Source organism: Cervus canadensis, chromosome 31 (genome assembly GCF_019320065.1).
Source record: "Cervus canadensis isolate Bull #8, Minnesota chromosome 31, ASM1932006v1, whole genome shotgun sequence".
In the NCBI taxonomy this organism is placed as follows: domain Eukaryota; kingdom Metazoa; phylum Chordata; class Mammalia; order Artiodactyla; family Cervidae; genus Cervus; species Cervus canadensis.
In genome coordinates, this window is record NC_057416.1 from 22913576 (window position 1) to 22985664 (window position 72089).

At 42.6% G+C, this 72089-nt stretch overlaps 1 protein-coding gene across 1 annotated transcript; it reads right to left on the reverse strand.

Moving 5' to 3' along the window:
• Positions 1 to 963: 963 nt before the first annotated feature.
• Positions 964 to 41319, reverse strand: LOC122432413 (low-density lipoprotein receptor-related protein 2-like). Its single transcript, XM_043454322.1, has 33 exons — positions 40884 to 41319; positions 38133 to 38246; positions 36472 to 36591; positions 35628 to 35867; positions 34681 to 34794; positions 32956 to 33075; positions 31344 to 31469; positions 30323 to 30526; positions 29438 to 29606; positions 28957 to 29125; positions 27909 to 28134; positions 26956 to 27081; positions 25342 to 25566; positions 22899 to 23210; positions 22016 to 22228; positions 20394 to 20588; positions 19166 to 19381; positions 17858 to 18093; positions 16004 to 16133; positions 15620 to 15804; positions 14646 to 14832; positions 13857 to 14075; positions 13279 to 13462; positions 12078 to 12279; positions 11825 to 11989; positions 11447 to 11647; positions 10037 to 10586; positions 9511 to 9636; positions 8316 to 8426; positions 6089 to 6325; positions 3547 to 4015; positions 1536 to 1644; positions 964 to 1096 (listed from the first exon to the last, which is right to left on the reverse strand). Exons 1-33 carry the CDS (start codon positions 41317 to 41319, stop codon positions 1067 to 1069), a joined length of 6666 nt encoding a protein of 2221 aa, XP_043310257.1. The 3' UTR covers positions 964 to 1066.
• Between the last annotated feature and the right edge of the window lie 30770 nt (positions 41320 to 72089).

Genomic DNA, 72089 nt, shown 5'->3' on the forward strand with positions numbered 1-72089 from the left:
GTCTGGGGTACTTTTCTGCTGGGAGTTGCTTTTAGGCTAGTAATCTGTGGGTTTTATTTATTGTTTCCCTCCCAGTCAGGTTGCCCTCAGAGATTCAAACACTTCCCCCAGGCCCGCCAGTGCAAGGGTTTCCTGGTGTCTGGAAACGTCCTCTAAAGACTCCCTTCCCGGGACGGATCTCTGTCCTTAGCTCTTTTGTCTCACTTTTTATCTTTTATATTTTGTCCTACCTCCTTTTGAAGACAATGGGCTGCTTTTCCAGGCGCCTGATGACCTTAGCTAGCGATCAGAAGTTGTTTTGTGAAGTTTGCTCTGCCCTCAGTTATTCTTTTGATGAATTTGTAGGAGAGAAAGTGGTCTCCCCGTCCTACTCCTCCGCCATCTTGGCTCCTCCCTCTCTACATGCAAACAATCTAAATGTCCTTAAACATGTGAATGAATAAAGAAGATGTGGTACATACAAACAATGGAATGTTACTTAGCCATAAGAAATAAATGAAATAATGCCATATTTTCAGCAACATGGATGGACCTAGAGATTATCATACTAAGTGAAGTCAGAAGGAGACAGACAAATGCCATATGATATCACTTACATGGGGAAACTAAAATATGACACAAATGAACTTATCTACAAAACATACAGACGCACAGACATAGAGAACAAACTTGTAGTTGCCGAGGTGGGGGTGGGTGGGTAGGGAGAGGGGTGGATTGGGAGTTTGGGGTTGGGAGATGCAAACTATTATATAGAGAATGGACAGACAAGGCCCTACTGTATAGCACAGGGAACTCAATATAATGACAAAATATAAAGACAAAAAAAAGACAAAATATAATGGTAAAGAATATGAAAAAGAATATATAAAAGTATAACTTAAACGCTTTGCTTCATAGGCAAAAATTAACACAACACTGTAAATCAACTACAATAAAATAAAAAATAAAAAGCAGTTATTTTAATAGGAAGTTATCATTTACCACAAATTGTTACAGAAGTTAAAACAGTACACAGTGAAATATATAAACAGTTTTTATTGAGATGTTTCAGCTTCCTTATGTCAAGTTAGTCAGTTTGTAAAGACGTTAACAATTCCTGTAGGAAAAGAGACTTGAAATTAGAGAATATGCGTTACATTAAAACAAAGCAAAAACACAGAGATGGTTGAGCTACACAGAAGTGAGCAGAGATTGCAGGATTGGGGGGCGGGGGACATAAATTTTAGGGGTAATGTTAACTAACCCTAATTACACCTCATTTCACCCCAAGTAGTATTGAGCCCCTTTTGGAAGTCTACCAAAAACTGAATTTCTTGATTACATGTATGTTTCAGTTTGGTGTGAACAACTTGAGACTAAACAGAATCAGCAATCAAAAAAGTTACTGAGCATTCATTTGGTCTACATAATAACATCATTTTCCAATAACAAAAAGCTCTTTAAGTTAACTTTCACTCTGCCAGGAGTTTTTGGTAAGGGCATTCTGTGACTGGATCTCACCACCTGTTTTCCTCAAAGACACTTCCCAGACATACCTGTTCATCATAAGCTTCATTGACAAAAGTCTCACTATTCATTAGATTCTCCTCTTCTTGGTCATTTTCTTTATGGCAGGTCAAATTTCTTGATGATGCTGTACTGTTTCTAGAAATCAGAAAAAGTCAAAAGAGTTATTCCTTAAGGTAGAAGCTGGGAATGGGGCATGGTTCGAAGACGTTAACTTGTCCCCTATGAAAAGTTATTGTTATGGGAACGAGGTTGTGTTTTTATTGTCTCTATAACAAAGAACTGACCTAGAATGGCCAACACTTGAGTCAGTTATGATTTGTTACTAGGCAATCACTGAACTTCCAAAATGTATCTTCTCAGTTGAGAGAAAACTAGGAAATTAGTGAGAATTGGAAAACAGGTAAGTAGCAACTGGACATAGATGAGTTAAAAAAGCAGGTTAATGTAGAAGATAGACCCGATTGACAGGCAAAAGCACAAAGGAAGCACCTCAGTTCATCTTAACATTAACCAGTGTTACTTTAGGCAAAGATATACCATTTCTCCTGGCCTTTTATCCAGTCTGTAAAGTGAAGGCTGTCCAGAGGAGATGTTACTTTAAAGGGTTTTAGTTATTTCCATAATGTTTCTTGATATGTATTCTGTACTGTTGCAGGTACTGTGTGTTAGTCACTCAGTAAAGTCTGACTCTGTGCAACTACATGGACTGTAGCCCATCAGGCTCCTCTTCTGTCCGTGGGATTCCCAGGCAAGATTACTAGAATGGGTTGCCATTCCCTTCTCCAGGGGATCTTCCCGACCCAGAATTGAACCTGGGTTGCCTGAATTGCTGGCTGATTCTTTACCATCTGAGCCACCAGGGAAGCCCCAGTGTTTCTTGATATATAGGCTGCTTAATATCCCTTCCCAATATGTTTCATCAGTTCCCTTCAGTTACTATATCTTCCTAAAGCTTATTTTGTCATCATTCTTAATCATTTGGGTCATTCTTTTTTGTTTCTTTTGTCTCTTTAATCCAGTGACTCTTGCTCTTAGATAAAACTTTATGCTTTTGCCTTAAATCTCTCTTATGAGCTTATCACACTTCTTGTCATGGGCTATGTTTTGTCCCCCGAAAATTCATATATTGACATCTAACCCCTAGTACCTCCAAATGTGACCATTTTAGGAATAGGGTCCTCAAAGTGGTAATTTATGTTAAAAGGAGGTCATTAGGGTGGGGTCCTAATCCAACAGGACTAGTGTCCTTATAAGAAGAGGAGATTAGGGCATCAACATGTACAGAGGGAAGACTACATGAAGACACAGGAGAAGTCTGTATCTACAATCCAAGGAGAAAAGCAACCCTCTGCCTCAGAAGAAGCCAACCATACTGACACATTGATTTCAGACCTCCAGCTCCAGGACTGTGAGAAAATAAATTTCTGTTGTCTAAGACACCCACTAGGGGGTGTTTGTTATAGCAGCACTAGCAAACTAATACACCCAAGAAATTTTCCCTCCAAACAGTCATTGGCACTGACTCTGCCTCACTGGGGGCTTCCCAGGTGGCGCTAGTGGTAAAGAACTTGCTTGCCAATGCAGGAGATACAGGTTTGATCCCTGGGTAAGGAAGATCCCTTGGAGAAGGAAATGGCAACCCACTCCAGTATTCTTGTCTGGGAAATCCTATGGACAGAGGAGACTGGTGGGCTACAGTCCATGGGGTCACAAAGGGTCAGACACAACTTAACGATTGAGCATGCATGCACACACACTTCCTCATTAGAGAGGACTCTCCTCACTTTATCCCTGAGACTATGCCCCTGACTGCCCCTTACATTACAGTTTGCTACAGGTCTCACACAAAGATGGTCCCAATTATGATTTTTCTAGGTCATCTAACAGATAAGGCTGCTTCATTGCACAAATCTTTTCTCAGAGAACAAATTTCTACAGTGGATTCATACCTCTGATCTCATTAATCTTGTTTTAGTTTTATTTAACAAGCTGCCTTTAGAATAAAATTCTCCCACGAGGACAAAAGTGGCTGCTCACCGCTTTAACTTGTGTTCTCTTCTGAAATATACAAATGCTCCCAGAATGACCAGAACAACCAGTAGGGCTATGGTTAGGCTGAGGGCGATGTGGCCAGGGGCAGGTCCCTGGGCTGCTTCTTCACAGAAGTCTCCGCCGTAGCCCATCAGACAGTTGCATTTTCTCAGCTCTCCTTGCATCGTACAGATTCCCCTCCCATTGCAGAAATCGCTGCTACAGAGCAGAAGTTTTTCCCTGTGTGAATCCTTGGGCTGACCTCCTTCCTTGGTTTCTGGAGCCTTGCTCTCTAGAGCAGGAATCGGAGGGGTTAGCATCTTTCTGACAGGGTAATTCATTCCTTCTGGACCTGGAGATCTAGTCTTGGTGGACCTGGCACCCTGGAGCGGTTGGACAGCTTTTGGTGTTGGTCTCTTTCCAGACTCTGACGTCTTAGGTGTTGGTGTTGAATGGGTTGTATCTGGAGAAGTACCTGCAAAAACAGTAGGTGTGAGTACGAGTGTATATGCAGGTTTGTTATTGCCAATTAGTAACTATTTCAGAAGAACAAGAATTCCAGTGAACTTAACTGGATAAGTTTGAATTTTTGAAATCACAATCACTACCATTACTTTGGGCTTCCCTGGTGGCTCAGATGATAAAAAATCCACCTGCAATGCAGGAGACTTGGGTTCGATCTCTGGGTTGGGACGATCCCCTGGAGGAGGGCATGACAATCCACTTCAGTATTCTTACCTGGAGAATCCCCATGGACAGAGGGGCCTAAGAGGCTACAGTCCACGGGGTCGCAAAGAGTTGGACATGACTAAGCGACTAAGTACAGCACAGCACCATACTTTTGACAAAACAAAAAACTATCAAAAGCTGATTTAAAAAATACATATCTAAAGGCACTTAAAATATTTGGTTTCAGGACCGGTGTAGTCTATCATACCAATCCATTTTCAAATGATGGTATGCAGAATTTTAGCCAAGGTAGATGCCACCAGTTTCAAAAGTGTTCTCTCTATAAGGATGAGTGTAGTAGATCAAAATAGTATATATCTAGACTATAAGGATTAAGTTTATCTGTAAATATTTCACATTTTTTTGAGTCCAAGTAAACTGTAGGTTTAGCAAGATGTACAAGTTGCAAATATTGAACCAAATTTGGTGGCAGTGTGGGAGGGACACTCATAAAGCAGGGAGCAGACAACAGGGTTCTATCCAAAGAGCAATCCAAGAGCTAAGTTTATGTTTAAGGCATTTCACCATGTTCTCTGTCATTGTTGACACACGTGTTACTCCTCAAATGGAAGACCAAAGTACCAGGAGTGAAAAGAGAAGAATTAGCAATAAAAATGCGTCTTGCTTCTGTCCTAAGCTGGCCTCACAGGAGCATTTCCAATCCTGGGCATTTGGGGTCCTTGATAGCAGGTTACATCCAAGGGAATTCAGCTTAATTTTATATACCCAGTACCATTTCCCTCAAAAAAGTTTTATATGTAGTCAGGGTGAAATCATCAAGAAGCAAAGTCAGCTCTTGGGCCCAGCACATCAGGAATGGGAGGGCAAAAGAAGGTTAGGTTAGATTTTAAACCAGAAACCTAACCTAACCTCAAGGTGGTAAAGGTGATAAATTTCTCACTCATTTACCCCCATCCTTGAGTCATTGCCAACACAGGACTAGCAACAAAAGCACCCTTAATTGCTGAAAAATAGAATCAACGATGGGAATCAAAATCCCTTATCTTTCCCATTTAAGATGAAGTGTTTAGAGGTAATAAACAGTCTTCCAGCCAGTCAGGTTTTATAGAAATAAGAATTTACATTGAGAAGTCAGTGAGAACTCTTCACTGTAAGGCTTCTTTTCTTTTTCTCTTCCTTTGCTGGTTATGACTAAGCCCACTGTCTCTTTGATTCTACCGTGAAGGGGACTTAGATACCAATGGAGCTATAGCTGATGATTCTAGCAGAATTAGGTATTATGATTACTCATCTGTCTGGCCATGAAAACACCTTCCCATGAAGGCATGATTTGGAACAATATTTCTATAACAACCTCCTACAGCTAGCATTTAAGAATTAACTTGACAGTGTTATAATAATGTGACAGCTTTCTATATGTCCTCTTTAATTCCTTAATAACTCTGAGCTAGAATATGCTCTTTCCACATTCAAAAGGGGGAACCAGGAGAAGTCAACTAGTTTGCCAACCTCTTACTTTCCAGGTGATGCTATTGTGATCAGTTTCCATGGGCTGAATCGGATCTGGGTTGGATGAGTGCTCTTTCAGGCAACATACACTGTCGAGCCCCATGGAGTGAACTATCATATGGCCTACTCTAAAATCGAATCGAGGGGACATTAGCTTTTTACAAAGAGTCCCCATAATCTATATACAATTGCCCATAGTTAGTTTCATATTGTTCAGTTTAAGGAGTACACAGTGAGAAGGAAGTAACAGTTTAAAGGATAAAATCTTGAGGAACACTGTGGAATTAAATATTATTAAAGGTAAATCACCAAGGTGACCAATGGTGGGTCTTGGGTAGGAGTTACTCACAGTCCATTTCATCAGATCCATCCAGACAGTCAGCATGACCATCACAAACCTGTGTGGCGGAAATGCATTTCTGACCATCCTTACAGGACTGTGATGGTGCAGAGCATTGGACAGCTTCAAGGCACTTCTTTATGTCATCCAAGTAGTACCCACTGGGACATTTACAAGTCTGTCCTTCTGGCTTTGGTAAACAGATATGGCTACATCCTCCGTTGTCTTTTGAGCAATGGTTACTACCTGTGGATCCCCACCCCCCAAAAAATATTGATTTAGACTATTTCAGAAGGCTCTTCTGTAAACTTTTTGCAAATAGACTATCAGGTAGAGGACCCATTTTTTTTCCCCCAGAGTAGATGGCTTTTCAGTTTAATTCCTTTTAGACAACTGAGAACCAAGTGATTGGTGATTCTTCTTCATGGATAAGGATGGCTTTAGAATATCAGGAGTTCACATCTGTAACTGTAATTAAGCTAAACATGAGTTTATATTGATGTCTCCAACTCTAATCTATTACTATATGTATCATTCTAGCTTCCTTTGCTTGCTTATCTGTAAATTCTCAATAGTGAGAAAACTGTCTCCTATCACCTGCTATCTATTTACTTCATTGCTCAATTCCAGTAAACATATATAGTGGTATCAGAATTGTTAGTCTGTACCCCAGTGGGAAACAAATTTATCAATGAGAGTACAGGGCTTATGTACAGTTTGTTTTGCTTCAGTGTTAGAGACTCCACTCATTTCCAGAGTTACTTTGCTTAGCACCTTTTCTATCTTTTCAGTAACGTCATTTCATACATTTGTAGAACAATTAGATTGTTTTGTCACAGTTTGTGTTCCATCCTAGAATCCCCTGACCTTCTAAATGATTTCTTAAAATTTGCATGTCTTAAGGTTTACTCTTTGTGCTGTGAAGTTCCATGGGTTTTGACAAATGCATAATTTAATGTATCCACAATTACATAATCATACAGAATGCAAGCCTTAAAAATATCCTCTGTGCTTCACCTATTCAACTTCCCTTTTCCCCCCTCCTTCCTGGAAAACACTGATCTTTTTTTACAGGGTCTATAATTACACTATTCCAGAATGTCACATAAGTATATAGCCTTTTCAGACTGGCTTCTTTCACTTTGTATTATGCACTTAAATTTAATCCATGTTTCCTGGTTTGAGAGCTTGTTTCTTTTTTGTGGCTGGCTAATATTCCATTTGTACCACAGCTTGTCTGTCCATTCATACCACAGCTTGTTTATCCATTCACTTATTTAGGAACATCCTGATTGTCTTCAGTTTTTTGTGATTGTGAATAAATTTGCAATAAACATACACATGCATAAAACAAAACAAGCCAATAGTTCATATAAAGGGGCAGTTTAAGAAAAATTGAGGTAAACTTGGCTCATCGAAGATCTCCTATAAGTTCTCCTTTCCCTTCACATCATGTAGCCAAGATCTTAACCAGAAGGGCCTTAGAAATAAAGCTCTCTTTAGATGAGAGCTCAAAGGCTGTGGTCTCTCTCATCCCTCTAAGAGTCACAGATACAGAGAACAGATTGGTGGGCGCAAGAGGTGGGGGTTGGACGGTGGGGAACAAGAGTCTGATTAAGTCAGCCACGTATATCTTCCCATAGTTCTCCAAGGCTTCTATCTCAAGCTTTGACTTCTGGTGAGGCTTTATCTCTTGGCATATTCCAGGAATTCTGGAATAGATTATGGATATAATGAAGATAAAGTGTACTTCAGAAATGACAGGGACCCTCAATTAGGCATTTGTGTCTATAAGAAAGATAGAGAAACACATGCAAGCACCCTCAAGTTGATATTTGAAAGATAAGTTAACATCAAAAGTAGATGTAAGTGACAATGAGTAGAATGAAGACCAGTTTCACTCTAGAACTGAAAGGGGATTTTGGTTATATCGCAGCTGTAATTCAGTCTTCAATAAGAGAACTTAAAATAGGACCCAAGTATACCAAACCCAAGCCCAATATCCTTACCACCATGTGTCTCCTAGCTACGCAACAGGACTAGCTATTAACAGAAGCAGACCATACATAACTGCATGAAGGTAACAGAGTTATATAGATCTACAGGAATGTGTCAGAGAAATATTTTAATGGGAAACACAGAGATATTCCAAGGAGATACTATAGGATGGAACAACTCCTTCACAAGGAAATTCAGTAGACTTCAGTGTTGTTATAATCACTGCAAGGTTGCTTACCCTGTTGGCTAAGTTTACTATAAACTTTTAAATCCACAATCTTCTGGTCTACTTGGAACCACCGGTTTTCTGAAAGTTCTGCTTTGCTGTACCAAACTTTACTGATCTGGGCTAAAACAAAAGGCAGTGGACAATCATTAACAAAAGTGAAATTTATCTTACAATTTCCTGGGCAAAGAACACTGCTCAGTATGAAAACTGTCACTCATCTGCAAAAACTCCAGTTTAATAACAAGAGTTTTACAGAAGAGACATGCATTTTTCTAAACCTAGTTCCTGGGAAGAAACTTAAAGATCAGTAAAAGCAGTTTTATGCTTTTGCTGAAAATAAAGTCCAGTGAACTTATGTCCAGCATGTTCATATACATCTGCATACACAGTGAGAAAAGTAGGATATGATACATGAAAATTCGGCTCAAGCAATTGATGGGTAATGATTTTAGGCATTCTTCCAGAACAGCATTTCTAAAAATGGCTTATTTGTAACAAGAGTCACCAGGGGATCTTAAATGGCAAAGGTCTCACCACATACCTAACAGTTTAGCATCTTTGCGGTAGGATCTGATAAGTTATTTTTGCAGTTCTCATGAGGCCAGCCCAACTGGTCAAGGGACCAGCACTGGGAAATACAAAAAGACAGATTTACTTTAAACAGCCTTTTCCAGTTTTACCAGACCTAGACTCTAGTCAGAAATAACATACTAGAAAGAGTACTGTGGTTTAGACAATCTCTTTGAATACTAGAAATATCCAGCAAGTATAGAATGCTCTAGAAGTCACCTAATACTTTCATGTGTACTCAGTCGATCGGGATAGGTACACTTCCCTCATGTTACAGGTAAGGTATTATAGCTACTAACTGACAAAGCCACCTGGTCCCAATTCCTGGCCCAGTTCTCTCTGTGCCATACCCTGGTGTCCTCCAAAGCCAAAAGCCTCCTACAAAAGCCAGAAATTTCAGGCAGAATGAGATAAAGCACATTCACATGTAAAGAAAAACCAAATAAGTAAAAGCTCCCCCAAATCACACAGTCACTGTTGACATTTATACATGTTAAATTAGGGAAACTGCTTAGCTATTCCTCCGCAAGAAACACATTGCCAAAGATCAGTACTAAGCAGTAGCACATTCACTTTAGATATCCAGGCATAAATTCAGCTCACAAAGACAATCGGATGTAGAATTAAGACCTACCATCATCGACGGTGGTCCAGAACATCATGCCTTGGCCATATGTAAACAGGTTAAGGCCCTGAATTCCTCTGCGGTCTACTCTGTATCTAGAGCCGTCTTGTTGAATACTTTCTATGAGTCCTCTCCCTAGAAGGAGAGGTTCAGTTAATTTCTGTTTGGAGCCCAAACAGCTGTACTCCATCCTGGGGCTCTTTATGTCCTGTCCTGCCTCCCCTCCAGAAGGATACATGCATTTCCTGAAAACTAGTTCTTATTCATTCTAAGAGTACTACACAAAGATTTGCTCATGCATATTTGTTAGGTTCTTGATTTCGCCCCTTCACCAAGAGGCAACTGCATGACTCTCTGGGCTAATATATGCTGCCCAGGATGGGGACTGATTGTATTTGTTTAGAAAGTGGTGCAGAAAATGTAAACTCAGACCTAAAAGCCATTTGAAGTTACAGCTGAAGACCAGAAACCATCACTATTTCTCTGGCCAAGGTCCCTCACCCTCACACTTAGGGTGGAGAAGATAACTGCTCACCAGGATCGGCCCAGTACAGACGAGTCCCTGCATCTGAAAAGCTCAGGCCCACAGGGACCTGGGGTTTCCGCCAGAGCACCTTCCTCCTGCTGCCGTCCATGGAGGCGCATTCGATGCTGGAGCCATGCCTACCATCATCCTGGGGACCCAGGTCCACAAAACACATGACTGCAGTCGGCGGGTGGAGCACGACAGAGGTCGGGCGGTGGAGACTTCCGCTGAGCAAGACGGTGGAGTACTGGCCTCGGGGGGAGGCTATGTTGATGTGAGCATTCTCACTGCCAATCCAGTATACGTTTCCACTCAACCAGTCCACAGCAAGGTCAGTCACCGTGCCCGCCACGGATATGATTTTCCTCCAAGAGAGCTTTCCAGAGTCTTTGAGCCTCAGTAGCCAGATATCACCCGTATTCCACTCTGTCAGGTAGAGCACCTTCTCCTGGACGACGTAGTCCATTGATGCAAGCTGGTTGACATTGGTAAAGGGAAGAATCCTATGTCCTGGTAAAGTTGCTTGTCCTCGTGAAGCATCTAGATTTTTCAGATAGATCTGTGGGGAAAAGTTAATGGAATGACACCAGTTGAGACTTGTCAAATTCTTCATCTTGAATTTGAATTCATGTTCAGATACATACATTCAGATTTTCACACAGTCTATTGCCTAAAAGCAAATTGCATTTCTCTCCCTTCCTGGAGTTTCAGGCCCTTAAAATTCCTTGAATTCATATGCTTGAAATATTTACTCCTCTGTGAAAGGCCTCCCCCCTTAACTTTTTAAATTTATTTTTACTGAGATAAAACTGACATACAATACTCCGTAAGTTTAAGTTGTACAATGTGTGAATTTGATACACTTATATATATGAAAGGCCCTCCTCTTTAAATGAGACTTCAGTCTGAATATCTTACTGAAACTGAAGTTGGTCTTCCAACCCCAAAATTTGCTTTGTCATTTTAAAATGCCAAAGTCATCAAGTCCTCTGGATATGAGAAGTTAGGGGTGACTTGCTTGTTAGTACCTTTTCTCCTCCTATGATTTAAGAAAAGTGTCCTCACAAAATGTACTTACCTCTCAGGCTAGAACCCAGACAAGTTGCTTGTATTTGGAATCACTCTCCATCATCAGCTAGGTGCCTGGACAATTTGACTGAGTTAAACACTATGTCAGATCCCTAGCCTCACTATGTTCTGAGGTGCTAAGTGTTTCTTAAGGAATCTGAGTATGAGTGGTCTTCATTTCATAGCTACTTTTTTTTTTTTTTTTGGTCATCATAGCTCCCAATACATAGTGAATATTCAAATTTAAATTGTATTTGAAGAATATTCCAAAGGGAAGAAATTCAAGGAATTCAAATTACCCAAAGTCTGAAATAGACTGTGGCCCAAGCATGTGACAGAATAGCATAATACCTGCATGATAACTGTGGGCAACCCAAGGAACAGAAACGCAGATTCCTTGAGGGGAACACAGTTGACACCATCTTCTGCAAGCAGGAGTCCAGCTGGACAGCGACAGCTTCCCTTAGATTGTGGGCTCAGAAGGCACAAGTGAGAACATCCAGTATCCAGACAAGGATTTGAAGACCTGGGCTGTAGCACTTCATGCATTACCTGGAAGAAAACACCTAGATGTCACTACATGTTGTTGCATCCTTAAAAACAGCAAGTAACTCAACCCTGCCTTTCAATCACTATAGATGGAAGTCCCTGCAGTTTGTCCTTGGGCAGCTCATACACATAGCCTTCCCAGGGAGGATCAGAGGATATTCTGAAGCATCGACTATAGACCTTTAGTCCGTAAGGCTGTTCCAAACGCTTGATGAGGACAGCCCGGTTCTTGCCAGTCATCTTTTTCATGCGTTGTACTGTTCTCGTCTTCATTTCAGACCAGAAGACTTCATCCTCGAACACAGCCACTGAGAAGGGGCTCTTGATTTGTGTTAGCTGCAACATCTAAAATGGTGATGGTGAGGTTCCTGGGATGAGTTTTACACAAGGCACACGACATTTCACACAAGCCTATTACCAAAAGAACACTTACGCTAATACCAGTACCATCTAGGTTGGCAGAGCCAATGCAGTGAAATTTGTCATCAGACCAGAATATCTTCCAACTCAATTGGTCGAGAACTATGCTAGTTGGCCAGCCAAGACCTTGACTGAGGAGTAGTTTTCTGCTGCTCCCATCCATTCCAGCTTGTTCTATTTGAGGCTGTCCTCCAATTTCAGACCAGTACATTAGCCTATGTGGATAAAAGTCAGCTTTAAGATAAAGAATTAGCTCGCAGAAAATAACACCAGTTCATTCCTCAAAACTCTGATTTACAGCCCAATTATTTCTTTCCTTCAAACTTGGTCTATGCCTTAAACATAATTTGTGAAGTAGTAAAAGAAGGTTTTCTTTGAAATTTTATGGTGATTGTTCATTATTTAGGGATATAATATCTATTATGACCACTGTATAAGAAGTCTAAAAAATACATTAGACCCTAGCCTGGAAAACATCCAGGGAAACTGCCAGTCTTTTCTGGGCTAGAAAGTCCACTACTTCCATGGGCAATGGGTGCTTCAGATCACATTCTTGGTCATAACCCATTAGATCCGTTGGAAAACTCCTGCCAGTCTCCTGAGGACCATGTTACCAGATTCCTGGTTGGAGGTATTGAAAAGATGAGAAAAAAAGAGGGAAGGTATCTGACCTAGGTCACCTCTGGATCCTGAGTTTTGCTCTATCTTATTCTTACATTTGATACACACATGGCCATCCCAATTAGGGCTTTGCCTGGACAAGTAGGAAATGCTGCCTCTAAGCTCCTGGCCCTTTGCAGAGAGAAAGGGCTCTGGACAGAAGAGCTCAACCCCCACACCCAACTCCTCTGCCCCCATCACTACCCCCAAATCATATTACTATAAATTAAACACCAGTTCTAGTTCCATTCTCCCCCTCCTGCCATTTTAAAGCCATACAAATTCTCGACTCAGAGGTACCTCTGTTTTAGCCAAAGAAAGTATAGGTGGGCTACCATGTGAGCAAGCCTACATCTCACTTTTCTAAAATAAAGGTCTTTTTGCAGGAGCTTTCACAACTACTATGTGTATGGTTGACTCACATCATAAGATCCAAAGTCAAGTCAAATAAGATTTCTATTCACTCATTCTGTGTTGAGGGAACACAACCAAAGGAGAACTAAAGAGGAACAGACCTGACAGACTTGACCAGGCATTGTGACACCCGGACTCACCCATTTAGGGGATCTAAAGCCAAAGACCGTGGTTGGTTCAAATCATTGTCCAGGACAACCGTGTACTCAGATTTTCCTTTCCAAATTGCCGTCAACTGAATTGCCAAAATCTGACCAGCTGTCCCATCTGTCCAATAGAGATTCCTCCCGATCCAGTCAACTGCTATGCAGTCTGCCTTTATCCCTGAGGAGAGGAAACTATTCATCATGTGTACTTAAATTACAGCTTTTCAGAACGTTGAAGTTCACAGGCCTCAGACTTGCATGCCACGTTAGTTCATTTTCCAACTGATATATGCATCTCTATCAGAGCAGTCTTTTAAATGCTCCAAAATACTATTTGCAGAACAAGATGACCATTATGAGTAATGGTCACTGGCTGATAGTTTGACTGACTCTGTATCAACAGAGATGGCAACTTCTCATTTCTAGCTAACTATTGATGATAGCAAGACTTGACCACTTGTAGTTAAGGAGATATAAACCAATGTTTAGAAAGTTCATGGCCACTCATCCTATCTTTCATGCTATGTGTAATTAGTAAGGGCAAGATGAGAGCCTCTTATAAGGGGACAAACCTTTCACCATAGTCCCTTTCTTCTTCATGTCCATGCTTATCCACTGAATACTTTGGGCCCCGAGATCAGTCCAGAAGACTTTCTGATCCACTAAGTCATAGTCAATAGAGAAAATAATCAGGTTCTTGTCTGTAGTTGCCAGAATATCTTCTTTCAAGCTCCGCATCCCATAGAGGAGTAGCTTAAACTGGATTGCCACAAGCAGGACTGGTTCAGTACCTGTCAAAAAAGAACTGCTTTCAACATGGTCTTAAGGAGTTTGAATGGTGAGCCCAACACTGGCTAAGGAATCAGAGGACAAAGTAGTTTTTGCTTTCTCATTGACAGGGCTGTGGTACCAGCTCACTGGCATCTAAGTAGTTCTTCCCTTGATGTAATGGTTAAGCTAAAACATGGTTTGAAGACACTTAGAATAAAGGCATAATTAGCCTAAATTGAAAACCACATTTATAAGTAAATATTTGGTGTTAGGTGGACAGGAAAGAAGGGCTTGTCTGGTCTTTAGATATTTATTCGAACTTCAGGTAAGGCTGACCCATGGTTACAGAGGTTTAATTTATGGGTTTGTTATAATAATGCCTTATTTGTAGATACTTTCAGACTCAAATTCAAGGTATAAAATACAAAGTATAAACAGGAGGCTTTGGAACTGTGCTTGTCTTGTTCTGAAGACAAATAAAGCAGGCAGGAACACTTAAGGCCTGAGAAAGAGATTTGCATTGATATTCCTGGATGTCCTAGGACCTCAAGCTCTCAACCTACAGTTGAGATATTCCCAGCTCCACTTACCTGTTGCTTTACAGGTATGGCCATCAGGCTCCAGTGAGTAGCCAGGATGACAGGTGCAGGTGTAGGAGCCTTTCGTGTTGACACAGGTCTGACTGCAAGGGTGACCACCCAGCCTCCGGCATTCATCCACATCCTCGCAGATCTGGCCACTGCTTTTCAGCTCAAAGCCTCGCTCACAAGCACATACCTGACAGAGGTTGGAAAACATGAAGACTTTCTAAAGGCAAGGTACACAGTTGATAAAAAAGACCTCAGCCTTGATATAAAAAGCACATGGCAATATGCTCCATGTCAGCAACTCAAACTGCTTTGAACCAACTTCATTCTGAATGCAGTCACTCTCTCCATCTCCTGCCGCTCACCCCACACCCTTGCCACCCCCAGGGGTCCTAGGTTAACAAAGGTGTCCAGTTCAGCCCAGGCCACCTAGGACCCCATCAGAATCTGTAAGTGAAGAGACCCCTAGACTTCACTGAACTGGCTGTCTGCCAACAGGACCAGACATCAGCATGGTTTTCTTCCCCTTGCCTGTCAGAATCAAGTTCACCATGTTCAGCCAACCAATAATGCCAGACCAGAACACGGACAGTTCTTGACTGAAGGGCAAGTCATATTCTAAATACTCACACAGAAAGGACTTCCTCACAGGCAGGTACTTCGTTTCCTGAGCTGCGGCATGGCGGGGAGTTACCTGACTCTTGGGACAAATCCCCCCAAACCTACTGCCTCACCGTGAATGTCGCAGTAGGGGACTTTCTGGAGCTGGGGGGGCAGGGTTCCAGAAGACGGGAGAGGGGAAAGGGACTAGACAGGACTCAGCAGAAAGCCTCCAGCACGGGGACGTGGGAGGAGGGCTCCGGGCAGCTCCCCCGTGGACGACCCGGCGTGGGGAGCAGACAGCCCGGCTGAGGGTGACCGCCTCGCCCCACACCGCGTCTCCCAGCAGCCGGAGCAGAGAAGCAGAAAGCACTCACAGGTCCGTGTGGGGACGGGTAGCAGGCGTGGAAACACTGTCCCTGGAGGCAGGCGGACGACGAGCACTGCCCGCCCTCGTCGGCGCCATCGGCACAGTCTGGCTTCCCGTCACACACCAGGCTGAGGTCCAGGCAGGCGGAGGGCTGACACTGGAACTCGGAGCTCCCACACTTCTCCGGGGGGCCTGGAGAACGACCTTCTGCCTTTAGAGTCAAACCCTCCGCCGCACACCCCTCCCACAGCAAGGCTCTCTCGCCTACAATCCAGACACCTCCATCCCGGCAGAGGGATGGATTTCGGGCCCCGTAGCATTTGCCCAGTGAGCTGGGTTCCCCCGCAGCCGCGCCCCTCCGAGGCCGGCGGCCCCCGCGCCCTGCGCTTACATCCCGTCTCGTCGCTGCCGTCCCCACAGTCACGCTGCCCATCACAGCGCCAGGGCTCGGGCACGCACTGCTCCCCGCTGGCACACGGCCACTGCCTGGAGCCACAGCGCAGCTCCTTGGGGTCACAGTCCTGAGGAGACAGTGAGCGACTCCGTCAACAACACCCAGGTTCAGGGCCCAGGAAGGGGCGTGGGTTATGAGAGAACCCTCAAGTCCCCTCTGCAGTGAGGCCAGAGATGTGGGTGATAAGCAACGCCTTCCTCAGCTGGAGTTTAGCCGAGGAATTGTGGGTGATACCAACGTGGATGGGAAAGTGGGAAGGAGATGCCTTACTCTGTAAACTGACCAGCCAGGAAGTCTTAATTCATTTAACCTACCGCTTGTTTAAAAACAACTAGATACAATATGATGATCGTGTACCTAGTTTGTTTCACTTTTTCTATTTCATATTCAATGGCCCCATTTCATTTAGTTTATGTTTTTCAATTTCTCTTTTCTCTTTTTTTTTAAACATTCTTTCTCAAGACTTTATCAAGCATAGTAGAAAACCTTTTGTATACATATATATATATAGTATGTATAAAAGTGAAAGTGCTAGTTGCTCAGTCTGGTTGTGTCTGACTCTTTGTGACCCCATGGACTGTAGCCCGCCAGGCTCCTCTGTCCATGGAATTTTCCAGGCAAGAATACTGGAGTGGGTTGCCATTTCCTTCTCCAGGGGATCTTCCTGACCCAGGGATCGAATTTGAGTCTTCTGCATTGCAGGCAGATTCTTTACTGTCTGAGCCATTTTATATATATATATAAATATATTTTAGAAAATATATATTTTATATATATATATTTTAGAAAACTTATGAATTTTTGCCTAACTAAAAAATTCATGACATTTTGATTCCACTTGTTTGACTTAATATGAATAGAATGCTGTATTTCTAATGGAAAAAACAGATATGCAACAAGCAACAAAGATTAACTATATAGCACAGGGAACTGTAGTCAATATCTTATAATAACCTATAATGGAAAATAATCTCAAAAATAATATATGGGTATATGTATAACTGAATCACCTTGCTTTGCATCTGAAACACTGTAAGTCAACCATACTTCAATAAAATATATATATTAAGAAAAAACTATATAAAAAAATAACCCATGACTGATTCACATTGATATATGGCAGAAACCAATACAACACTGTAAAGCAATCATCCTCCAATTAAAAATAAAAAAATTTTTGAAAAGCATAAGCAAAAGAATCTGCTCTAGAAACTCTTCTTTGAATTCCCACCATTTCTAACACACACTCCAGCATTTGTACCTATTCTGACTGGGATTCTCAGAACTGGTGCAGGGAGAAGGATATTTCAGATCTGTGCCCCTATGATACAGCAGCACCTTGAGATACAGTTTCAGCCCAGCAGACACTACCCATTCTATTGATGAGAAAACAGAACATCACAGCAGAGCTGCTTTCTTAAGGTCAAATGTGAGCAATAGGTTCAAAATTGGGCTGCATCTCGCACAATGCAGAAGCAACGGTGTATGTCATGGGAACTGGTTAGGCAGAGCTTCAAAGCATCTCTCTAAACAAGACAGTCAAACTATGACCATCAAGACCTAACATTTGCAAAGCTCCTCCAATAAAGATCTTACAAGTTTGACTTTCAACCAGAGGATCTTAACACTTTGGAGACTTTGATGCAGTTACAAGTGGCTTTCTGGGCAAAGATTGTGGGAGACCTCTGTTCGTACATTTTCCGAAGTTTTCTAGTGAGGAAGTACATGTTACTGTTGTGATTAGAAGTCTACTGTGTTTTTTTTTTTTTTTTGAACGGAAGTGTGGGCTACCTTCTCGTCAGTTCCATCTTTGCAGTCTAAGTCATGGTCACATATCCACTCTGCCAACACACACTCCCCGCTCCTCGGGCACTTCACCTCCCCTGATGGGCATGGCAGGGGCCAGGCAGGACAGCCCTCTTCATCCGAGTGGTCCAGGCAATCCCGGTTCCCATCGCAACGCAGGGAAGAAGATACACATTGGCCATTCTCACATTTAAATTCAGATGGGCTGCATTTTTCGTGAACTGAAAAACAAAGCTTTAGGTAACAACTCAGCCAGATGGAGAAGAAGCAATCTGATGGCAAATAAAATGGTTTGAAGACTCCCAGTCTTCTCCTGTCACCTTAGGAATTAAGCCCCAGCTTAATTAGGGCAGGAAGGTGGGTTAGGGCAGGAAGGTGGTTCATACAGACTGTTAGGGCAGAAAAGGTCTATCAGCTAGCCCAGAAAATCCTCCTTTCCTGGAGGACGAGAGCTGGGGGACAGGGACGGGAAGACACGTAGGAGGATGCTCGGACAGGCAGGGGAGCGAGATTCCTGCCTGGGACCCTAATGTGAGTTGCCTGCAACACACCTTTCCAACCGGGGCTGAAAAGGCACCATTTTGACCTTAAGTTTCCATTCTCAGACTAAAAGAAGTATCCTTTTGGTAATCCTTTTTGTTGTCCGCCAAGTCGTGTCTGATTCTTTGTGACCCCCATGGATTGTAATCCACCAGGTTCCTCTGTCCATGGAATTTTCCAGGCAAGAATACTAGAGTGGGTTGCCATTTCCTCCTCTCAGGGATCCCCCCAACCCAAGGATCAAACCTGCATCTCCTGCATTGGCAGGCTGATTCTTTACCACTAAGCCATCAGGGATGTCTTGCAGTCATTTAGGACCATGTTTTTCATGTTTTTTTTTTTAACTTTCTAGTGATTTTTCTATTTAAAATGACTCCAAATGTAGTGCTGAAGTGCTGTTTGGTGCTCCTAAGGGTAAGGAGTCTACAGTGTATCTTATGGGAAAATATACATGCATTCAATAAGCTCTGTTCAGCATGAGTTTCGGTACTGCCAGGTATTACTGAGTCAACAATACATGTTAAGTCATCTTTAAACAGAAACACATATTTTAAAAAGGTTCTATATTGATCAGTTGACAAAAATCTGACCAGAGACTCTAAGAAACCTCACCCTGTATATTTTCCAGGAGCAGTGATCCAATATCCTCTAATTCAGTGTTCATGGCAGCTTTATAGAATGTAACTCCCACAAATAAGGAGAACTGACTACAATGTAGTTGGAAAAACTCCAAATAACTTCCATGGAACTTACTACATCCTTGTTCGTCTTTTCCATCAGAACAGTCGGGGTGGCCATCACACAGCCAGCTCTTGGGGATACAGCGGGTCTTGTTGTCACAGCGCAGAGAGCAGTCTTCAACGGGCTTCCAGCAGCCCAGCTCATCGGAGCCGTCCAAGCACTGCTGGGCTCCGTCACAGTGATATTTCTCCTCGATGCACTTGTTTCCATCCATACACTGGAAGACCCCTTCCATGGAACAAGTCAAAAGCAAGGCCCATATATGTTCATCAAACTGAAGTTTTATTACTGGATTAAACTCACCCTCATTCTGGAGTTCGAGGGGTAGTTAGACTGATCTTATTTGAGTTGTGTGTGCATGCTAAGTTGCTTCAGTCATATCTGCCTCTTTGTGACCCTATGGACTGCAGCCCGCCTGTCTTCTCAATCCATGAGATTCTCCAGGCAAGAATACTGGAGTGAGTTGCCATACACTCCTCCAAGGGATCTTCTCAACCCAGGGATTGATTGAACCCACGTCTCTTATGTCTCCTGCATTGGCAGGGGGATTCTTTACTACTAGTGCCACCTAGAAAGCCCGTTGAGTTCTAGATATACATATTTTTAAATTTTTTATTTATTTGACTGTGCCGGGTTTTAGTTGTAGCACATTGGATCTTTAATCTTTGTTGAGGCAAGAGGAATCTTTAACTGCATCATGCTAATTCTCAGTTGTGGCATGTGGGATCTAGTTCCCTGACCAGAGATTGAACCCGAATCTTCCGCATTGGAAGGTGGAGGCTTAACCACTGGACCACCAGAGAAGTCCCCTGACTTCTATATCTTAACTGATCCATAAGTGAGCTTTAATAAAGTGCTAGGGTTAATTAAGCTGAACTAGGTCCTTGAAATACTAAGGCTTCATATTGGTTTGGTTACTTTAACAACTTGTTAAAATATGACCAAGTCAGTTATAAGTGGTCCATTTAGGTCACTCTGTGCCAATATAAAGGCAGCTATTGGAGTACTTAGGCAAATTTGAGGAAGCAAGGAAACATAGTCAAATTATACCTGGTAAAACACTGGGACTTAAATGTGATAAAATGAGCAATCAGACAGTCTGTGTCTGACAGGCTATGTAATCTATGAAAATTTATAGGGAAAGCAAGTGTGATTATAATGAACACTCCGGCAATTCATCGCATGCACCCGAGGCAGAATTAGCACACCTGGGACAAGAGACCAGGAGGTGGTGACACACCTGGTCTGTTGCAGAAGCGGGAGCAGTTCTCTTCATCCGAGCCGTCCCCGCAGTCCTGCTTGCCATCACAGAGGTACCCCCGGGAGATGCACTCCAGCCCATCCCGACAGGGCACAGAGGATCGGGTGCAGAGGACAGGGGCTGGCGGGGGTGGGGGAGGAGGGCTGGGGGCTGCCTCTCCTTTGACCTCAGGATCTAGAATCACCAATGTGTCAGCAGGTCAGTCCATCAGGTGTCAGCAGTGGAGACAGGCTTCTACCACCCGGCTCCCCAAAAACCCGCGTCATGGCCAGGTAGCTATGTCTGTCTACCTTGTAGAAAGAAAGAGTAAAGACCCTGGATCTTTAGACCATGTATGTGGTGTGTTGGCCCATTATCTCATGGTTTTGAGTTGGGGGAAATTGTTTTTTCCTTTCAGGCCTATAAATTTAATTTTTTCCACTACCTGATGCTATATTCTAGGCATGCAGAATAAAGTAAGTTTCTGAAGAAGGGACTTCAGTTTCACAGTGAGATGTCTGAGTTAGGCACTTCCAGAAGTTACCAGTTAGTATTCTTCAGCACCTGTCACAGAAACCTAACGGGTATGCTAGAAGAATAATCAAAACTGGATTTTTTTTTTAACCAAGAGTTAACCTCCTGTTAGCATATTTTACCACCTAGGAAACATATGCCTACATCTAATACTTCTTAACCTTGAAAAATCAAGTCAAACCAGTGAATCAGAAAACAATAGTTAAGACTGCAGGGGGAGATGAAAGACCTCTAGGGGTCAGGTACATGGGAGAAGGAACATGTCTGGGCATCTCTGTTTCTACTCTTCCTTGGAGTTTTCAGCTGCTTCCGCCAAGGAAGCTCCCTAAATCCTGTGATAAGACTTTTTCTTCTGCCTCAAGATCTGAAATCAGATTTTTTGGCAAGGTTTATATGAAAATAGTTAAACCAGCTTTAAGCAGATTAATCTGAATGATCAAGGCACAGCTTTAACAGAAGAGCTGCTTCCCCTGGTAACCAGGACCCAGAGCAGCTTCACAGAAGATCCCCTGCAAGATGTCACTGCTATGAGAAAGGGGATTCCTCGGTTTAATTAAAAAAAAAAAAAAGCCAGCTTGGGAAGCCAGCTTGGGAAACTGGTTTGCATGCATCGGTGCTCTGTTGTGTCCCATTCTTTGTGACCCCATGGACTGTAGCCCACCACGCTCCACTGTTCGTGGAATTTTCCAGGCCACAATACAAGAATGGATTGTCATTTCTTTCTCCAAGGGATCCTCCCGACTCAGGAATTAAACTTGGGTCTCACAAATTGGTAGGCAGATTCTTTATTGCTGTGCCCCCTGGGAAGCCCGGGAAACCTGTTTAGAGCAAGTTAAATAGATCTCTTTACTGCCAAACTAAGAGCTTCAACATGCTAACGTGAAAGATGATTCCCAAAAGGGGCTAGGGTGTGCACCCTCCTTGGGGTATTACTCGGGAACTGGTGTTGTTTAGCAACTTTGAGAAATGTGTTAGATTCTTACTTAACAAGCTTCAGTACAAGGACAAGTTCGGCAGAAGGCGTGCTGAACACTGAGGAGAGCAGGGTAACATGGATCTCTAAGAAAACCCCCCAGGGGAAGACTTGCCTGGAACCTCCAGGTTCTCGGCCAAGATGATCATCTTCTGGATGTAGGCCTCTTTTGACACTGGGAAAGGCTCTGGCTTCCTCCTGTTCCACAGCACGAGAGCGGTTCTGTTCAGAGTCAGCAGGTAGGGCTCATGGGCCGCAATCATGCCATCACTCCAAGTCTCATTCAAAGTGTAGGTTCTATTTTTTAGGAGACTCAGACTTTGCAACCCTAAGAAAGAGTCAAGTCTTTATAAGCTGATACAGAACAAGTAACCTGTGACAGCAAGGAGGCAAGGGCACCATTGGATTGAAAGTTTCAATGACCTCGCACTGAAAATATGCACAGATTTGTCTATGAAGTTTTGTAAGTTTTAGTTCTATAGTTAAAGATAATCCAAAGAAGTGTTTAAAGCTCCAGAAAAGTGAGGGGTACTGCATGGAAACATCAGATGTGACTTGACCACCAGTCCTACAACCCCAGTCATTAGCACAGTGCCATCAGGTCATCCTTGAGACTTCTGGGTGAGGAGATTATCATATTCAGCTACAAAGGTGTAATATGTACCTGCTGTCAAGTTATAACCAAAGTATCTGTATTTTGTTTATAATGGAAGTTTCATTCCATTACTTCTACTTACAGAAGTAGAAACAAATAGCTTTTTGCAATGTTAAAAATTAAGTACACTATTTCTGAAGTTTTCTATCTCTTCAATCATAAATTTAGACTCATAGATGAGAATAGTTTGAGATCAGTGACTTGTGCCCAAGCTTTAACTATGAAAATCAGAGTTTGACGCTATATCTAATTAGTTCTAAAAATGGTGTTATTACTACTAAAAAGAAGACTCTCATTCAGCCCCTCAAGCCTCTTCCAACCTCACTGGTTATGCAGCACTTACCTAACCCTTTGGTGGTCCAGAGGATGCTGGAAGAGCCGAGATCTAAGGTCACGTGGGTGTCTGCCGTCCAAGTGCCTCTCCAGACTGTCTGTATGCTTTTGCCCTCAAGGGTCATACTTTGCAAGGGTTCCCCACTCTCCACCCAGTAGAGCAGCCTCCTCGGCCAGTCGAGAAGGAGATGCAGTATAACGCTGCCCGTTTTGTACAGGGTATGGGTGTCTGGGCCAGCAAGTCTCGTCCTCTGAATAGCACTCCTGTCACAGGGCAGCCAGTACAAGTTCCCAGTTGGAATGTCCACATTTGCTGAGCAGACTGTAAGGAGGACAAGTCGCTCCCATTAGGAAGGACATTCAAATGTGTTCTCATTCTGTCTTAAACTCTGGGCCAGGGATGAAGTCAGACAGCTGCAGGATGCAAAGATCATGCCCTAGAAACCTACACACCTTGTTTGCATGAGGGTCCCATCATGCCTACTCTGGTTTCTTGTCTGTCAGTATGAGCTCCCCTGATCCTTGACAACCTCTAGGCAAGGTAGACACTTACTGCATTTTATAAGTTGGATAGCTAGGTGGAAGACTGGCAACTTCCTAAGAACACACTGGCCCCATGGGGTAGTGTTTCTCTGGACCTCACTGGGCTCTGCCCTCTGCAGAAAATACATGCTTTCCTCTGGAGTCAGATGTAACCACAAAAATCCCACATGCGAGCATCACAGAATGCCCTCAGAGTGACTCTACACCAGTTCTTAAAAACGTGCACTCTTTCCTAAAGTGGAATTTTGAAGCCCTCCCATTTTTGATTCAGAACTTAATTTGTTTTTTCTAGCCTCAAGTTTCAGTCTGAAGACAAGATTAACACACCCAAGAGAAAACAACACAGATGTCAGTACAGTTCAGTTCAATTCAGTCGCTCAGGCATGTCCGGCTGTTTGCGACCCCATGGCCTCTAGCACGCCAGGCACCCCTGTCCATCGCCAACTCCCAGAGTTTACTCAAACTCATGTCCGTTGAGTTGGAATCCATGTTCCTGAGATACTCTTCAGATCAGTGGCTGATGTCTTGATCCTTATAGAACTGGAATTGCTTCAGGCAATGTTTCTTTCCTTTGTTTAGGACACCCAGTTTATGTTACAGAATTGCTTGGTGTGGGGGGGGACACATACTGGTGTCACAGGCACTGAGGTGTAGTAAAGGGCTTCCCAGGTGGCACAGTGGTAAAGAATCCACCTGCCGATGAGGAGACACAAGAGACGTGTACACGCTGATATAAAAATAAGGTGAAAGCTGCAGACCCAAGAGTTGTAAGGAGGCCCTGAGATCCTGCAAACTGGCCTTGGGAGCAGAAGTCAAGCTGATTACTACCCAGAAAAGGCCTGCCTGGCTTTGTCAAGCTTTCCAGTTAACTGTGTAGGAAAAACATCTGTGTGTCTCCTTTGTGTATTTATGTGCTCAGCCACTCAGTCATGTCTGACTCTTTGTGACCCCACAGCCTGTGGCCTGCCAGGCTCCTCTGTCCATGGGATTTCCAAGGCAAGAATACGGGAGTGGGTTGCCATCTGGGGGGTCTTCCCAGGAGATCTTTACAACCCAGGGATGGCACTCATGTCTCTTGTGCCTCCTGCATTGGCAGGTGCATTCTTTAACACTGTGCCACCTTTACTATACCTCAATACTTGTAATACCAGACATGTGCTTCTTCCCCACCCCACCCCCCCCACCAAGCAATTCTGCAACAAAAACTGGGTGTCCTAAACAAAGAAAATAAAAATTGTCTGATGTCATTCCAGTTCCGTAAGGATTAAGACATCAGCCACTGATCTGAAGGGTGTCTTGGGAACATGGATTCCAATACAGCACTTCATATAGTAAAGCAGTTCCTTGGCACTTAGAATACCCACAGTACAGGCATTCAGAAATCAGATTACTCACCCTGGAACTCACCTCTCAGTTTTCTTTTATAAAGCAGATATTTTCATTTAGGCTGAGTACAGGGAGCTAAGGGTGGGGTATGCCATGTAGGAGTGTGGGAGGGGAGAGAAAGTATATATTATCAAATTAAAAAAATATCTTGCTGGTTCTCTCTGAAATCTGCATTGCAAATTGCTTCTAAATTAGTGTAAGAAAAATCTGCAATGCAAAGTTGAAGTATTTAAGGTCTGTTTCCATCCTATCCAGATGTAAGGCCAGAAAAGTAGAATTTTAAAACCCTTATCGCTGACCTCAGTATTTCCCAAATCATGGTAGCCTTTTAAGAGTCTACACACCCTTCATAAGAACAAGGGTAAATCACAGACACTTAATATTTAAATTAGTTAAGAACCACTCTTTGGTATTAAGCTTGATTCAGATCAGAGACAGGTAGGGGTTTGGAGATGTTTGGGAGCCTACTTAAATCTAGAGCCAGAGAATAAAGGAAAAAATTCAAAATAACCAACCCAAGCTACCTGTATGTTCTGTCCAGATCTCTTGCTTGTCCCCCAGGTAGCCAGTTGAGCGAAACAGATGTCCCTGGCTATCTGTCCAGTAGATGAGGTTTCTTTTCCAGTCAATATCCAGCAAGTAGATGTTCCTTGGATGCTCTTGAACTAGGCTTCTCTCTATAGCAGTTCCCATAAAACCAACTTTCAACAAGTAGAGACGTTTGCCAGAGGAAAACACTAGTTTTAACTCTACCGAAGAAAAAGAGAGATGTACTGTTGGAGCATTTGTCAGGGACCCCCACGTTCCCCTCTGAAACAACACTGCTCTCTCAAGTTGAGTTTCCCCAAGAATTCTAGGATCTTATAAAGTTTGCTTCTGAAGCACATATACACAACATGAATGCCGTGGCTTCCTTAGAGAGGGAAGTCATTTGGGCAAATGAAAGCGCTGCTCAGCTTCCCCAAGGCACCAAGTCCTCTAAATTTCTGCAAAAAGATTAACATAGAATCCTGAGGATTAGGGCCTCAGCGTTGCTGTTTGATTCAGTAAGGTCATCAAATCCTTGCCTGTAGCACACACATTTCAACACAAAGAATTTTAAGCTAGGCTGCCTATCTAAAGAAAAGTTACCTGGGTGCTTAACTGTGTATATAAGGTTCAGAAACATTTTAAGCTAAAGACTTGTGTTTGGCGCAACGGCTTATTACACCATAATCATGCTCCATGGCTACCTATTGTGAATTGCCTTCTACAAAGGCAGTTAGAGCATCAACATATTTGTATCATTTATTCTTCTTACAACCTCACTGTTCTATAGGAAAAATTCAAGGAGTTGGGCAGTGATGTTCAACCAATTATGTAGCCCTTATAGTTTCAGAGATGGAACAGTGACATGAGGAATTATGTTAACAATGTTAACGTAGACACTCTGCTTACAAGCATGAGTCAGTACATACTATAGTCATAAGACTGTAGAGGGTTTCTTTCTTATACCAACTTAGTCATTAGTCTTTCATGTAAAACTGAGTAGTATAAGCTATTTTTTCTTGTTTTAAAAGTTACTGAACCCAAATATCCATTGATAGATGAATGGATAAACAAAATGTAGTATCTACACACAATGGAATATTATCCCACCTTAAAAAGGAAATTCTGTCACGTGTTATAACATAGACAAACTTTGAAGATATGATGTTAAGTCAAAAAAGCCAGTCACAAAATGACAAATACTGTACCATTTTACTTAGATGTGGTACCTGGAGTAGTCAGATTCACAGAGACAGGAAGTAGAATGGTGATTGCCAGGGGTAGGGGGAGAGGGGAATGAGGAGTTATTGTTTAACAGGAATAGAATTTCAGTTTGGGGAGATGAAAAAGTTCTGGAGACCAAGGGGGGCTGATGGTTGCCCAAAAATATGAATATACTTAATGCCACTGAATACTACACTTACAAATAAAGTGGTACAATTTGTTATGTCTATTTTAACACAATAAAAAACCTAATCAAGGTCTTTAGACAACAAAACTTGTGCTTTCAGGACAAAAGTGATTAATTCAAAAATAGAAGTGATATTATTTCCAGACCTACCACAGAATGTGGCTTCTTGAGCCAAACCCACTTCACCCAGCATCCTTACCACTACACGTGCCGGAAGGTAAAAGAAACATCCCCTCTGGACAAACACACTTATAGCCCTTGGGATGGACGGGGGACAGGAGACACAAGTGGCTGCAAGAACCTGGAACATATGCTGGGTATTTACCTGTTTTAAAGTAAAAACAGATGGATTTATCCAAACCAATTCAAAACTTAAGACTCAAAGGAGTGAAGGCATTTTTGCTTTAAAAGGAATCCCAATATATTTGTCACCCTCTAAGTTAGGCATGCTGACCTTAAACTCCTGGGGTCCCCTGTCTTTCAGATGGTGACAATGACCTCTCTACAGTAAGCTCAGGCTAAGAAAGCTTCAACTAACAGTATCTTCCCCCTCCAAGTTAAGGCAAAATAACTGTCTAGCTTGCTGATAGGAAGTAAATAGTGGTTGCAGTTCTCCACTTTGATTAGTTACTTGGACCATGAAGAAGTATAATCTGAATTGAAGCTGACAATTTCAGATTAACAAGCTTTTAACTCCTAGTCAACAAACATGTGACTTCCCCCTATAAGCAGGATGCCAAGCTTGGTTCAATTTTCTGTTATCAATTGACGTGTCAGTGAGAAAGCTACTCTGGTCCTTTGGTGAACAGCGCAACCCCCATTTTGTGTATTAAAACTCAGATGTTTTGTGTATTAAAACTCTGGTTGCTAAAAAACAAACAAACAAAAAAAAAAACCAAAAAAAAAAAAACTCTGGTTGCTATGTTAGATAAAAGCCAGGTATGTGCCTGGAACAAATTTTCCAGCAGATAGTTTCATTCTGTTCATCTTACTCAAAAGTCCTGGGTTACGTCTGGAACGATACCCAGAACATTTCCCCGGCCCCAAAATAGCAAGTTCCAACAACAGATGGAGGTAGTAATTTAGGGGGGGGTTTCCATTTAGTGCGAGTTCTGATTCATAAGTGTTTTGAAAGCAAGTGATGAGACTTACTTTTAGGCTGTTGGGATTGGTGGAGTACCAAGAAGGCAGACATGGAAGCGTTTAGCAGCACCACTCTCTCCTTTGTGGTGTGGGGTGAAGTGTGAAACAGCTGTAGTTTATTTGCCCAGAAGAAAGAGTTCTCAAATACGGCTAGTCCCACTGGATCATCCTCTTCCCGGAAGACCTTGGGAAAGGTGTGCCTCCCAGAGCCGTCCACATTCACTGTCTCTATGGACTGAAAGGGTGACAGGGTCTCTTGAGAGCGTGGCAGCAAGAGGGGTGACCACCTCAGTGCACCTCAGTTTCTTGGACACCAATTAAACATGTTTTGATATCAATTTGATAGAGATGAAGTGATCTTGGGATCCGCAGAGGCTAATGCCAAAGGCAGAGGATTGAGCTGCTTCTTATATCAATTAGGGTCATAAATCTTGTGCAAGTAGCTACTATAACATAGTGTCTGCATCAGACATTGTACCAAATCCTTCTACTACATTCCCCAACCACCTCCCGAGGCAGGCATTCTCTCTCTTTCCAGAGAGGGCAAGAAGAGCTCAAACAGGCACCCTAGGTAACCAGAAATCACAGCTGGAAGAAATAGGCTTAAATATATGACTCCCAAGCCTGTGCTTTCAGCCCCCATGTCCAACTGGTCTTTTAGTTTGATGGTTTCAAAAATAAGATAACATGACCTGTAATATGAAAACCTAGAGATGTGGGCAGAAGACACTGAGGTACTTAAGTAACTGCATGTTTGTTTGTTTTTTTGCCACCTTAAAACATTTTATATCCCAGGTACCATACAGAACATGACCTAGACAACCAGGAGATTCCAATGCTGGGTTTGACTGTAGAGAGCTTAAGAAAGTCACACAGAGTCTCCCAACCTGCGCTGATACAGTCCAATTCCATCTGAAGATGCCGTGCTTTTCTCGGTTTTCACGGCCAGAAGCTACTTCACTGAGTTAATGCAACACATAAGAGAGCTCTGTCCTCAAAAGAACCCTTGACCCCTACTAAACAGGTTTACCTTTTCCTCCTGACCCATCCATGGTACCTCTTTATATTCACTGATCCAGTAGAGTCTGCTAGCCACTTGGTCCAGCGTCAGCCCTGTGGGCTCCTCCATGTTGACCACCGCGAGCACCTTCCTATCAGAGCCATCCATCCCTGCCATTTCGATAGTCCTCAGGCCTTTCCCACCTCGATTTACCCAATACAAGTACCTGAGAACAGCAGAGACACAAGGGTTAGAGAATCCACTCCAGGGCATGTATACGATTCTGACCAGCCAGGCTGCCCCGGTGGCTCACACAGACCTCTTATCATTCCACTGGTCAGAATGCTGGAGATTTCTGCTCTCAGACTCAGTAGACTTTGAAAAGTTTGGCTCTATGGTATTCAATTTAGACTTCAAAATTAAGAATTTTTTGGAGCAAATGAGACCTAGGTCGAAAAGGTTGACCTGTTCTCTTATCAACTTAAATACCTAAGACAACCAATGATTTGGGATATATTCCGAAGAAAGCGCGACTTACTTCTTTGCAGGAAACACGATGAGTTGCTCTGGCACAAGATCCTTTTCCAAGATTCTGACGTAGCCTCTGCCATCACTTAAACCAGCACAGATGACCCTGGCAAAGCTGCTAGCCCAATACAACTGCCCCGTGAACCAGTCCAAAGAGATACTGTTGATGGTTTTAAGTTCTGGGGATTACAAGAGACAGTGTTATGTTTCTGTGTTCTCCTACACCCGTCTCACCTTGAAAAAAGAGACTCCAACAAAATTTTTCCGCACCTTCTGATCTCAAGCCAACAGGACACAGGGAATGAATGAGAGCTTCTGCTGTGTGAGGTATTCCCAATATACAGTGGGCAGTAAGGAAAGACAAAGGTCTTAGGAGAAGTATAACCAAGACATCCAGGAGAATGTGACCTCAGTTTGGGACAATGTTCACTATCTAAGTTTTTGATATTTTTTTCTGGGAATGCTGTGATGAATGCTACCTCTTAACTGCCAGCAGAGGATTTCTGTGCATCCAGGACTCTGCTAAGCACTTCTTCCCCTTAATCCCCATACTTACCCAATGAGACTGTTACCCAATGCTGTTATCTTCATCTTTTACATGGTGGTTCAAAGGAGTTAACAACCTGCTCAGGATCATACGCCAAGTGATGGAGCTGAGACTAACCTTGGCCTGAGCCCACATCTCTATACCTTGCATACTGCTTAACAATCTCATCTCAGGTTATGCTCTACAAAACTCCTACAGAATCAAGCTACATAGACTTAAATGAAGATATTATGTACTCTCATGATTCATGACAAGTGAGTCACAGAAGATGTCCGGATGAACATATATTTCTCACACAATGTTTAAGTAGCTTAAAGAAGCTAGGGCTCTTAATATCAAGAAATATACCTGGATAGAGAGGAGCAGGGTTTGGCTTCCCAAGCACAAACACATTTAAGATTTCATCCACCCAGAAGTACATGCTTCTCTCTAGATCATATGCAACAGAAGTAGGCCTTGATTTTACAGGTACCAGTGTCTCATAGATGCCTGTTCCTCGATCCAGGATACCAAGTTCTCTATCTGCTGCAATAAGAATTTTAACAGCATCATCTGCAATAGAAGTAGAAGGTGACTCATGACTATGAAACTTTCTTTCACACCATTCTCCTTAACTAAAGATGTTGGCTAGTGGCCCATACCAAAACCTACTTATGTCTAAAGTCTGGACTAAGGTGGATCTAGAGGAGACCTGGTTGACCACCTGAAGCCTCAATTCCTCCTCTGAACTCTAGCACATTGAAATGAATCTTTGGAACTTTTCTGCCTGATTTCAGATTCAGCCCCTCACCCCTAGACAGAGGTCCTCTCTCCAGGCCTTATAGACAACAGTCAAATATAATAAAGTGACCCATCGTGGAAGTGGTACAGGACAAAGTAAGATCATCAATTGCACCTACAAGATCATCTACAGCACCTAGCTGTAGATCCTACAAAAAAACTAAATCATTTTAAAGACAAGCATGTGTGCTAACTCACTTCAGTCATGTCTGACTCTTTGTGACCCAGGGGAATGTAGCCCACCAGGCTCCTCTGTCCATGGGATTCTCCAGGCAAGAATACTGGAGTGGGTTGCCATGCCCTCCCCCAGGGGGGTTTTCCAACCCAGAGATGGAACCCATGTCCCATGTCTCTTGTGTCTCCTCCTCTTTACCACTAGTGCCACCTGGAAAGCCCAATCATTTTAAAGACACATGATAGCAACTGACACTCAAAACTGATCAACTAACATTATAATAGCAGTTCTCTATGGAAAGAGTGGCGTCATCTCTAATACCAGGCCCTGAAGTGAATTGTCTATATCACTCTTACCTAAATGCTGCCAAGGATAGGGCAGGGGCTCTGCTTTGCTTCCGGTACTGAAACTCACCTGTAACACGACAGTCAGTGCCATTGTGGAGCTGGTAACCTCGAACACACCCACAGGAGTAAGAGCCGCGTGTGTTATGACATAGCTGGCCACAGGGGCTGTATGCCATTGAGCACTCATCCACATCTGATGACAGAGAGTTGGAAATTAGCGAAGACTGAGGAACGATCTCAAGTATTTTTGTTCTTTGGGGCCACTTTTCAGATGCTCATGGAGCATGCATTAAGTGGAGACGACTGTGTGGGTCCTGGGATAGAAAATCCCCATGTCCATAGGATTCCCCTGTATGTGAGTGCCTTGCAGCAGAACCATCAATACAGGGACCCTAGATGTGCGTCCCTGTTACTCTAGCAGCATTCCCAGGGACATGACCCATCTCAAGCCAACCAGAGCCCAATTTAGAATGAGCTGCAAGGATGTGCAGAAATCCGAACCCATGTGCATTGCTAATGGGAATGTCAAATGGCGCAGCCTCTGTGGAAAAGTTTGATGGTTTCTCAAAAAGTTAAACACAGAATTTACCATGGGACATAGCAGTTCCCCTAGTGTTGTATACCCAAGAATATTGAAAGCAGGGACTCAGTGAACGCTTGCACACCATTGTTTACAACAGCATTGTCCACAGTAGCCAAAGGGTGGAAATGACCCAACTGTGCATCAACATATGCATGGATAAACAAAATGTGACACACGGTCGTCTCTTGGTATCCACAGGGATTGGTTCCAGGACCCCCAGAGAATACCAAAATCCATGTCTCTTGTATAAAATAGTTTGGTATTGGCATATAACCTATGCACATGCTCTCATATACTTTAAGTCATCTCTAGAGTACTCATAATCCCTAATACAATGTAAATAGTTGCTAGCAGACAGCAAATTCAAGTTTTGCTTTTTGGAACTTTCTAGAATCCCACTCCCCACACCACCCCCACCCCAGTATCTTCAACCCGCAGTTGGTTGAATCTGCAGATGCGGAGCCTGCATATACAAAGAACAAACTGTATGCATACAATGGAATATTATTTGGCCTTTAAAAAGGAGGGAAATACCTTTTCAACATGAATGCACCTTAAAGACAAGCTAAGTGAAGTTAGCAGGAAACAAAATGACAAACACTGTATGATCCCACTTATACATAGTACTGAAAGAAAGTGAAGGTGAAGTTGCTCAGTCATATCTGACTCTTTGCAACCCCATGGACTGTAGTGTACCAGGCTCCTCTGTCCATGGGATTTTCTAGGCAAGAATACTGGAGTGGGTTGCCATTTCCTTCTCCAGGGGATCTTCCTGACCCAGGGATCGAAACCAGGTCTCCCACATTGCAGGCAGACACTTTACCATCTGAGCCACCAGGGAAGCCCAATACATAGTACTAGAACAGATAAATTCATAGGTAGAAAATCAATCAAGTTTACCAGGGAAGGGGGGGACAGAGTTATTGCTTAATGGGTACAGGGTTTCTGTCTGGGATGATGAAAAAGCTCTGGAAACAGTGTGATGGTTGCACAACACTGTGAATGTACATCAAAATGCACATTGAAAATGATGAAAATGGTAAATGTTAAGTTAGTTTAATAAGAACTTGTAAAGATGAGCCAAATGAATTCTGACCTCCACAGCTCTGGCCATCGGGCTGTAAGCGCCATCCGCCTGCACATGAACACCGGACACCCCAGGGTGTGTCCCCACACTGCCCCTCGCAGCCCCCGTTGGCCAGAGAGCAGTTTCTCCCTGGTAGAGACAGCACAGTGGTCAGTACAGATGAACATGGTCAAGATCAAATGCTTTATAAACCATGCTGTGTCACAACCTTCCATACTTGTGTGAGGAGGAGATGCCTGGCTAAAGATAACCTTTGACCCGCCCCCCTTCCCTAGGAAGATGAGCTAGGAAAGTGGAGGCTTTATGGGGAGACCAGAGGAAGAGAGAAAGTTAGGAATCACAGAGCTGGGGAAAGGTGGACCGTCTGGACTGTTCCAAGTGTTGGTGTGCGGTTCACTCATGGAGGGACCAGTGACCTCTCTTCTATTTTCTCTAGAATCTGTAGACAGCTGGGACCATTAGTTCAGGAAGTGATATAATAATTTATTAATCCCAATGAATTATCTATACAGGAACAGAAGCCTGTATTTTGGGTCCTACTGTTTATGCTTTTAGTATCTCTTAAGTGCAAAGCTTCTTTCACGGCCTTTAACAGTACTAAAAGAGCTTTCACCATAGTGTCTAAGATCAATTTGGGGGGAAATGAGAGACAGATGACAAAATGACTGGGGACAGATGCCCGTCTCCCTCTGCCTCAACTGGAACCTTTCAGTTCTTTTTTTTAAATTAAATTATTTTTAATTGAAGGATAATTGCTTTACAGTATTGTGTTGACTTCTGCCAATCAACATGGACCAGCCATAGGTATACCTATATCCCCTTCCTCTTGAACCTCCTCCCCATCCCACCCCGCCTCCCCATCCCACCCCTCCAGGTTGATAGAGCCCCAGTTTGAGTTTCCTGAGTCATAGAGCAAATTCCCACTGGCTGTCTATTTTACATGTGGGAATGTTACTCCTCATACATCCCACCCTCTCCTCCCCTCTACCTACAACTGTGTCCGTAAGTCTGTTCTCTGTGTCTGTGTCTGCATTGCTGCTGCTGCTGCTAAGTCACTTCAGTCGTGTCCGACTCTGTGTGACCCCATAGACAGCAGCCCACCAGGCTCCCCCGTCCCTGGGATTCTCCAGGCAAGAACACTGGAGTGGGTTGCCATTTCCTTCTCCAATGTATGAAAGTGAAAAGTGAAAGTGAAGTCACTCAGTCGTGTCCAACTCCTAGTGACCCCATGGACTGCAGCCTACCAGGCTCCTCTGTCCATGGGATTTTCCAGGCAAGAGTACTGGAGTGGGGTGCCATTGCTTTCTCCAATGTGTCTCCATTGCTGCCCTGCAAATAGGTTTATCATTCCTCAGTTCTTTGCCTAAATCTTTAGAGAATCTGCTCTTTTGTCTTGAGCAAATGATTTGCTTCTTTGTGGCAAAGTTTATGTTTCTTATTCCAGAATTTTAGGAGCCCTGTAGTTTGGGGGCTATTTAGCTAATCTAGTTTCATAAAGCTACATCATGAGAATGGCTCTCTGTTTTTACAGTTCAGGTAACATTTCCTCACATTCAGGAGACCAAAGCCAAGGGCTGGAACTTGTAAGGGATCCATCATTGAAGGATAACTGCTTCTAAAGGAGTTTGAGCCCAAGAGTTATCTCAGAGAGTAGACCCCATGATAACTGAGGTGCTGGCTTGTTTCATCTTACTCTCCTCTCTCCCATGTTAAGCAGAGCAATTGACTTCTCACCGCATGTGATGGGTTCATCAGTACCATCTGTGCAGTCCACTTGCCCATCACACATCAGGGATTCTAGAATGCATTTCCCCTCATCACATCCAACCATGCCTTCTGGACAGGAAGCTGTGTAGGAAGTTAAGTATTCTTTTCATTAATATTTGGAGTGGTAGTAAAAATAGACAAGTCTTACAGCCAGGAAGGGAGGTGGCACTATTTCTATAACCCAAGACAAGTCTAGGCTGGAAATGAAGTTATCTTTTTAAGCAGAGTTTTCAGGAACTGGGACTTAAGACTTGATAGCAACAGTGTTAAGACATCAGGGCACTGGATTGAAATTGTATTAAACTTGAACTGAGCTAGCATTAAATAGTTCTAATTGAAATCATATTAAAGTCAGATAACATTAGCCCTAAAAAAAAATACTCTCTTAAGAAACCAGGTTATAAATTACTATAAAAATGTTAGAATCTGAACACATTTACTATTACAGATTTAACTGTAGGGACGAGTGAAAGGTACTGAAGTTCATTTAAAAAATTGGAAGTTCTGCTACACTGTGCATTGAGGGTAAAAAAAAAAAAAGGAATGTAGCAGTCATCATGTTTCGGGGAGGCTTTCTATTTTTTAGTGACGAATGTTCTCTTTCCATATTCACCACACAAGGATGTAGGCATCTGTTAGGAGATTGCCTCCGGATACTGGCTCTCAGGTGTTCTGCAAGTTGGCCAGACTTGATCAGCGGAAACAGTCTAGGCTGTGCCGCGAGTGTCCACTGCAGTTGCTATTTAAGCACTGCTTTATGTTTCCATGGATAAGGAAATCTTGGTTATTGCTAGGAAACACCCCAAGTTTAGATATAAGATGGGAGTCTCAGTCATAGGGATTAAAGCACCGCTTGCAGAAAGGAGCCCATCCAACCTCCCTTTTAACGAAAGGTGGGGCAGGCCGAGACTCACCACAGCCCTGCTCGTCTGAGGAGTCCCCACAGTGGTCCTCGCCGTCACACCGCCAGCTGTCCGGGATACACAGCCCGTTCCTGCACTGCCACTGGCCACTCAGACAGCGATGCTGGGGGCAGAGCGCATCCCCGAACCGCCTTCCACAGTCCTCATTGACATCGCAGGGGTCCCAGGCATCTTGGCACTGCGGATCTTCTGGACACCGGGTTTTGGGATATGGACATGCCGTCCTTCTCTCTAAAAGGCAGGAGTTGGTTGGGTGAGGTAGAACCCCCTGTCACAGCCTTGTTATTTAGGGATTTACGATTTGCTCATGAATTTAGTCCATAGAAAACCAAGAATGGGAGGGGACGGGAGCTGTCAGAGAAGTGGCCATAATTTTGTGTTCTGAAGTTTCACCCCAAAATAGGTTTTAAGTCAATAAAGCTAATCATCTGTTTTTTAAAGACTTTTTTCTTAAGGTGGTCCATTTTTAAAGTCTTTATTGAATCTGTTACAACATTGTTTCTGTCTTATGTTTTGGTTTTTTGGCTGCGAGGCATGTGGGATCTTAGCTACCCAACGGGGATTGAACCCGCAGCCCCTGCATTGGAAGGTGAAGTCTTAACCACTGGACTGCCAGGAAGTCCCAAGCTAGTAATCTTCTTAATTTTAGGTAGTTTTGAAAAATAGAGAAGTGAGTGAAAACAGTCACCTGCAATATGGGAGACAATGTAAAGTCTGGGTTTAGCATATAGGCAGAAAGCTACTTTGTGACGAACTTCACTTAAGACAGTTGCCGCTCATCAATGCAGCTAATAAACAGAATGCAACCGAAGATAAAAAGATAAGCTGTACACACCGCAGTTAGCCTCATCAGAGCCATCTAAGCAGTCGCCAACACCATCACAAAGCCAGTGGGAGGAAATACATCTTCCGTCATCACACTGCCAGGCCTGCGGGTGTCCACGACACACCTCCTCTGTGGGTCAGCGGCGGTGCCCGGGGAGAGGAACAAAGGAAGAAGTGCTCATCAGGGCACTAGCAGCTTTTAAATTTGGATTTCCTATCAGGTATTTTCATTAGCAAAGGAATAATTCATTCCTGATTTGTCCCTGGAGTGAACCCTAAACTGGCCCATCCTTTCCATGTTACTTTTGACGACATCACTCAGTAGCCCTGCCTTAGGGGCAGTCAGTCAGCAGATCAATAGACATCGCCTCATATATACAGATACACATATACCTATACATATATGGCTGAGTCCTTTTACTGTTCACTTGAAGCTATCACAACATTGTGAATCGTCTATACCCCAGTACAAAATAAAAAGTTTAAAAAATAAAAACTATCGTCTCCTCCCCATTATTCTTCTAGAACACCACTGTCCACTAAAACTTTCTGTGACAATGAAAGCATTTTACATCTCTGCTGTCACAAATGGCAGTCACCAGTCACATGCGGCCATTGAGCTCTTGAAATGCGGCCAGTACAATCCAGAAACTGAACTTTATTTGTATTTATTTAAATAAATTTAAATCCTCACATGTGGTTAGTTGCCCTTAAATTAGTTCAGTTTTCTAGGTTTACTACTCTGATTTCTTTTGACGTTTGAGACTCTATTAAGACCTCAGGCAACCTGGGAACTGGGGTTGGGGGCTTAATTAGACCTTCAAGTGTTTCCGCCAAAGTCTGACTATAGGCCGAAGCAAGTCAACTTGAGGAGCTGGGCTGAAGTGTCTGGGGGCTCGAGCCCAAGGCATTTCTGCAAGTCTGAAATTTTACCCTAACCTGTAATAGTACACGTCTTGATATCCAAGGTTTCATGTTAAATCACAGTAGGTGACCACCCCAGGAATGTGCGTGAGGGGAGCACTCACCCAGTCCTGTGGGGGTTTTCCTCTTTTAATGAGGAACGTCCCCTCCCATAGTCACTGCATCCCCAGGTGCCAGGCACCAAGTGAGGGGCTTTCCTCACACAAGCCCTCCAGCCTTCCTTCTGGGGTTTTAAGTTCTCTCAGCAAAGTCTGGGGACTCAAAATTTATTTCAGGGGGACATTTACCAAATGGCTAACTGACTTCTGTTGGTTTTATAGTTTTTGTCCCCAACTTGAAAACTGTTTTTCAGTCACATAAAAGCTCTAAGCGTATAAAAGTTGAAGTAGTTTATTGTATATAAAACTGTGGTCTGCAGGGGTTTTCTATCAAGGAATCCCTGTATTATTCCAGTTTGAGTAACACTGTCTCAGATGTTTAGGTCTGAATTGAAGATGAGGAGCCAGACTCTTGCTGGATTTTTCCATCCCAAATCTCCCTCCACATGTTTGCACAGCAGGGTTGCCAACACTTGAAGACACATCCCTGGCCTTCCCCACCAAAAGCCTGCAACAACTCAGAGTTCCCAGGGTTTTAGATTACTTCCCAAGAGGGTGAAAACCAGGAGAACTGTCAACAAGGCATGTAGCACTATGGACCAGGTGTGGGTGAATGCATTATATACAACACAGCTGGGAGGCTGCTTACCGCACTGCTCGTCCACCCCATCCGGGCACTCCCACTCTCCATTGCAGAGCCAGGCCACAGGAATGCACCTCCCACCACATGCAGCTTGCCTCGTCGCATGACACTGCATTTCATCTGCATTGGATGACCAAGAAGCAAAGCCATCAGAGTTCCCAGCTTCCTTGGGTCCAGGAGACCTTTTTGTGATAAGCTGAAGTCATTGTTCTCTTTGGAAGACCTTCCTTCGACTACTACCGAGGAGAACACTAGTGAGTTCAGTACCCTAAAAACCCATGAGATTTCACCAGTGATGACCCTTGGGGACCCTTCTTTCTGATGCTGTGGAATGCTGTCATTCACCTCCTCATTGTCCTGTTAGAATGGCTCAGACTTGCACTTGTGCTTTGACAAGATATGACTACTTCCTCCAGGTCTGATTTGGTCTTGAAAACTCAGAGTATGAAGAGTTGCAAGTTTAGAGGTTTGGGTTCAAAGCACTTGACCATACTTTACTTTTAGACATGTGTAAATATAACTTCAAGGGAAGTTAGGGTTTGGGGGTCCTGCATGGCATCTTTATAAGAAAGCCTCTAGCAGCCTGGTTACATACACTTAAGTTTTCAGTTATTTTCAGGACACTGATTTATATTGTTGGTTTTATTCACGTCATGAACTTGAGTTTATCAACTCTGAATGATTAATGGTCAAATATAATTCTGTTATGGATTCAGTGCTCAGAGGAAAACACTGGAAAGGCCTGACCATATTTAGTTTACTTTTTTTGTCCTAACTTTCAAAGAGAAAAAGCCAATCCTTGGTTCCAAGAAAATATAAACTACATGGCCCACTCAGTAGAAGTTTCTGCAAGACACAGTGAAGACCCAGCAGTCCTACCCCAGGGACAATGTGTACACATGGATAGAAAGTTGTGTGCAAAGCCATGTGATGGGAGTTGACAGTGGAAGCCCACTGCATAGACTTCACCTTCTTTGGTAAGGACCAGACCTCAGCCTTACTTATATCCATCTAAGGTAGTGCTTTTTTGCACACTTACTCAATGTTTGATTTTTAAGTGCTGGCTTATAAATTGCATTATAACTGAAAGACTCAGAAGGTACTGGTTATTACTGAATAGCTCACAACTTTGCCAGCTACTCACATACTATCCAGGCGATCCCATTTAACTGGACCAAAGCCATCCATCTGAGAGCAGATAAGGTCAGCAACCCCTAAGATGTATCCCAGGCTCAGTTGTCAGGCTACTCACTTGGAGTTTTGGTTAGAATACTCACTAACAACATCATCCTGGGAGACTTACTGCCTCAGTTTTTCTTGTCTATAAAGTGAGGATAGTGAATAAGTAGTTCTAAGAGGAAAACTCAAGGATTAAATGAGCACAAAATCACTTGGCATAAACCCAGCAAATAAATGCTCCTGGGTTTTTTTGCCACCTCTTCTAGCAGATTCTTCCAGAAGGATCCCAGTTAGGATTGCAGTCAACCCTCAGAGACTTGCACTGTTAGGCAAGTCCCACCTAGAACACCATTCTGCCCTGGGGATTCTCAGCCTGACGACCCAGTGTGCACATGGATTCTACACACCATCTGTAGACGAGTCTCAAACATGACTTTTCAAATTTAGGTACATGCTTGCTGTGAATAAATTTAAACTTTACTAATCTAATTACATATTAAATTTACAGTAGCATTCTCATAGTCTGTCAATATACAAAGTATATTGTGTACAATATACAGAGCAGATCACACACTGTTCTACAACAGACATCATGAAGATGTCTTCACACCAGAAGGCTTCGGGAAACACTGCTTAGTGAAAAATGCAAGTAACTTTAAATCCCATTTCAGGAGTGGGGCAGACAGACCACACACAGGTAAGGGCTTCCTGCCACAACAGAGACCCTCCACCAAGTTAGGGGGAAACCCTGAGCGTTAGAATCGCTCCTGGAAGACAAACAACTCAGAGATGAAGGGCCATCTCCTGCAAACCAGTTCACAGTACCTTGACCAAGAAAGTGTCTGCGTACTTTAACAAATGATTTCAAGGCTGCCTCCATCCTTGAGGGCCAATCAGGAGCACCTGTCAGGAGAGATGCACTCCTGCAGGCCAGGTGGTCTGACAAACGCTGGGCAGCTCCTGCACCGGCTAAGTCACCAGCCACCGACCCTACGGGAGCTGAGAGTGTCTCAATCACCCTGGGACCCGACTCAGCTCTCCTCTGCCTTGCGGCACGCCAGCACCTAAGTGGTATTAACAAGTGCCCCTCCAAGTTGCTTGCTGACCGCACCTTAGGACCAGGCTCCGTCGCCCCCGCGGCTGTTGGTAGAGAGAAGCGTCTCCTCCCAAGGTCTCGGGCCTCCAAGAGGCTAAATTTGCTGCCTGGTTAAACCTTGGCGGCGGGCGCATCAGAGACCCGGGCTAGAAAGCCAACCCCAGTCCCCGGGACGCTCGGGGAAGAAAGAACCTAGGAGGGAGGGTGTGCCAAGCACTCAGGTGCGGAGGGAGCTTCCTTACCCTGCGGCTTGAGGGCCAGAGAGGACAAGACAGCCAATTGGTCCGCTGAGCCAACCCACCCAGCGGGGCTTGTTAAGGAGTTAAGGGCTGAGAAACAGGGGCCCCTCCAGGTGGTCCAGCCTCGCCCTCCCGGATAAAAGGTCACCGCAGGACCGGGGAGACGCCGCGCACCTAGCGAGGACGCCCCAAGCTCTCCTCTGCCCCCGCCCCTCAGCGTCCCTCCCCGGGGGCCCCACTCACCGGTGGCGGAGTCCCCGAGGCCGCCCAGAGCGGCCAGCACGGGAAGCAAAAGCAGAAGGAGCGTCTGGCGTCCCATGGCCGCGAGGGGACAGCGCGGGACCCGGGCGCGCGGCGCGCTGCGCGTAGATGCCGCGGGCGGGCGGAGCGCCCCGGGCGCCCAGGAGGCTTTAACTCGCGCTCCCGCCCCGCAAGGGGAACGCCGGCGCCTGAGGGCGGGGTGTGCGGGGAGTTGGCGTCTCCAGATCCCCGAGAAGAGCAGCAGGGACGCAGTGGGGCTGCAGACTGAGCCGGGGCGCCTCGCATCCGTCTCCCCCGGAGGTGCTCGGGGACCGTGAGTGCCTGGCACCCTCGCGCCCCTCCTGCAGCAGGACAGCAGACGCTCCGCTGATTCAAGGTCCCTGTCACACTTAAGGTCAAGGTAGGGATGGTCGACCATACTTAAGGCTTTTCAAACTTTGGTTTTTAAAAATTAAGTAGAGTTGATTTACAAGATTGTGTTGATTTCTGCGGTACAGAGAAGTGGTTCAGTTATATATACGTTTTTATAGTCTTTTCCATTACGGTTTATCAGAGGATATTGAATATAGTTCTCTGCGCTACACAGTAGGACCTTGTTGTTTGTGCATTTTATATATAATAGTTTGCATCTGCTAACTCCAAACTCCCACTCCATCGTGCCCCCACCCCTCTTCCCCTTAGCAACCAAGTCTGTTCTCCATGTGAGCCTGTTTGTTTCCCAGATATCATTTGTGTGATATTTCAGATTCCACATGTAAGTGATATCATATGGTATTTGCCTTTTCCTTTCTTATTTCATTTAGTGGGATAATCTCTAGTTCCATCCATGTTGCTGCAAATTTTACTGAACCAAACTTGGGTCTGCTTGCCCCAGGGCAGTAAAGTCCATCTAATTTCAAACATCTGGTTGTGGTAAAGGACCTTAGAGCCTTTATTACAGGGCCAAGCAAGCCTTCCAGGGCAGCTAGTGCTTAAAAGACCCAAACTCCCAAAGGCTTTCAGGGAAAGGGTTTTAAAGACAGAGTGAGGGAGGGGGTTGTGGGGGGTGTTATCAGCTCCTGGACATTCTTCTGATTGGCTGATGGTAAGGTAATCAGGAGTCAACATCACTAACCTGGGTGCAACCGGTCTGGCATCTGCTTGCTTATGGGAAACATATGAATAGTTAACTTTTCCCACCTGATGGCCCTTTCAGTATCTGCAAAACAACTCCCAGGACATGGCTCAGAATAGTCTCTATAGCCCTTGAGAAACTACGGGTCCTAGATTTTGTCTAATGGTTAAACTATTATTATTTTGTCTTGCTTCATTGTTTTTCCTTTTTTTCTGAATTTTTTCACTTCTTTGATTAAATTTATTCTTTGACTAAAGTCTTTTTTTGCAGACAAAAAGCAAGCTGAGGACATGAAGGTAGGGGTAGTTGCCCTGGGAAGGCCCCATAGGATCCTGCTGGACTGTGCAAATGTCATTATTTTGTTCTTTTTTTATGGCTGAATCATATTCCATCATATATATGTACCTCATTTTCTTTATCCATTCATTTGTTGAACATTTGGTTGTTTCCATGTCTTGGCTATTGGGAATAGTGCTACTATGAACATAGGAGTGCATGTATCTTTTTGAATTGTAGTCGTATCTGGATATATGCCTAGGAGTAGGATTGTTGAATCATATGACAACTCTCGTTTTTTGAGGAACCTCCATACTGTTTGCCATAAATGGCTGCATCAACTTACATTCCCACCAACAGTGTAGGAGGGTAACCTTTTCTCCACACCCTCTCCAGCATTTGTTATTTGTGGACTTTTTTTTTTTAAGATTTATTTTTTTATTTTTGACGGTGCTGGGTCTTCATTGCTGCTCGTGGGCTTTCTCTATTTGTGGAGATCGGGGGCCACTTTCCATTTGTGGCGTGCGGGCTTCTCACTGCAGTGACTTCTCTTGTTGCAGACCGCGGGCTCTAGGGCGCGTGGGCTTCAGCAGTTGAGGAACATGGGCTCAGTAGTTGCAGCTCCCGGCTTCTAGAGCACAGGCTCAGTAGTTGTTGCTCATGGTCATGTAGTTGCTCCTTGGCATGTGGGATCTTCCCAGAGCAGGGATCAAACCTATGACCCTTGCATTGGCTGGCAGATTCTCAACCATGGGACCACCAGGGAAACCCTTGCATTGGCTGGCAGATTCTCAACCATGGGACCACCAGGGAAGCCCTATTTGTGGACTTTTTAATGATGGCCATCCTGACTGGTGTGAGGTGGTACCTTTTTGTAGTTCTTTTTTTGAAATTCAAACTATCTTTTTTTTAACACTTTAAAAATACATTTCAAATTTATTTTCATGCTACGTGAATGATTTTGGAATTGTATTTCTTGCCAAGGTATATGTTGTGTATAGCCAAATGGAAAATATATCTGAAAAGGGGGAGAAGAGGAGCTTTCACACAAACTGACTGTCCAAGTGATTGCTGAAATAAACTTGAGGAATCAAATGAGTAATAAAAAACAGTGTGTTCATTGTGTTAAAAAACACTGTAACAATAAGAAAGATAACAAAAAGCCTAAGTATCTGTGTATCAAACAAGATGGCACTGGGGCTGTGGGATTCCCATACAGGGCTGGGAAGGTGGCCCCCTCTTCTTGGGAAACAGGCCTGGCTTTCTTGGAGCCGGTCCTGGACCCTGGGTGACATGTCAGCCTCCAGGACTTAGAAGGCTCTGAGCTAAGGCATCTAGGCCTGGTTGGGCCGTAGTCAGGCCTCGTAAGGCCCCAGTAAGGGCAAGAGGCTAAGAAGGTTGAGTTTGTATATGTCAGAGGAGCAGGATGACTCCAGCAGACTCTGCATCCTTCATTCAGTCACTGCCCCCACACTCTTGGGGTGTCAGACTGATCTGGCCTCTGGCTCTGTCCAAGCAGCCACTCTGCCTTTCAGAACAATCAATAAAGAAAATGCTTGCCACCATGTGGTGGGAGTAGGAACAAGAGGGTCTTGGCAGATACACACTGATAGATGAGGAAGACTGTGAACAAGTTCCTGGGGGTTTTCAGGATCAGGAGCACCTCCTTGGGAGCCCAGTCAAGAGAAGAGTTTATCACAGGGTGTCATCATTGTAGTTTTGTTTTGCATTTCTCTAATTAGCAGTGTTGAGCACCTTTTCATGTGTCTGTTGGCCATCTGTATGTCTTCTTTGGAGGAATGTCTATTTAGTTCTGCCCATTTTCAATTAGGCTATTTGGTTTTTGTTGTTGTTGAGTTGTATGAGCCATTTGTATATTTTGGAAATTAAGCCCTTGTCAGTCCATTGTTTGCAAATATTTAATCCCAGTCCATAGGTTGTCTTTTCATTTTGTTTATGGTTTCCTTTGCTAGGCAAAAACTTGTAAGTTTGATTAGATCCCATTTATTTTTGCTTTTATTTCTATTGCCTTGGAAGACTGACCTAAGAAAACATTGGTATAATTTATGTCAGAGGTTTTACCTTTGTTCTCTGCTAAGAGTTTTATAATGGCATGTCTGATGTTTAAATCTTTAAGGCATTTTGAGTTTATTTTTGTGTATGTGTATTCTCACTTCATTGATTTTCATTGACTGTCCAACTTTCCCAACACCCCTTGCTAGAAAGACTTTCTCCCATTGTATATTCTTGTCTCCTTTGTTGAAGATTAATTGACCATAGGTGTGTGGGTTTATTTCTGGCCTTTCTGTTCCATTCATTCATGTGTCTGTTTTTATGCCAATATCACACTGTTTTGATTACTGTAGCTTTTTACTATTGTCTGAAGTCTGGGAGGATTATGCCTGCTGCATTATTCTTTCCCCTCAGGATTGCTTTGGCCGTTCTGGGTCTTTTATGGTTCCATATAAATTTTAGGATTATTTGTTCTAGTTCTGTGAAAATGTCATGGGTAATTTGATAGGGGTCACATTAGGTCTGTAGATTGCTTTGGGTGGTATGACCATTTTAACAATAGTCTTCCAAATCCAAGAGCATGAGATATCTTTCCATTTATTTGAATCATCTTTAATTTCCTTTGTTCATGTTTTATAGTTCTCAACGTGTTAGAACTTTCACCTCTTAAGTTTTTTGGGGGGGGAGGGGGAGTGGGTTGGTATGATTTTTATGTGTCCAGAAAACACCTGGAAACCTCCTAAATAAGCAGACTCTGCTCCTGCAGGTCCAGGGAAGAGCCTGAGAATCTAACAGACTCTTAGGCGATGGGTTTGTTGGTCGCCCTCAGACCTCACTTTGAAAAAGCAGGGGTTTGAGGGCCACAAACTGAGGGCATCACTGTGACTGCAAACCTCTGGGCTCTTGGCCTGCTTGGACCCCTTGCTGCCTCCTGTCTTCCCACTTGGGCAGTGAGGCCTTCTTGACCCGGGTCTGTAATGACAGCTGAGACAGCCGTCCTCTTTAGCTGGCGATCAGCAAGCTGTTAATACCGAGTAACAGCACAAAAGTCCTGAAAAACACTCTTCCCCTTTTGGCCTCTGTCACAGCCAGAAGGAAAATGCTTTAATAAACAGCTGGGGGACTTCCCTGGTGGTGCAGTGACTAAGACTTCGCCTTTCAAGGCAGAGGGTGTGGGTTCAATCCTTGGATGGGGACCTAAGATCCCACATGCCTCAGGGCCCAAAAAATCAAAAGATAAAACAGAAACAATATTGTAACAGATTCAACAAAGACTTTAAAAATGGTCCACATCCAAAAAAGTTAGATATGGACGTGTATCAAATTTAATGAATCTGAATCAGAGTCACACATAATCCCTGTAGGATGGTAGACTTAGAGGACTGGAAGAATTCAGAGGTCATTTTACCCAAATGCTGCCATTTAGGAATGAGATGGTGGATAAAAATTAGACTGTGTGACATATGCCAGAGAGGCTCAGACTGCCCTCCCACCCCCTTCCTCAGCTCAGCTGTGACATTCCTTCTTTCCAGTCCACCAGGAGAAGTGTCAGATTCTTGGAGAGAACACGATGGGGTTTGAATTTAGATGGAAACTGGCAGGGAACAGTTACAGTGTCTGGGAATGAAAGGCAGCAGTAAAACACCAGGAAAAAAATAGAAAATCGAATTGCAAAGTGCCTTCTTAGGTTTTATTTGCAACACAGTCCTCCAACAGCTTTCTTTTAAATCATACCTCCTCTTCATTTTCACTGCTGGTCCCATCAAACCATACTTTGAAGACATCGGAATGCCATATGCTATGGAACTTTAAAGTCATTGTAGGCTCTGATTACATAAGCCAATTAAAAGGACCCTTCTGCTTTTAACAAAAATCTAAGATGTATCAATTTCTGCTGAAATGTTGCTGCTTTGGAACAAGATTATTTGAGATGCTTAATAATGTTCGGTGACACAGAGGTACAAGAATAGAGACCAGTTTTCCTCACTGGTCCTCAAAGAGGCTTTGAAGCTAGTGGTAAGGTACTTGGGATGGGGGTATGAAAGACCTTGGTTCCAGTCTTAGCTAAACAAGACCATATGCACACAGAGGATAGCAGCTTTATTGATGGTATGGGTTAAACGCTGATGCTCTGATACAGCCAACATCAGCTCTTAACCCATACCATCTGAGGACACCACAGACACAGGTGATAGAAATAAGTGATTTAAATAAGGTTCCTCTTTATCTTTGGGCTTCCCTGGTGGCTCAACTGTAAAGAATCCCCCTGCCAATGCAGAGATCAATCCCTGGGTTGGGAAGATCCCCTGGAGAAGAAAATGGCAACCCATTCCAGTATTCTTGCCTGGGAAACCCCATGAACAGAGAAGCCTCCACAGGGGTCATGAAAGAGTCAGACACGACTTAGCCACTAAGCAGGTTATCTTTAAATCATTATATTCTCTCTATCAAACGTTTCATGCAAGTCCTATGTGACAAGCATGAAAATTCACACCTTCATTGAATTCATTTAACAAATTCTCAAACACCTCCTCTGTTCCAAGCACTATTCAAGCACTGAGGATACATCACGGAACAAAAGCAATAAGTTTTACATTCCAGAAATGATTCGGAGGGGCAGTGGTATATGTAGTTTGACCCAAAAGCAGAACAACAGGCCTAATGATGAAAGCAATCTAGCTTGTGCTCTATCTTCTAGACTCAACACATAGGTTGAGAAAAGCATTCTCCCTGGAGGTACAAATCAAAGAGGTACAGTATTTCCCTCTACCTATCAATATTTTCTATATCATATTAAAATAGAATTTTAAACATGATTAATTTAGGCAGAATAATAAATTGATTACATGTTAACATAAATGACATATTTTTATGAAAAATAATCACACTTCCCAAACTACAAAAAAAATTAGAGTGGTGGCAGGATTTTACATTTTTTGCAAATCTTTTTAATGAGACTGATAGAAGACAGCTGTATTTTCATATGTGGTTTTGCATTCAATCTGTTATGATGTTTTGGTTGCTGTATATGAGGAAAATCTGGCCTCACACTGATACGTGTTGGCCACAGAAATATTTCACAGGCCTTTTCAAATCATTGTAAATATTCTTCTTTGATACTGTTATGGGTTCAATAGTGTTTCCCCCCAGAAAGGAAGTCCTAACTCCCAGGACTTCAGAATGTTGACCTTACTTGGAAATAGGTTCTCTACAGATTTCATCAAGTTCAGATGAGGGCATTAGAGTGGCTCCTAATACATTATGACTGGTGTGTTGGTAAGAGGAAATTTCAGACACAGACATACAGAGAAGGAAAACACTGTGAAGAGAAAAAGACATGGGGAGAATGTTACGAGATGGTATTTGAGGCAGAGATGGGAATTAGGCCGCCACAAGCCGAGAACCATCTGGGGCCACCAGAGGCTAGGAGAGGCAGGGGAGAATTCTTCCCCTAGAGCAGTGGTCCCCAGCCAGTTTGACGCCAGGGACCGGTTTCGTGGAAGGCAATTTTTCCACACACTAGGTTTTCAGGGAATGGTTTTGAGATGATTCAAGCACATTACATTTATTGTGCACTTTAGTTCCCTTGTTATTACATCAGCTCCACCTCAGATCATCAGGCACGAGATCCTGAAGTTTGAATACGACTGATGGAGCCTTCAGAGAGAGCACGTACCTGCTTAATTTCAGACTTCTGGCTTCCACAATGTGACATAATACATTTGTGTTCTTCTAAGCCATCTAGTTTGTGGGTTATATCAGCTCTATGAAAGTAATGTAGATACCAACACTTAAGAAATAATTTCTCAAAGGTTAGCTGTCATGTGAAATCTGAAACCATATCAACAAGCATTTCATACTGTCCTCATTAAAATCTATTGGCCTGTTTTGTACTTTGAGTGGATCTTCTAACCATGCAAAACTGTAACTTCATACGTTGCTCATTTGAAAAATATTGGTTCATTAAGTTACGCCGATGTTCCAAATGTTGACACCTCCCACTGTACAATATTTTGAAAACTGAACCTGTTAAATTAATTTCTGATGACTTTTGTAGTGATGTTAACTATCGGGAAACCATCAAGCTCATGATGATGGATTCAAGTTTTCAAAAATTCTAATTTTCCCTTGAAAGCTCAAATTCTATCATTGGGGGAAAAAAGCTGTCATTTTCCTTAAAGTGACACATACACACTCTTTGTTTTTTGAGAAACATGTGTGCCAAGCACACAAATCTGAATAACCAGATGTCTATCAGTCATTCTTTCCAGTAAAAATGATATTCTGTGAAAAGAGTGGCTAGGTACGCTTGCAACTGCACAAGATTTTTTCCTCCTCAAATCTTGACATTCAGCAGAAGGGCTTGTGCAAACGTCCCATGTAGTAAGTACTATGTACCGTGCTGTGTTGATGTAGTAGCAATGTTAAAAAGCTATGCACATCAGGGTTAAAATTTAATAAAGTTAATAATTTTTACTATATCATTAAATACATTCTTAAGTGAAACGGGTATATTTTAACACAGTATTGACTGGGGGTTATCTGTAGAAACTAATGCCTGTGGCCGGTGATTTGCTATGTAAGCAAATATTGAACTGTCTCCAATTAATAACGTTCAGGTAACAAAAGACGTATTAATATTTCTCTAGTCAATCAGTTGTTAAAACTTAAAGTGCGTAGTGGTGAAAGGTATGACCACTAGTACGGGTTAATGCTACCACCTTGATGCATACTAAGGAGTCAGTAGTTTTACCCACCATTAGTTTTTTTTGTTAGTTTTTTTGTTTGTTTTACCATCAGTGCAAATGTCAGCACACCAAAAAGGTGCATCGTACTTTGGTTTTATTTTGGAAACAGTTTTGACCTTGCAGACCTATAAACTATACTTTTAGACTAGAGAGGTTTTTGCTTTGTTTTTCGCTTTTTGACCTTGCAGACTTGCATCAAGTGTTAGGCAGGATGTGAAGCATCTGGAACTGCCATCCTTTGCTGGTGAGGATGTAAAATAGAACAACCAGCTTAGGAAAACAGACTGTTTCCTGTGAAATTAAACATCTACTTAATATATGACTCAGCAATCCCTCTTCCGGATATTAAACCAAGAGAAAGGATGTGTCCGTAAAAAGACTTTCACATTAATACACATTAATTTTGTAGCCACTTTTTTCACTGTGGCCCCCAACTGTAGTAACACAGATGTTCATTAAAACATGAGTAGTTCAGCAATGTGTGGGGTATAGCCAAACAGCTGGATACTATTCAATGATAAAAAAAGGACAACTACTGATAGGTCCAATAACATGGATAAATCTCAGAAACATTGTGTTAAGCAAAGTAGACAAACCCAAAAGAGTACATATGGTATGATTCCATTTATATGATGGTCTAGAACAGACAAAAGTAAGCTACAGTTTTAGAGTTCAGGTTACTGGTTGCCTGAGACTGGTGAGATTAACTGAAAAAATATGCAAGGAAACTTTTGGAGTTGATGGAAATATTTTATATCCTGCATGAGATGGTGGTTGCACAGCTATATTGATTTGTTGAAACTCATTTAATTGTCCACTTAAAGGCATTTTATTGTCAACTACACTTGAAGAGATGGTTTTTTATTTTTTTAAAGAATTAGACTCAGTTGACATTTTTTTTAACTTGAATCCTAGCTCACCTTTAAAAGATAAATAATTTGAAAACTACTAAGACAGTCTATAAAAAAATTACACATCAGAGAAAAATATGGAAATAATGCCAATTTGTCTTATGAGATTACTGTAATTTTAATTCTTCATAATAGACAAGCATTACATATGAAAAGGTAAAAGCCTAAAAAATTAAGTAGTAATAGAATTAGATGAAATTATGTCAAGTAGTTTAAAAGAACATAATACTAAATAGCTAGTAGGGTTTATTTTGGTAATGCAAAGTTGATTCACCATTAAGAAGTTTATTAATTACCTTAAATATTAAAGGATTAATACTATATTATCCATATCATTTGTAAATATATGCTCAAAATCTCAATGAAATTCAGCAGCCATTCATAAATTATTACAAGTAAAATAGGAATAGAGAAATCTTCACAAGTAGTATAAGACTGAATGAAAACAACAGCCAGCATTGTAATAAACAATGAAATGCTAACGCACAAATTCCATGATTATTCTACATTGTCTTAGAAATCCTAGCTAATGCAGCAAGATAAAATAAGCAGTATAATAAAAAGTATTAGAAAATAAAGGAAATATTTGCTATATCCATAAAACTTAATAAATATTAAGTTATGCTGAAACTAGTAAGAGACTTTCCTAGTGGTCCAGTGGTTAAGATTCTGCACTTCCAATGCAGGAGGTACAGGTTCGATCTCTTGTCAGGGAACCAAGACCCCACGTGAGCCCCCACACACAAAAAAGAAATTAATAAGAGAATATGCTAATATGCCTATAAGCAATGTAACAGTTGGTATCTTCTCTCTATGCTACCAAATAAAGCAGTCGAAGTGGAAAAGTAAAAAATGACAGTACAGGATATATACTAAAGCTATAAAAATGTATTGACTTTTATTAATATTAAGTATATATTAGATATAGTATATTTCTATTAGTGAAGTATATATACATACATATTTTGAGATATGAAGACCTTAATTGCATAAACATTTCTTTGATTACATGATAAGCAATATACTCAAAATATTTAAAGATTTTCTTAGGCAGTTTTTAATGGGGTCATGCTACCGTTGCTTCTGATATTATTGCAGTCTTTCTCTTTATACTTCTGTTCCCTAATACCCTTGAGGTTCAAGGCATGAACCTTGTCTTTATAATCTTTGAGCTCCAGCATCTAACACATCTTTGATGTATGATAAACAAAGAATCAATGATTGTGAGTGAGCGAGTGAATGTGTGAGTGAATGACTTCTAAACAGAGGCGCCAACTGTTCTGTTCCCATTGAGGGCACTTGTAATAGCCCGGTGCTCCAGAAGCTGGTGTGCAAATGTGTAACTGACCTTTGGTGTGGCCCAACAAGGCACATCTTGCAGTCTCCTAGTGTGGCTTCCTGATCCAATTGTGATGGTTAATTTTGTGTGTCCACTTGACCAGCCTCAGGGATGCCCTGATAGCTGAGAAACCATTATTTCCAGGTGAGTCCTTGAGAGTGTTTCCAGAAGCGAAGAGATTAGCATTTGAATGAGTAGACTGAGTAAAGAAGATCCACCATCTCCCATGTGGGTGAGCATCCACAGTCCATTGAGGGACCCCATAGAACAAAAAAGCAGAGGAATGTCCATCTTCTCCTGCCCTCCAGCATCAGAAGCCTTGGACTTGGACAGTTACACCAGCAGGCCTCCAGTTCTCAGGCCTTCTTACTTGGACTGAATTATATCACTGACTTTCCTGGTTCTCCAGCTTGTGAATGGCATCTCATAGCATATCTGAACCCCCATAATCACGTGAATCAATTTCCATGATAAACTTTCTCTTACAGATCTAAATCTCTGGAGGAAGGTATGGCAACTCACCCCAGTATTCTTGCCTGAGAATCCCATGAAAAGACCTGACGGGCTACAGTCCACAGGGTCACAATGTCAGACATGACTGCGTGACTTAGCATGCACACACATAGATCTAAATGCATCCTATTGGCCCTGTTTCTCTAGTAGTGGTAATTTAGTTGTTAAGTCGTGTCCAACTCTTGTGCTCTTACCTGATTCTCCAGGTAAGAATACTGAAGTGGGTTGCCATTTCCTTTTCCAGGAGATCTTCCTAACCCAGGAATCGAACTCAGGTCTCCTGCTTTGCAGACAGATTCTTTACCGACTGAGCTATGAAGGAAGGTACCTGTTTCTCTGCAGAACCCTAATACAGCTGTGTCATGAAATGAATGCCATTCTGAATTAGAACTCTGTGTAAAACCAAAATCTAGACTTTAGCCCCTGGGCCTCTAGAGTTCTAGTAGATAAATTTTTTTTTTGCATGTTCAGGATTCTGCCTAGAAAAAAATTTTGTATTTGTTCTCCTACATATATATATATATGCGCTAACAAGATATTTGCATTTCTGGTCATATCCCAAAATTTCAACTCGTATAAACAAAACAAGAGAAGAATCATGTAACATAATTTGCATTGCTGGACACTTAGAGTTGGAATCTATTTATGCAGAAAAACTGAAAGTATTTTCATTCTGAAAGTTTATATTTTCACTGATTTTCTGAAATTCAGTGTCTGGTGAAACTGAACCAATATCTTAGTAACCAGTGTCTTGCATATAAGGATGTGTGCTAAGTCACTTCAGTCATGTCCAACTCTTTGTGACTCTATGGACTGTAGCCTCTGAGGCTCCTCTCTCCATGGGCTTCTCCAGGCAAGAATACTCGAGTAGGTTGCCATTTGTGCATACAGGATATACACAACAAATGTTAAATTGGGTTGAACTTCTGTTGATGATCTGCTGTTGAGGTTTCTTTTTTCCCCCCTTACTCCTGAGTTCTTAATTAATGCCTAAACTTTCTGATCAGATCTGGAAAATAAGTGTTGTCATGAAAACTAAAAGATACTTTATGACTTCAGTTGATTTGAAACTAATCTTTATAAGTCTCATGACTATCATCAGTAATAATAAATCTGCACTTACTATCAGCTCTTTTTGATTTAAAGGGAAAATAATGTTAAGGTGCACCACCCCATTCAGTAGACACTTCCATAATTTTAAGAAGCACCCAGCACTGGAGATTCAAAATAATTTAAGATACACGCCCTACAGTTTACCATCCCCATGACTGCAGTGCGGTGTGATATGTGTGACAGGGGGATGTGTGGATATTCTGAGAAAACAAAGAGGAGACAGAGATGGGCCTGGGAGAGGCATGATCTGGCAGGTTTCATAGAGAGCATGACAATGAGCATATTTCTAAAAGATGTCATCCAGATTAAGAACCTTCCAGGCAGACACTAGAAAAACACAAAGGCCTGGAAGCATGTTCTGAGAAATTGCTGCCTCTGCAGAATGGCTGGAGGGAGGGTTCTCGCCGGGTGATGGATAGCTGTGAAGCTCGGCAAATGGGCAGATCCCAGGGTGTGAAGTGCCATGGGCTGGAGCAAGGAAAGTTCTGGGGAACCTTTGGGACAGTTTGTAGCAGTTGCTGTTCATTTGCTAAGTTTGCCATCCCATGGACCCCAGGCTTCTGTGCACTTCAATATCTCCCTGAGCTTGCTCAAACTCACGTCCACTGAGTCAGTGATGCCATCCACCATCTCATCCTCTGTCGTCCCCTTCTCCTCCCACCCTCAATCTTTCCCAGCATCAGGGTCTTTTCCAATGAGTCAGCTCTTCCCACCAGGTGGCCAAAGTATTGGAACTTCACCTTCAGCATCAGTCCTTCCAATGAGTATTCAGGGTTGATCTCCTTTAGAATGGACTAGTTGGATATCCTTGCAGTCCAAGGGACTCTCAAGAGTCCTCTCCAACACCACAGTTCAAAAGCATCATTTCTTCAGCGCTCAGCCTTCTTTATGGTCCAACTCTCACATCTGTCCATGCCTACTGGAAAAACCATTGCTTTGACTGTATGGACCTTTGTCAGCAAAGCTTTTTAATATGCTGTCTAGGTTTGTCATAAATTTTCTTTTGTAGTAGAGGAGGGACCTAAACTGTTCAAAAGAACAATTTAATAATATTCAAGGTATAGTGGAATTTCTTTCTGTATGTGACTTGTAAAGTGGTCCTGCAGAAAATTTTCAGAGTCCAAAAAACAAAAAGTAAACATGTTATGGAAATGTCATTATAGTAAATTCATAACCTTCTGGGAGGACTGCTGTGAACCTCCTCAAGACTTCCCAGGAGCAGTGATTTAGAGACAACACCTTGGCCATCTTTTCCATAGCATCTTGCAAAGGAGAAGGTAAGGGAGCTGAGGGGAGGAAGAAGGAAGGAGAGAATTAGGACTGCAGCTTGGTTGAGATTGGGCCATCCGAGCTGATAAGTTGGCATTCTAAAGCCAGTTCTAAGTAGGAGTACATGGGCTTCCCTGATAGCTCAGGGTAAAGAATAAAGAATCTGCCTGCAATGCAGGAGATCCCTGGTTCGATTCCTGGGTCAGGAAGATCCACTAGAGAAGGGATAGGCTACAAATCCCAGTGTTCTTGGGCTCTCCTTGTGGCTCAGCTGGTAAAGAATCCACCTGCAATGCAGGAGACCTGGGTTCGATCCCTGGGTTGGGAAGATCCTCTGGAGAAGGAAAAGGCTACCCACTCCAGTATTCTGGTCTGGAGAATTCCATGGACTGTACAGTCCATGGGGTCCCAAAGAATCGGACACGCCTGAGCGACTTTCACTTTCACTTCAAGTAGGAGTACAAAGATTCCAACTAAGGTCAGGCCAAGAGCATCAAGAGGGGACCCAGGTGGAGCTACTCTAGGAGTTCCAATCAGATGGGGGCAGTGGTCCAGCAATTGAAGACAAAAGAACCCATACATGCCGCAGGCTTCTCTTCACTGGCCCCAGGAGAAGCATGGAGCCACCATAAACAGAATCTGCCAGGAAAGAAATGGTCTGGAGGCCAGAACCAGCGACCACATTTATTTCAAAACCCACTGGCCATAGATTTCTTTTCTTTAATGTTTTTTTCATTGTGGTGAAATATGGTCACATAATACAAAACATACTATTTTAACTCTATTCTACTATACAGTTCAGTGGGGCCATAGACTGCTTAATGATATCAATGTTCATAATTAGGACCTCTAAATATTTTGAGTTATCAAAGATATTTTTGAAATATTGTGCAATGGTATGGAACAGGAGTGAGAAGGCCTGACTATTACTATAAAGCAATACTGTGTGGATTTTTTGCCACTTGGTATCTGGGCCCCTTCCCTGCAGCACCTGAATTTCCTTGTGGAGAATTACTTCCTCGCTGTTGTGGTCTTGGTGGGAGCCCAGTCCCCACCTCCTACTGGTACCCAAGGACAGATTGTTTTTCTGTCCTCCCCAGCCCGGCAGGGAGTGGGCACCTAGCTTGGCTGATTCATCTCCCCTGGGTCTTGAAATTTGGAGCCAGAAATATTCTTGACCTTGAGGGAAGGCATTCAGTCTTTGTCCGTTACATGAAATAATGTATTTTTTTAATAGATGCACCTGCACAAATTCCTTCTATGCTTAGTTTGTTCAGTAATTTTATTGTGAAAAGGAGTTAGATTCTGTTAAGTGACTCTTCTTCACCTATCAAGATGATCGTGTGATTTTGATCCTTTACTATGTTCATATTGCAGAAGGAAATGGCAACCCACTCCAGTATTCTTCCCTGGGAAATCCCATGGACAGAGGAGCCTGGTGGGCTACTGCCCATGGGTTGCAAGAGTCCGACACGGCTTAGCGACTAAACTACCACCACCATTCTATTAATATGGTACATTATGTTGATCTACTTTTCAGATGTTAGACCAGTTTTGGAGTCAGTCTCAGCCTGTGATGCTATGGACTGGACATGCCAGGGGCACTCACCTGGGCTATGTGACTGGCAGCCCCCAAGGACAGTTCCCAGACCACAGCCAAAGTGTGGCTGGACCAGCCCTTGTGGTTTTTATTCTGATTGCAGGAAGCACCTCAAAACAACCACCGGAGAGAGAACTTGGAAAAAACAAGGCTTATTTCTCACAGGTCCTAGAGGCACTGCGAGGTCTCAAGAGAGCAAGTGTGGACCTGGGTTTTGCCTTTATTGAGGTTGGCAGTGGCAGGGCCTACTGTTTTGAGGCTTCATTTTCATTGGTTAATTTTAAATATAAGAGCAGGAATTAAAGCACAGGAATGGAAAAGTAGACAAGTGGTCAGTCGTTTAAGTCACTGAGCACTTTCTGAAAAGCGGAGCTGCATGGGTGGGGTGGCCTGGTCTTTGTGTGGTTACGTATTTGGCAATGTGTTTTGTGGAGATAGCATTCTTCCAAGTGGATGCCTGGCAATCAAAAAGCTTAATGTTAGGCTCTCAGAGTACAATAAAAAAAAAATAATTGTCAGGAGTTTACATTACAAGCAACCGTGCATTCCTGGGATAAATTCATCCCACTTGGTCATAAATATAAATTTGCATTAAAGAAATATAGTGTGGTTAATGAACTGTACCCCCTCCATTGACTAATGAGGGCATGAGTGTATAGTCAGCACAGTATATACATATAAACAATAACCATACTATGACTGTTGTGAATGCTGGGTGCTGATAGAAGTTCAAAAATGTGCAATTAATAATAATAATAACAAATGATATAGTAAATTGTGATGAAGCTTAATACTTTAAAAACTGATACTAAAATGATTTATTTGGTGTTGTGTGTGTGCACACTCAGTCATGTCCAACTCTGCAACCCCATGGTCTATAGCCCACCAGGCTGCTCTGTCCATGGGATTTCCCAGGCAAGGATACTGTAAGTGGGTTGCCATTTCCTTCTCCAGGGGATCTTCTGGACCCAGGGATTGAACCCGAGGACTCTTGCATTTCCTGCATTGGCAAGTGGGTTTTTTATCAGCTGATTTGGTGTTAGGTGCATTTTATTTTCTAACTTTGGAATTTGCCAATTTATGTACGTTTAAGCACAGTGAATCTCCATCAGTGAGTTGATTCACCAACACCTCACCCTCTGTCATGCTGGGTAGCAGAGAACTATGTGGGTATCCATGTATGTATTAACAGCTAAAAGGAAGAAATATTGAATGATGACTTGCCAGGCGATATCAGCCTGTAAAGATTATAGGAAAGAGGTGAAATTTAAGCAGCAATTTGAAAGGAGAAAGAAGCCTGCTACAGAGGACCATTTATGCAGCAAGCCCAATCTGTGTTAATTTTCATAGCTGTTGATTTGGCAATGTGGCAAACTAAATTACTTTGGAAGAACCCATCTGTTTGAGTATAAATACCAGAGAATCACCTTTTCCGAGCCTCCCTTGCTGGTGTCCATCTGGGCCATCTGATTAACAGATTGCTAATGTACACTGGTGTGACATGAGATGTTTTAGAAGCTGCTATCCTTGTCCCATTCTAAGTGACAACCCACTTCTACACCAGTGATTTGAACCATGTTTCTAGGGGAATCTTCCATTCCGTGGAGTCATTTGATTGCACTTCTTGCCCAAATTTGTGTCACTTAACGTTTTCCATTTAACATGTACTTTCCATTTCTAACGAGCCTCTAAAATGTTGTTGTCACTGGTCAAAATGAGTCATCCTGACTGCTTTTGCTGTTTCTCCAAAGAGTGTACCCCAGGGACTCAGGGTAGAAGACCTTAAAGGGAAAGAGCAAGAAAAAAAATAGCACAGCTATTATTGGCGTGTCACTTACCGTTATTATTCTTCATCTTCCAAAGGGTAGTGGCAAAGGTCAGCATAGAATCAGCACCAGCAGGGACCACCAGCGGAACAGATGAAGACTGCAGGGCTGCAGCCTCTGGTTTGGGGTCAGTCTGTTCACACATTAAGGTTCTAACAAGAAAGATAGCAGCTAGTAACTTTCTTCTGTACTATACTAACCTTTGCCCAGCTTATTCAATCAGGTGCTCGCCAGGCTCTGTTATCCCACGTCTGGTACCTGCTTTTTCTGGCATCTCTGCCCCGCCTCTGTACGCCCACGGGCCCCCCCACCCCATCCCTACCACACACCCTTCTCAGCGGGTTTGCACTATGATCAAAGTGTTGGACAGCTGTTCATTTTTCTGCAGCAGGTTACTCTGGTAAGCCTGCAAGTACTCTTACATTCCTTTCCACCTAATGAAAGATAGATCTTGATTTACTTGGCAATTTTCTTTCTCTGCTGTTTTTCACCCAGTCCTGCAAGATCGTGGCTCAGGGAAAGATACAGTTATCAGACTTTGAAATTAATAAAACTATAAAATATGGTTTTATTAGCTATCCAATTTTGAAAGTGTGACTTCAAACTTCATTTACCAGATGTTTTTTCTTCCTCCCGTCCCATCCTTTCTTTTCTTTTTCCCTTTCTTTCTTTTTGTTGTTGGGGGAGTAGAATGAAGAATCTCATTCCTTGCCTCAGATCTACCGGAAAGAAATATACATAATAAGAAGGTCGCAGATAATATGTCTATTCCTTAAAGCAGCAGTCCCCAACCTTTTCGGCACCAGAGACAGGTTTCGTGGAAGACAATTTTTCCACGGACCAGGGCGGGGTGGGGGGTTATCTTGGGATGATTCAAGTGTATTACATTTATTGAGCACTTTATTTCTATTATTATGACATCAGTTCACCTCAGATCATCAGGCATTAGATACCGGAGGTTGGAGACCCCTGTCTTAAAGCACACCCTGGGCCACTGCCTCTATCCATGGATACCTCCTGGCATATTATACCTACCTTGTTTGTTGAGTGTCTCTATCAAGAAGGTGGGGTGGGGGATGCAGGGTCCAGACATGGAGGCTTAACCTGATATCTTCTCAGATCCGTTTGTTGTCAGTTTTCAAGAGTGTCTTTGGATGTTTGTAACAGTATGGTTTTCAATTTATAGAATGCCGAAGTTTAAAAAGATCTGTAAGAGGTCTGATTTACACTGATTGTATAAATGAACACATAGGCTAAGAAGTTTAATAAATTTCATAGAACAAATTTCTTGCATCAGGGCAAGAAAAGAATGTCTAGACCACTGTTCTCTGTCTTCGTTTCACTGTATCCATTTTTAAGCAGTAATTTTTGTAGTTGTTCTGTAAACAAATACTAATCTTCAGATATAACCAGGGCAAACCTAAACCAGAACCAAATCAAAACAACAAAAACTCACCGTGGTTTTCAATAACCTGACTTCTGTGGGGGCTGAGGGAACCCACCCCATAAAGAGGCAGCCAGTGAGGAAAGGTGAGCAGGCTGGCTAAAAAGAACATGTTTGTTTCTGTTGGGGTTCTGTTAGCAGACAAAACAGGAGAGAACTTTACTAAAAAACTTAGGGGTTCCTTGGCAGTCTAGTGATTAGGATTTGATGCTTTCACTGCCAGTGGCCTGGATTCAGTCGCTGGTTGGAAAAGTAAGATCCTGCAAACCCCAAGTCACAGAAAAAAACAAAACAAAACAATAAAACAATGAGAAAACCCCTCTAGCCATAGTCACCAAGAATAAAAGAGAGGACACAAATTATCAACATTGAGAGTGAAGGAAGGAGGGGGTCACTGTAGACTAACCCTTTCCCAAATGTGAAAAAGATGTCTTAGGTGAAATAGACAAATTCCTTCGAGGACACAAAGTGTAAGATTCAACAGAAGTTTTCAAAACTAAGGGATGACCGAAAATAAATCAGGCATGTGCAAACTGAATAATATCAGATGAAATGAGGTGCAAAAGCAGTAACTCTGATAACAGTTGTGGGAGAGCCATATGGCTTTGCAAGTGATAAAGAATCATCGGATGTCTCCTTGTCTCCTGTCTACCCCGGGAGGGTCTGCATGGTTTCCTTAGCAACCCAGTCAAACGGGGAGAGCTTGTTCTAGCCTAAGTACTGTGAACAACGGCTGTCACAGGCCATCATTTGGAAGCTGTCATTCATTAAGTGTCAAACTTAGCCAAGATAACTCCTTGTGGCTGAGAAGGACATTCTGATTTTTTTTTTAACTTAAACATGAATGCATCATTCTCTGGAGTTTGTATTCGTGATCTCAGATCTCTTCATGAACACCGAAGAACAGATTGTTGTTTAGTCTCCAAATCATGTCCCGACTCTGCAGCCCCGTGGACTGCAGCACAGCAGGCTTCCCTGTCCTTCAACATTTCCCGGAGCTTGCTCAAACTCATGTCCATTGAATCGGTGATGCCATCCAACCATCTCATCCTCTGTCACCCTCTTCTCTTCCTGCCTTCAATCTTTCCCAGCATCAGGGTCTTTTCCAAGGAGTGAGCTCTTTGCATCAGGTGGCCAAAGTACTGGAGCTTCAGCTTCATCGTTAGTCCTTCCAATGAGTATTCAATGTTGGATAACTTCAAATGATGTGTTAAATCCACAAAAATTACGGCTGTGAAAGACTTCCAGGTCTGTTTTGCCAGTCACAGTAAGCCAATAGAGGGTCCACTGTGATACAGGGCTGGCTTTTTTCCATGTCTGAGTTTCTGCTGCCACCTGCAGTCTCCGTCTGGACAGAGCCTAGAAAAATGCAACTTCTCACACTTGCCAAAATGTCCCTTAAGTACTATATATGTTGCAGATTGCACCATGAATTTACAAATATGAAGGCTCTATGAATACAGTGAGTACCCTGTGCAGGAATTTCAGGCAGACGTGTACATGTTAGGGAAAGCAGTGGGATAATGAACCCATAGGAGGAGCATCTTCCTTTGCCAGTCTCTGAGATGACCTCAGAGTGAGGAATCCTAGGGTTCACACCATCTCCCCAGCCTGGAAATTCAACTTTGGCAGCCCGTCTTCAAAACACAAAAGATCTGGTATAATTGCTGCGTGCGTGCTAAGTCACTTCAGTTGTGTCTGACTCTCTGTGACCCGATAGACTGTAGCCCTCCAGACTCCTCTGTCCATGGACTTCTCCAGGCAAGAATACTGGAGTGGGTTTCCATGCCCTCCTCCAGGGTATCTTCCTGACCCAGGGATCAAATCCACATCTCTTATGTCCCCTGCATTGGCAGGCGGGTTCTTGACCACTAGCGTCACCTGGGAAGCCCCAGTTGCTGCAGAGCAGAGATGCCCAACTTAAAAAAAATAATCTCTATTGTCAAAAGTACATAAGGTTTAATTGAGGAGAATGATCAAATTATTTCACCACTTGGATCCTCAGCTTTAGGGAACTAAATGAAATAAACCCCTGTAAATGATAATCATTTCAAACTTTTCATTTCAGTGGCCAGGAGATGATAGGCTAGTTGTATTTGCCAGTATTTGACACTGTGAAACTGAGAAAGATTTCTCCACAAATGTGTCTTTCTAGTGACATGATACTTTTGATTTTACTGGTTATAAATAATTGCTGTTGACAGTTTATACTGACAAGTGTTTGAGCTGTTGTGAGTAAAATGTTCATTTTACTGACTTTTTTCCTTAGGTGTATATCGTGACTGAAATTTAAGTAGCTCAGAGTATAAATATTATTGGATTGGCAGAAAAGTTTGTTCTGGTTTCTCTGTAACATCATACATAAAAAAGCCGCAGGAGATTGGGAGAAAATAATAGCAAACGAAGCAACAGACAAAGGATTAATCTCAAAAATATACAAGCAACTCCTACAACTCAATTCCAGAAAAATAAATGACCCAATCAAAAAATGGGCCAAAGAACTAAACAGACATTTCTCCAAAGAAGACATATAGATGGCTAACAAACACATGAAAAGATGCTCAACATCACTCATTATCAAAGAAATGCAAATCAAAACCACAATGAGGTACCCTTACATGCCAGTCAGGATGGCTGCTATCCAAAAGTCTACAAGCAATAAATGCTGGAGAGGGTGTGGAGAAAAGGGAACCCTCTTACACTGTTGGTGGGAATGCAAACTAGTACAGCCACTATGGAGAACAGTGTGGAGATTTCTTAAAAAACTGGAAACAGAACTGCCATATGACCCAGCAGTCCCACTTCTGGGCATGCACACCGAGGAAACCAGATCTGAAAGAGACCCGTGTACCCCAGTGTTCATCACAGCACTGTTTATAATAGCCAGGACATGGAAGCAACCTAGATGCCCATCAGCAGACGAATGGATAAGGAAGCTGTGGCACATATACACCATGGAATATTACTCAGCCGTTAAAAAGAATTCATTTGAATCAGTTCTAATGAGATGGATGAAACTGGAGCCCATTATACAGAGTGAAGTAAACCAGAAAGATAAAGACCAATACAGTATACTAATGCGTATATATGGAATTTAGAAAGATGGTAAAGATAGCCCTATATGCAAAACAGAAAAAGAGACACAGATGTACAGAACAGACTTTTGGATTCTGTGGGAGAAGGCGAGGGTGGGATGTTCTGAGAGAATATCATTGAAACAAGTATACTATCAAGGGTGAAACAGATCACAAGCCCAGGTTGGATGCATGAGACTAGTGCTCAGGGCTGGTGCACTGGGAAGACCCAGAGGGATGGGATGGAGAGGGAGGCGGGAGGGGGGATCGGGATGGGGAATACATGTAACTCCATGGCTGATTCATGTCAATGTATGACAAAACCCACTGAAATGTTGTGAAGTAATTAGCCTCCAACTAATAAAAATAAATTGAAAAAAAAAAAAAAAAAGCTGCAGGAATTTTTTGGCCAATTGAGTGGTAACTCTTAGCTTCCTGCTGAGTGACCACAGAGCAAGCAGCTTTCCGTCTGAGTCATAGGATTATAAGAGAATTAAGGGACATGCTACAGACAGCTTCAGTTGGTATTTTAGTAAGTTATTAAGAAATCCTAAGAACAGCTGAAAGTTTCTTTGGAGATGGTTGTCTAAGTCTCTCCAATAGGTGCCCATTGAAAGTGGGTAAGGGAAAGGTCTGTATATGCAACCAGGAAAACGCTCTCCACGCAGCCTCTTCCTCAATTCAGCTCTCCATACATCTGCAGCCAGACTTACACCCTTATGGCAAGAAAGGAGGACACGGACTCCTCTAGGGAACACTGACATTGAGATGCTGCGCAGTGAAGTGGTGAGGTCCCTTCCCAGTCATTCTCCAGTAAAGCCCACCAGACACTCGCCTCATAAAACACACAAGGTACAATCAGCCCAGAAATACACCTCACTCATAAATGGTCAGGCAAAGCTTGCTGGATATTTCAGGAGCTGGTCTAAAACAAAAGTAAGATAGAAGAGACCAAAATGGACAGATGGAAACCACAAATTCAGAAGCAGCAGAGACAATGCAGGAAGCAGATTTTTTTTTTAAAAAACCCATAAAACGATCACTGTGCTCAGACAAACAAGCAGATGTGTATATGTGAAACAAGAACAGTATGTCTTTTAAAGGAACAGAGAACCTGAAAAGCTTTGGAAGTTAAAAATCTGATAACCAATCTAAGTCAGGGAAAGTGTTGAAAGTAAAGTTGGAAAAAATCTCCCAGATAGTTTTTTAAGATAACAGGAGGTAAAAGATAAGTAAATTACAAGACCATTACGGTGGGTGCAACAGCAAAAGTATCAGAATTCCAAAAGGAGAGGGTGAAGAAGAGAGTGCCGAAAAGTGTAAAAAACAGTGCAAAGAGGTGGCAAAAGACAGAAGAAAACTTCCCTGCACTAAAGACGCAGTTCTCCAGATCCCAGACCCACTATCTGCCCATGGCAATAAACAGACTCACGTGACACATCCCTCTAAATTTCAGAGCTGAAGATGAAGGGAAAATCTAAATGTTTCCAGATTAACCAGGACAAAAGATAATAAAAAGGAATCCAAATGGTACCAGATTTCTGAATGGTAACCCTAATAGTTACCTGCCTCTTGAGAAACCTGTATGCAGGTCAGGAAGCAACAGTTAGAACTGGACATGGAACAACAGACTGGTTCCAAATAGGAAAAGGAGTACGTCGAGGCTGTCTATTGTCACCCTGCTTGTTTAACTTATATGCAGGGTACATCATGAGAAACGCTGGGCTGGAGGAAGTACAAGCTGGAATCAAGATTGCCGGGAGAAATGTCAATAATCTCAAATACGCAGATGACATCACCCTTATGGCAGAAAGTGAAGAAGCCTAATGAGCCTCTTGATGAGCCTCTTGATGAAAGCGGAAGAGGAGAGTGAAAAAGTTGGCTTAAAGCTCAACATTCAGAAAACTAAGATCATGGCATCCGGTTCCATCACTTCATGGCAAATAGATGGGGAAACAGTGGCTGACTTTATTTTTCTGGGCTCCAAAATCACTGCAGAATGAAATTAAAAGACGCTTACTCCTTGGAAGGAAAGTTATGACCAACCTAGACAGCATATTGAAAAGCAGATACATTACTCAACAAAGGTCCATCCAGTTAAGGTTATGGTTTTTCCAGTAGTTATGTATGGATGTGAGAGTTGGATTATAAAGAAAGCTGAGCACTGAAGAATTGATACTTTTGAACTGTGGTGTTGGAGAAAACTCTTGAGAGTCTCTTGGACTACAAGAAGATCCAACCAGTCCATCCTAAAGGAAATCGGTCCTGGGTGTTCTTCGGTAGGACTGATGTTGAAGCTGAAATTCCAGTACTTTGGCCACCTGATGTGAAGAGCTGACTCATTTGAAAAGACCCTGATGCTGAGAAAGATTGAGGGCAGGAGGAGAAGGGGACGACAGAGGATGAGATGGTTAGATGGCATCACCGACTCAATGGACGTGGGTTTGGGTGGACTCTGGGAGTTGGTGATGGACAGGGAGGCCTGGCGTGGTGCGGTTCATGGGGTCGCAAAGAGTTGGACATGACTGAGCAACTGAACTGAACCGTAATAGTAAGAAAACATTGTATGCCTTTAAAATTCTGAATGAAAATGATTTTTTTTTCAGCCCAGAAATAAAGAGCCAGCCAAACTAAAGACAAGTTCTGTGTTACTCAGAAGAGTTGTAACCTCTGCAGCCCACATTCCCACCTATTGAAACAGTGGAGACATAGCACTCACCTTGCCCATCTCCCAGAGTCCTTGTTAAGATAAAATAAAACAGCTTCCATCCAAGGAGTACTAATCTCTATGTAAGTTCTAAACTCTGGGGTGATGTATTTTCATCTTTGGACTTTCTAAATTATCCAGGCCAGTGACTTACACTCAGTAGATACCAATAAATAGTTTGTTTTTTTTTAATTAAGTATGGCATAGCCATGAAGCAGAATATTGTGTATATTAGTAGGCTGAGTGGTGGTGTGGTGGTAATGGTTTTGTGCCGGGACAGTGTTTTCATGATGGGCTTCCCAGGTGGTGCTAGTGGTAAAGAACCCACCTGCCAATGCAGAAGATACAGGATCAATCCCTGAGTCAGGAACATCCCCTCGGTTAGGAAATGACAACCCACTCCAGTATTCTTGCCTGGAAAATCCCATGGACAGAGGAGCCTGGCGGGCTACAGTCCTTGGGGCCACAAAGAGTCAGACACGACTGAGCGACTACAGTGTGTAGTGTCCATGATACAGTGTTTCTGTGTCTAAGGCGGATTACAGGTCAATAGGAAGTCACATCCTGCACACACACAGACATGCCCACACACCTGCTTTATTTCCCAGTTCAACTCACCAAAAAGAGAGAAATAAGCAGAAACGAGGTGGCTCCCAGTGGGAGAGCAAATGGAGACCCTGAGGGGTACGTCCTGGTCCTTGACTTCCCAGCAGTTCTGAAGGGGCTAGTGTTACCCTCTGTCCAGGTGGGACCCGTCAGACTTGAGCAAGCAGCTCTGATACTCAATTTATGTCCTCAAGCCAGAATAACCTACATTGATAATCTGCGTGCTCCCTTTGGAAGAAATACTTATGAATATTGATATTTTCTTGTTCTTGAACCCGACTTACCACACACAGGGCCCCTCCTCTTCCAGTTAGAAGGTCAAGGCAGTGCCTGGAGAGCCCTAAGGAATCCCTCTGCCTGCTCTTCTCTGCTGTCTCCCCACCGTCCATCTCAGTTTCCTGGGTGGTGATCCGTCTGTGTTGGCTTGAGCCCGCATCATGAATCCAGATAGTCTACAGTCTCAAATGTTACAAACGTAGACAAATAGAAGGAAATAGGACAAAATATTCATGATGGCTGCCTATGAGTGATGGGATTGCAGTAAGTTTTTATTGTTGCTCCTCTTTTTTGTGCTGTTTCATTTTGCACTAATGCTTTTTCAGTACTTGTTAAAGATTCTGTAGTCAGCATACATTCTGTGGAGCAGATACATACGAAGACTGTATGTGCGATTTGGAGAACATATAATATCCAACTCTCTGTGACCTTTCTGTGGATAAGTCTGAAATTTCCAGCCACAACTTCTCCTTTAAATTCCAGTCACATATTTCCAACACCCTGCGAAGTTCTCTCTAATGTTGAGGGCATTAGCTTCTACAGTGATTTAGGGGCACATTTGGTGGCTTCTACTGGGCCTCATGTGGCTCAGTGGTAAAGAATACCTGCCAATGCAGGAGATGCAGAAGACGTGGGTTTGATCCCTGGATTGGGAAGATCCCTGGAGGAGGAAATGGCAACCCACTCCAGTATTCTTGCCTGGGAAATCCCATGGACAGAGGAGCCTGGCAGGCTACAGTCCACGGGGCCACAAAGAGTTGGACACAACTGAATGACTGAACACACAGACACACATGCTGTGTAGCTAGAGAAATTCTGCTGCTCCAAATGGGTTGATCTGTGGAGTGTTACTGAGATAATTCTAGGAGAGTGAGCAGCTGATGATGGAGATGTGAGAAGTGGTTCAACAAAGAGCTATGTCCTGTTTCAGTGAGAAAGCTACACGCTCCATCACGCATATGCTCATTTGTTGGAGTGAATCAATAGACACTGTGTGAAAAAAATTCCCATAGTACATCTCCTTTCAAAACGGACTTAAACATCTTCCATTCCTTACAAATCCACCATAAAATTATTAATAATATTCTTGAGATATGGACAAGTGGTGCTTTTTTAACCTTTTATAAGCTGTGAATTAAAAGAATAATAAGAATAAGCTATGAATTAAAAGCAGCTGTTAGAAAGCTTTACTAGTTTTTGTGATCTGTAACATGCAATATAAAAACAATGAAATTCTTATGCAAATAAATGCAGCTTTCAGCCGTATCCCTTACCCCATCCTCCGCTGTATCCAAGTCCTGCCCACAGAGAAATGCTCCAGCTGCCCTGGTCATTCAGAGACTGGTCCTCAAACATTTTTAGTCCTAGAATAGAATTTGGTAAAAGCTACATGCTTCTTGCATGTGGTTAAGTTGATATCAATATTTTCCATCATGTTTAAATAGCTTCCTCGGTGGCTCAGTGGTAAAACAATTTGCCTGCCAAGAGACAGAGGTGCAATCCCTGGGTCGGAAAGATCCTCTGGAGTAGGAAATGGCAAGCCACTCCAGTATTCTGGCCTGGGAAATCCCATGGATAGAGAGCCTGGTGGGCTACAGTCCAGGGGATTGGAAAGACTTGGACACGACAGAGCGTGAATGCGTGTTAAATAGCTACACAAGATGTCGTTTGTGATGTATTTGTAAATGTTGACATTAGTAGTAAAACTCCTACCAGTCTCTTAATCTATTCAATAGAATCCAAATGCTATAGAGATTTAATAGCCATCAGCATCCATTTTAAATATATATATACACAGGCTCTTCTTTTATAAGATACTTGACATTTTTTTCTCCTCGTCTCTATTTCATATCAACCATAATTTTATCCTCTGGCAATGCTTTTTTTAAAACTTGAATTACAGTTGCTTTACAATGTGTTAATTTCTGCTAAGCAGTAAAGTGATTCACATATATATACATATATATACATATATATATTTATATAATGTTCTTTTCATATTTTTTCCATTATGGTTTATCACCAGGTATTGAATATAGTTCCCTGCGCTATACAGTAGGACCTTGTGGTCTATTTTCTGTACAATAGTTTGCATCTGCTAACCCTAAACTCCCACTCTGTCCCTCTCTCATCCCACTTATCCCTTAGCAACCAACCACAAGTCTGTTCTCTCTGAATCCATTTCTGTTTTGTACATAAATTCGTTTGTGTCCTATTTTAGATTCCATGTAAATGATTTTGCTTGTTCAGTCACTAAGCTGTGTCCGACTCTTTGCAACCCCATGGATGGCAGCATGCCAGGCTTCCTATCCTCTACTATCTCCCTGAATTTGCTCAAACTAAAGTCCATTGAGTTGATGATGCCATCCAACCATCTCATCCTCTGTCATCCCCTTTTCCTCATGCCCTCAATATTTCCCAAATCAGGATCTTTTCCAATGAGTTGGCTCTTTGCATCAGGTGGCCAAAGGATTGGAGCTTCAGCTTCAGCCCTTCCAATGAATATTCAGGGTTGATTTCCTTTAAGATTGACTAGTTTGATCTCCTTGCTGTCCAAGGGACTCTCAAGAGTCTTCTCTAGCACCACAGTTCAAAAGCATCAATATTTTGGCACTCAGCCTTCTTTATGGTCCAACTCTCACATCTGTACATGACTACTAGAAGAACCATAGCTTTGACTGTATGGACCTTTGTCAGTAAAATGATATCTCTGTTTTTTAATATGCTGTCTGGGTTTGTCATAGCTTTTCTTCCATGGAGAAAATGTCTTTTAATTTCATGGCTGCAGTCACTGTCCTCGGTGATTTTGGAGCTCAAGAAAATAAAATCTGTCACTGTTTCCATTGTTTCCTCATCTGTTTGCCATGAAGTGTTGGGACTGGATGCCATGATCTTAGTTTTCTGAATGTTGAGTTTTAAGCCAGCTTTTTCACTCTCCTCTTTCACCTTCATAAAGAGGCTCTTTAGTTCTTGTTCACTTTCTGCCATAAGGGTGGTGTCATCTGCATATTTGAGGTTATTGGTATTTCTCCCTGAAACCTTGGTTCCAATTAGTGCTTCATCCAGCCTGGCATTTCACATGATGTACTTTGCATAAAAGTTAAATAAGCACGCGTGACAACATACAGCCTTGATGTACTCCTTTCCCAGTTTGGAACCAGTCCATTGTTCCTTGTCCGGTTCTAACAGTTGCTTCTTGACCTGCATACAGAATTCTTAGGAGGCAGGTCAGGTGGTCTGGTATTCCCATCTCTGAAGAATTTGCCACAGTTTGTTGTGATCCACACAATCTAAGGCTTTAGTGTACTCAGTGAAGCAGAAGTAGATGTTTTTCTGGAATTCCCTTTTTCTGTGATCTAGCGGATATTGGCAATTTGATCTCTGGTTTCTATGCATTGTCTAAATCCAGCTTGTACGTCTGGAAGTTCTCGTTTCACATACTGCTGAAGCCTAGCTTGCAGGATTTTGAGCATAAACTTGCAGGCATGTGAAATGAGTACAATTGTACCGTAATTTGAACATTCTTCAGCTTTGCCTTTCTTTGGGATTGAAGTAAAAACTGACCTTTTCCGGTCCTGTGGCCACTGCTGGGTTTTCCAAATTTGCTGACATGGGTGCAGCACTTTCACAGCATCATCCTTTAGGATTTGAAATAGTTCAGCTGAAGCTACAGCACCGCCACTAGCTTTGTTCATAGTGGTGCTTCCTAAGGCCCGCTTGACTTCACACTCCAGGATGTCTGGCTCTAGGTGAGTGACCACACCATCAGGTTTATCTGGGTCATTAAGACCTATTTTGTAACAGTGGTTATCTGGGTCATTAAGACCTTTTTTGTACAGGTCTTCTGTGTATTCTTGCCACCTCTTCTTAATCTCTTCTGCTTCTGTTAGGTCCATACCATTTCTGTCTCTATTGTGCCCATCTTTGCATGAAATGTTCCCTTGGTATCTCCAGTTTTCTTGAAGAGATCTCTAGTCTTTCCCATTCTATTGTTTTCCTCTATTTCTTTGCACTGATTACGGAGGAAAGCTTTCTTATCTCTCCTTGCTATTCTTTGGAATTCTGCATTCAGATGGGTATATCTTTCCTTTTCTCCTTTGCCTTTTGCTTCTCATCTTTTCTCAGCTATTTGTAAGGCCTCCTCAGACAGCCAGTTTGCCTCATTGCATTTCCTGTCTCATGGATGGTTTCGTTCACTGCCTCCTGTAGAATGTCATGAACCTCAGTCCATACTTCTTCAGGCACTCTGTCTACCAGATCTAATCCTTAGAATCTATTCATTACCTCCACTATGTAATCATAAGGGATTTTATTTAAGCCATACATGAATGGCCTAGTGGTTTTCCCTACTTTCTTCAATTTGAGCCTGAAGTTTGTAATATATCATATGGTATTTGTCTTTCCCTTTCTGACTTCACTTAATTTGATAATCTATAGTTCCATATGTTGCATCAAATGGAATTGTTTTTGTTTTTTATGGCTGTGTAGTATTCCATGCGGAGAAGGCAATGGCAACCCACTCCAGTACTCTTGCCTGGAAAATCCCATGGGTGGAGGAGCCTGGTAGGCTGCAGTCCATGGGGTCGCTAGGAGTTGGACACGACTGAGGGACTTCACTTTCACTTTCACGCATTGGAGAAGGAAATGGCCACTCACTCCAGTGTTCTTGCCTGGAGAATCCCAGGGACGGGGGAGCCTGGTGGGCTGCCGTCTATGGGGTCGCACAGAGTCGGACACAACTGAAGTGGCTTAGCAGCAGCAGCAGCAACATTCCATATGTATATGTATACACACACACACCACATCTTTTTTATCCATTTGACTGTCAGTGGACATTTAGACTGTTTCTCTGTCTTGCCTATTGTGAGTAGCACTGCTGTGAACATAGGGATGCATGTATCTTTTTGAACTATAGTTTTGTCTGATGTATGCCCAGGAGTGGGATTGCTGGATCATATGGCAACTCTGTTTTTAGTTTTTTAGGTACCTCCCCACTGTTTTCCATAGGGACTACACCAACTTACTTATGTACCAACAGTGTAGGACAGTAACCTTTACTCCATATCTTCCCAAGAATTTATTTGTGGACTTTTTCATGCTGGCCATCCTGACCAGTGTGAGGTGACACCTCATGGTAGCTTTGATTTTCCTTTTTCTAATAATTAGCAATGGTGAGTGTCTTTTCATGTGTCTGTTGACCATCTGTGTGTCTTCTTTGGAGAAATGTCTAACTCTTCTGCCCATTGTCAACTGAGTTACTTGTGTTTCTGTTGTGTAGCCAGTTGTATATTGTAGAAAGTAAGCCCTTGTTGGTCACGTCATTTGCAAATATTTTTTCCTGGTCTGTAGGTTGTCTTTTGCAGAGCAAAGGAAACCATAAGCAGAGTGATGCTTATGGTTTCCTTTGCTCTGCAAAAGCTTGATTAGGTCTTGTTTAGTTTTTGCTTTTATTTCTCTAGTCTTGGGAGGCTGACCAAAGGAAACTTTGGTGTGATTTTTGTCAGAGAATGTTTTGCTTATGTTCTCTTCTAGGAGTTTCATGGTGTGAGGTCTTATGTTTAAATCCTTAAGGCATGTTGAGTTTATTTTTGTGTATGGTGTGAGGGTGTGTTCTCTCGTCACTGATTTACATTGACTGTCCAACTTTCCCAACACCCTCTGGTGAAGAGACTGTCTTTTTCCCTTTGGGTATTCTTGCCCCCTTTGCTGAAGATTGACTGTAGATGTGTGGGTTTATTTCTGGTCTGTTTTGTACCATTCATTCATATGTTTGTTTTGGGGTCAATATTGTGCCATTTTGATTCCCGTGGCTTTGTAACATCTGAAGGTCTGGAAGGGTTATGCCTCCTGCTTTGTTCTTTTCCCTCAGGATTGTTTTGGATATTCTGGGTCTTTTATGGTTCCATATAAATTTTAGGACTATTTATCCTAGTTCTGTGAAAACGTCATGTGTAATTTGATAGGGATCACATTAAATCTGTAGATTGCTTTGGGTAGTATGACCATTTTAACAGTTTTAACTCTTACCAGTCAAAGACCTTGGAATACCTTTTCATTTCTTTGAATCATCTTCACTTTTCTCTATTGTTGTTTCATTGTTTTCAGCATTTAAGTCTTTTATCTCCTTGGTCAGGTTTATTCCTAAGTAATTTTTTTGTGTGTGGTATGATTTTAAAAAGTGTTTTTATTACATTCTCTTTCTGATATTTCATTGTTAGTGTAAAAAAATGTGACCAGTTTCTGTATGTTAATCTTGTGTCCTGCTACCTTGCAGAATTCGTTTTTCAGTTCTGGCAGTTTCTATGTGGAGTCTTCAGGGTTTTCTATATATTAGGAATAATGTCATCTTCACATAATAA

What these genes read in the sequence shown, in the direction of transcription:
- LOC122432413 (XM_043454322.1), bottom strand. Translation starts at nt 41,319, where the DNA reads ATGGTCGACCATCCCTACCTTGACCTTAAGTGTGACAGGGACCTTGAA. An exon ending in CACTGACTGTCGTGTTACAG is followed by an intron (nt 30,527 to 31,343) that starts GTGAGTTTCAGT and finishes CTTCTATTGCAG; the next exon opens with ATGATGCTGTTAAAATTCTT. An exon ending in CGGCAGCGACGAGACGGGAT is followed by an intron (nt 15,805 to 16,003) that starts GTAAGCGCAGGG and finishes GTCGTTCTCCAG; the next exon opens with GCCCCCCGGAGAAGTGTGGG.